At 40.1% G+C, this 61639-nt stretch overlaps 1 protein-coding gene across 1 annotated transcript; it reads left to right on the forward strand.

The window, feature by feature from the left end:
- The first annotated feature begins 9258 nt into the window (after nucleotides 1-9258).
- On the forward strand, nucleotides 9259-48769 carry PTCH1 (patched 1). Its single transcript, XM_029085141.1, has 21 exons — nucleotides 9259-9443; nucleotides 10513-10582; nucleotides 10697-10788; nucleotides 12241-12439; nucleotides 13086-13207; nucleotides 14514-14661; nucleotides 15444-15575; nucleotides 15879-16034; nucleotides 16645-16743; nucleotides 18070-18195; nucleotides 25138-25256; nucleotides 26505-26904; nucleotides 27399-27708; nucleotides 33407-33549; nucleotides 35631-35814; nucleotides 37320-37600; nucleotides 39129-39266; nucleotides 42344-42486; nucleotides 45474-45573; nucleotides 46948-47202; nucleotides 48242-48769. Exons 1-21 carry the CDS (start codon nucleotides 9313-9315, stop codon nucleotides 48767-48769), a joined length of 3876 nt encoding a protein of 1291 aa, XP_028940974.1. The 5' UTR covers nucleotides 9259-9312.
- The last annotated feature ends 12870 nt before the right edge of the window (nucleotides 48770-61639 follow it).

The raw sequence follows: 61639 nt of genomic DNA on the forward strand, positions 1-61639 counted from the left end.
AAGTGAAACGCGCTCTTTGCCGCGCAGTGTGAATAGCGAGCAAAGAGCGATGAAAAATGGGCCTCCTGACAGATGCAGCGCTGCCTCGGGAGCTGGTGGCCAGTAAGAAATATCGAGGTGGGGGGAGCCGTGACAGGCAGCAGGTTTGGTGCTGGGGGGAGCGCTGACCTGACCTGATTGTGTCCAGCAGTGAGAGCAGTTCTGCTTCAGTGCAAAGCCATTCAGAAGGAAGCTGCTTAGGCAACAACAGATGGTACAGCAAGCAGCTGGTAGGGAACACTTGAAAGAAACTGTACCCTGTTTCATAACATGTTAATTCCTTTCATTTTTCTGCATGTTAGTTTTGCCGTCTTCTAAAAGCACTGTTTAGGAAATGGTATCCCCTGCAAGGTTCTGAATGAAGACTTTTTTCATTGCTGTTTGCTGCTCCTTTAAAAAAAAATTGCATTCAAATTTTGTGCTACTCCATGTACAGATGAAATTTGTGCTATCCCAGGAGTACAGATGAAAAGACTTAAAAATGCTGCTTTTAACCACACAGGAAAACAATTACATATTTGAGGAAAGGGCACTGAGAGGTTAAATGAAAAGTTGGGCCTCGAGGAAAGCTGACTGCTGTGGAACAACACATCGAATTGTTTTTAACATATTACCCAGCAGAAGCTCTTACTCAAGTTAAAGTAGCTTAAAACAATTCTATTCAGCTGTTTGGAAATCCTTGGGTTTAGACCTTGAAGCCCCTTACCTACCCTGCTCAGCAGATCTCCTGGAAACTGAAGTCACTTTCACCTACAATTGAGGATTTTGGCTTGTGTACTCAAATGTTTTCTTAAATTACTGAAAAATAAAAATCCAGCCTTGCTCCTCAGTGGGTCTAAACTGTTATATGACCATAAACTGTTGGAGAGTTGCAGTAATTAGCTGTCTGTCCTCACTGTAGGCTGTCTCCCTGATTTCTAGGAAAAAGCAGAGTCTAGAATCCTTTATTCTTTTGTGTCTTCTGCCAGAAAATTCAGTATTTGGGCCTCTCCACCAAAAGCTGTGGCTTAGCTCTGACCTGAAGGAACGATGTCTTTGGAAGAAGGGATAGTTCACTCTCCATGCCTATTCATTCTTCAGTCTCTTTGTTGGGTTGGTCAACAAGGATGCCAATTGTGATGGTGGTTTTCTATAATATGGACACCTGCCCACTAGGAAATGGACTGAGACCACCAACTCATTTCACATAAGCTAGCAAACAGCTGTCAGATGGTAAACAACTTGTGGTCACTATTGTTCCTGGCTGGATTAGAACCAGTGACCCAGAGGTGAACAGCTCATATCCTGTTACCAAGGACATGTGTCACAGCTCAGTAAGCAGCTACTGCATTTTATGTTTAATTGGAAAGTTTGGGTTGCATGCACCAGTTTTGTGTATTATTGTACAGTTCAAAGCTGCTTGTCTGTTCGGTGTTTTTTGCTTGTTTTTCCCAGTTTGTACTGTTCAATTTGTTAATTTTGCTTTTGTTCGGTTGGTTTTTTTACTACGCTTTTCCAGTTTCTCAACCCAGAGGGGCGCCAGGCAAGAAAGGCATCAAAAAAGTTCTGGGTTTTTTTTAGGAGTCTGTCTGTTTTACCCAATCAGAAGTAATATTTTTCTGCCTGTGAGTAATACAGATGCATACCTGAAAAATCATCTTTTATTTGATTTTCAGAAAGAAAAGGTTTTATCTCCTAAGATTCCAGGGGAGGTTTCCCACTACAAGCAGAGGCAGCTGTTGTTGTGCTGTTTTCCTGAGTATGCAGACAGCTTTGTGTCCCTGTCACAGTTCTAAACTTCATCAAACTGTGACAGAATGAAAAGCCATCTTTGATGTGTGTTTTTATTTTTGCTATTCATAATCATGTCAGCATTAATGAAATTTTTAACAGCGACACTGGAGTCATCCCCAGCATGTGTGAGGAGTAACTTAACTCATATCATATGATGACTTGGGAGATAAAAAACAGCCTTTTGAAGTGCTTTGTTGTGGGGTTTTTTGGTAACTTTTTTGTATTTGTAGGGCACAGTCTTTTATCTTTGCTTTTCCTTTTTTCCCTTTTTAAAGCAAAAATGAAGAACCTGATGTTACCTAATTCTCAGTGTGAGAGAAATGGTTGAGATGGTGACATTGATTCTAGAGTTTCCTAGAAATCGGAGGTGCTAAAGAGAGATTGAAGTCGGTTAAATGTTCACATTAGGATGTGATGGTATTCTAGACAGACAGTGCCCTTCTGTTGGACGTTATAGTGGGGGAGAAGGAGAAGTGTAGACTGCCCACCTGGAAGCTGGGAAGGGAGATGGTAGGATGCCGGCTGCCTTAACCTGGGCAGGCACAACCGTCGCTAGTCCTTGTGAGCTGTACAAACACAGATATGTGTATTCAGCACAGTAAATGCCATGCCAGAAAACCGAGACACAGCATGGAATTTCCGACTGCCTGTAGTCCACTGCTGGCATAGATCATGTCTAATTACATGATAAAGATGATAATTTTTCATTGAGTTGTTCCACAGTCCATGGAATGACCATGTAATCTCTTTAAGATGCTGATTGGTTACCACTGTGTTCTAGCTCTTGTAAGCTCATCATTTCTCAATGGCTTTTTTTTTTTTTTTTTTTTTTTGGTAGCTCAATTTCAGTCACTCCCTATGAAGTCTTTCTTTTGCATAGTTAAATAAATGAGCAGGAAAAAATAATTGCAGGTAGCCAAAACCTTTTTATAATTTAGTCCTGATGGGCTTCTGAGAGCCATCCGTATCATCATTAGAATATCAGATACATCAAATACATGATAGTGTCTTACAGTCAGTAGTTAATAAATTCAGAGATCAACCATGCAAAGCAATAGCAGTTCTGACTCTACAAGTAGACAGTATTTTAAAAATTTAAAGAAGTGGACATGCCAACCAGTACCATTTCTTCTACTGACTAAACTTAAATTTCCGTGAAAGTGTTTTGCCTTCCCTCCTAGCGAGCAGTTTTACCCCATTATCTCTGCCAGTCAGGCTTAGATAATTCTGGGGAAGGTGCTGTCTTCCTTGCTCTTCTGTCACGATGCAAACTAATACTGTCTGTGTGCAGAAAAACTATATTCTGTTGCTGACGAAGAGCAGCACAGACAAGCTCAAACATCCAAGAAAACGCAAAGACAGAACTCCCTAGAGAGCAACAGGAAGCTTTAAATCAAAAGGCCATTATTTTTCGGTGCCCAGTGAGAGGCAGGGTAATCTTCATATCTGCCAGAGAACTTCAACTCTTTATCTCAGTTTCATTATAGGATATTTCAATTCTGTGTGAGTAGTACTTGGCTGCTGTGTTTTGTTGTCATGAGGTATGTGTTCCTTTATCAATAAAAATTGAAATTGTGATTGGTGTCTGCCTTCTGCTGCTTGGCAGGTGTAGACGCCTCTAATCCTGGTGTGCTGTCAGTACAGGGAGGCAAAGCTGTGGCTGGATGACCTTCCTGCATACCATCGTAATGGTCTGAAACTAGTTTTGTTTTGTAGTTTTTGAGTGATGCCTGTATACACATGTAATAGAGATGCACAGGGAAACAGCACAAAGAGAGACTACGTGAGGAAGTGGAATAGGAGGAAGCCCTTAATAGCAGTCAGACCTGAGGGAGACAGGCTATGTAGGGTGCCAGGGAGAGAGGCATGAAGACAGAGACCTTTCCTAGTTCTCATCCCAGCAGGGAGAGAGTGCTGAAGGGAGAGAAGACAAGGTGCCTGGAGCTTTCCCTGGCCCTCAGCCAGGGTGGAACACCTCAAGTAGCAGGGTGCTTTCTGGTCTCCTTGCAAGTCTGGGCTCTTCTTGTCTTTCTCTGCACACTGCTGCTTTTTGGGTCGGTTGGTAGGTTAAGGTTGAGTCTCAGGTGAACACATTGAGATATCATTCCCAGTCTCTGTCTTTATGTGTTTACTGAGTCATGAAGGGTTTTTATATTCTATTTCTTGTTGGTTCCTGTTGCAGTGATAACGGGTATTGCAAATTGCAGAGGTTGCCTGCATTGGCTGTTGCTCAGGCTGTAACATAAGCATCGTGAGGGGTACTGATTTACATGTCCAATTTATCAAAAAGGGTCAGCATCTTTTGGAGGAATGAAAAGGAAACAGTTTGTGTGAGGTGTCCATGACTAGTAGAGGTAAGATTTTATTGCTTTGAGTTGTCATTGTCAAAAGGTTGGGCTGGATTGCTCTAATGCCACACCTGTACAGTGGTGGAAGAATGAAAAAGATGATGTTGCTCAAACAAAGCAGAAGCATGTCTGCCCCTGCCCCCGACAGGTGCTCAGGTAGAAACACCTTAAGGCCTGTAGTCTTCAGAAGGGAGGTTCTCCAGGAAAATTTTGTTCCTCTCACGCACATCAAGCTCGTCACAGAAGAACTTAGGCTCAAAAAGCAGTAGGTATTTCTGGAAATCTTGTCTTTGGTTTCTCAAAGTCTGCCCTCCACACTGGTAGGCAAACATTTTTATTCCAAGCGTTTGGCTCTCAGGAATGTTTTTTTAGAGAGACCTTGCTCTCTCCTGAGCTAGTTGTTGCACAGTTGTGCACAAGGTAACTATTGAATGGTTAACAGAGGTGGTGTTCATGGCTGAAAAAAAAATAACAAAACCTCAGGCTATATGATGCAGTTCCAGTAACCTGAAGTGGAACATTGTGAGATACTCTGAAAAAGAAGTATTTCATGCCTTTTAAGCAACCAGATCGTAAATTAACAGGCAGTGATTTTTGGTTATCACTCATGGCTTGATTTAGAATCAATCCCTTAGTGTAGCAGAGGTCAAACTTACTCCTGAGACTACTCAGTGTGGAAGGGACTGCAGTTCCTAGTGGTAGATTCCAGAGTTCTTTATAAGCACGTTAATGTAACGTGACCTAAGTTTTGAATTCTAATTGTGAGAAAGGTGTAGGTGAGATAGTGTCATTTGCAGTGGAAATGAGCACAGGAGCTGAATGACCCAGTAACCTAAAAATTGTTAGTAAGTCAGTGGAAGGAAATCTGTCAGAAATTGTGCCAATGATAACAAATACGGTTTCACTCTTATGTCATTGGAGGGTGCACCAGTGTTGTGCACATGTACACTAGAGGCAAGCAGTTCTGTTTTTCTGGGTGCTTCTCACTTAAGATGAGTTTATGACTGAAACACTGGGACTGTGCCCCCAGTGCTTGGTAATGGGATCTAGAGCCTTTCACCTACAGGTCATGGGTTCAGGTCTGCCTCAAGTTAAGGATGACTAAAACTTGTTACCACCTGACAGCTGTTCGTTGCTCTTGGGGAAGGGAGACAAGGTGGTCCTTACATAGCTCTTAGCAACTCAGCATCCCCATACTGACAATTACTGCTGTCTCCAGGCCCTTCAGAAGGGCAGAGAATTTAGTGCCTTGACCAGCTTCCGTTCGAGCCAGTGGCGAGTTTCAGGAGGAGCAGCAGAGTGTTTCATGGTATGGGATGGTGAATTGCTCAAGGCAGATCTCCCGTGTTCTGGCTGAGAGGGAAGCCTGGCGATATCGGGGAGAGTGCGAAGGAGGAGGTACTTTCCTCTTCTCTGGAAAAAAACAAGCTTTTAACAAGAACTGATACTCAGCAACAAAGATGCTGGCAGTAAAACTGTCTCATGTTGAACACTGCCCTTCAAACACGTTTTTAAGAGTTAGAAACTGATCTATTAAGTGAGAAATGGTGCCAGGACACTGGTGTTATTACTTTGTTGTGATTTCTTCCCCCCCCTCCGCCCCCTTTTTAAAAATTTGTTAGGTTAATTGTTCAGGTGGCATAGTATGTCATTTCTGGTAGGCAGATATGCAGAATCTGATTACACTGCTGGAAGGATAGTGTACAAACTGCTGCATTGTGTTACCGCTGGCCATGACACAATGTACTGATCTGTTATTTAAATCAGCATTTTGGCCTGTGGGAATTTGTGCCACCAACTCAGCGTCTAGGCACTAAATCATAAGGACTCATGTAGTAAAGAACTCGAATACCATCAATGGCCTTTGATGTATCAAAAAAGGAGAGTGGTGCGTGGATTTTGTCACCAGAATATAAAAGTGAAATAGTTCTTTCTTTTATATGGAATAAAATGGGAAGTATTGGTACTGTGTGCCATACATACACGTCGGTAGCATTTTGAGTGTAAAATGTTGTTGTCACCAAATATAAGAAAATAAAGTCTGTAAAGGAAAACCACAAACACCAGTATTTTGTTCATTGGTCATATTTTCCACTACATCATTTGTGCTGTAGTGGAAATCCTGTGATGACTATAATGCATGTATCTTTTTTTTCCTTACAAGTGTGAGGAATGACTTTCTGCAGACTGTGCAAATGTGGAGCATAGTATTGCCTGTCTTCAGCACAATGAGGCCAGAGGCTTCAGGTTCATTGCAGCGACATTTTTAGTCGTTTCTCTCCTAGGTTTTTGCACCAGCTGTGGATAGTCTAGGGGGAAAAAAAAGGCAACAGGAGCGCTTGATTTTTAAAAAGTTCATATTTATTCAGTTGACTGTGGAGGCTTAAGATCTCTGGGTGTGGCAGACTGTTGATCTTTGCAAACTTTCAATTAAAATAAATGAAAACATAACTGGTAGAAATTTCTACTTGTTTGGGGGGTTTTTGGTTTGGTTTGGTTTTTTCATTTCTCTTTTGCTCTTTATTACTTCTGATATGTTGAAAGGCCGGTGGTGTATCCATTTGCTTCTGGTCTGTCCGGGTGTTTTCACATAATTTGACTTTGACAGTCAAAATTTTCCTCAGCAATCTTCATTTATAATTTCTTTGTACCTGAGTGTTTTGTTGTATAAAGTGTCTATGTTTGCCTGTGGAGTTATCTCTACTGTATTTGGCTGACGAAAGGTACATAATGGGCCCATCCAAGAAACAATTAAATGGTGTAGTGCCTTAAGAAGAATGCAGGATGGATCTGTTACTGGGTTCTGGACCTTGCACCTGTCGCCTTGCTTGGTTTTGCTATTTCTGTTTTGAATGTTAAAAGAGGAAGAAAATAGCTTCTGTTGGGGTAACTGACTTGTGTGATGCAATTTTGATTAGCTAAATCTGCCTTGTTCAGTGAAGTTAATGTGGTTTGACAGGACCGTGATTAGGAAGCAATCATTTCTGTTGATAGTAAACAGTTGGTCACTTTCAGCAGAGATAGGAGTGCCACCCTTTGTCTTACATAAGGTATGATTTGTTGGTTCAAGTCCTGGTTAAATTCAAAAGGAAGGTGTGGGTGGAATGGGAGAGAATATAGTACCAGGAGTAGAAGTTAATGGTAGACTCCACAGTCCTCATAAAACTGAGGCTTTATTGTCTTGGCTGGCACTGAGACACAAAAGAGGGAGAGAGACATTTTGTCTTTGGGAGCACTTACAGTGTAAAGGACTGCAAAAGAAAGCTCTGGTTCCAAGACAGACAGATCAGGTTAGCTCTGCTCCCTTACTCCCACCCCCTGTTCCTGTAACATCAAGCAGAATTTATTAACATTTCATAGGCTGCTGGTTGCTGGAGAAAGACAGGAGTGAGCATGAACATGAGCCTGATGAGTGAAACTATTTTTGGGGTTTAATTCTTGGTAAAAATTAACAACAGCTTTTTCGTTACCATGCAAATACAGTCTCAATAATTTGATATTCTCTCACTGGAGTAAGAAGGATGTTAAGAGGTTACAAAGGGACTTTGATTTTTACTTTTTTCTTACTGTGAGCTCATCACTGTTACTTGGTGTGAAGGAGGTAATGGCACATGTGACAGGCTGCAAAAAATGGATTGTGATGTGGAAACACTTATTTCTTCAAAGAATTCTTGAACTAGACATTGAGCAATACTTTGTGCCAGAATGACTGTATGGTTTAATTGTTGAGGGTCTCATTCTGACAGCTTTATCCATGCAGGGGCCCGGCTTCCTGCCTGGTGGTCCTTTTAGCCCCAGGGGAGTTATGGGTGGGTTGAGGGCCCAAGTGATTGAAAAAGTGTGTCCCTGTTCAGGCTTGGGAATATCATCTCCCACACTGCTAACTGGTTATAGATCAGTCTTCTGTTATGCAGCCTAGGAAGAGATAGATGTACTTGCCTAATTTCTGTTCACACAGTTGCAGAACTGAACTTTGGCAGTAATTCAGATCACCAGTGCCAAGCTGACTAGGACTGAAAAAAATGTAACAAATTAGACCAGGTCTGTAGCTTGGACTTAAAAGCGGTAAAGGTAATAAATTGTAAGAGATGGAAACAACATGTTGGTGATATTCTTGTCCTCCTCATCTGGATGTGGTATTGATTCAGCTAATGAGCTGAATTAATTGACCCCACCTCCCACATGCTTTTGCTAGAGAGACTACAGGGGAGGTTATATAAAGTATATGAACTCTAGCTGAATGCTTTATTGTAAGAGGGAAGATAATTTTCCATTCTTACATAATATATTCTGGCAAGGCAAATTAAATATGCTCCCTCTAGAGCCTGTCGACTTTGCAGTCTCCCTCTGCCTTTTTCTTTTTCTTGGTTTTTTTTTCTCCCCATGTTTTAATATGGAGCACACTGTTCAGTTCATGTGGGTTTAAAAACGGATGTTGCGCGTGAGTGATCTGCCTCACAGCACATTATGCAGGTACTAGGCCACTGGGGTAAATTAGCTGTAGACAGTCCTTTCTGCTGCGCTCAAAACGGCACCTCTTTATGTGAACTTGGTATTTTTTCTTTTTTATTTAAGGCTGAAAGAAGTACTCATGCTCTCTAAAAAAAATCCCTTTTTTTTTAACTGAAGAGAAACATTCTCCTTCTGCCTTTGCCATATTATTTAGGAGAAGAGTGTAAATTAAAGCCATTTATCTTGAAATGTGCTATTGGAGCAGACTGTTTATACAAGTGTAAGAAATTGTAACAGTATTTGGTCTGGTCTGCAAGGAAAAGGTTTTTCTTTTTTTCTTTTTTTGTGATTTTTACATACAAGATATTGATTATAATGTAGAAAAAACTGTTGGAGGCTCCAGTTTACGCATCACTGTTTTAGTACAGTAGAGACAACAGTATTTTAATGAGGAATATGTTTTTTGTTTCAGTGTTACTAAAAAATAAAGTTGTTATTAGTTTTAGAATTATTCTGTGATCAGTTTGAGACAGAATAGTCCATGCATATGGTCAAGTTTTTCTGACTAGAGAGTGCTCATCAAGTGAATCCAGAATAAACAGTTACTGGCTAATACAAAGCTGTTGATATTTATCCATCAGTTGGTGGACGAGTGAGTCGGGAGTTAAATTACACACGGCAGAAGATTGGAGAAGAGGCCATGTTTAACCCCCAGCTCATGATCCAGACTCCACAGGAAGATGGTGCTAATGTACTAACAACAGAAGCACTCCGACAGCACCTTGACTCTGCGCTTCAGGCCAGCAGAGTGCATGTCTATATGTACAACAGGTAAGGGGAAAAGCAAGAGTTTTCTTGATCACCTGTAATAGCTAAAAAATGGGAATATCCTTCTGTCCATATTTTTTTTGATGGTTATAATCTCAGAGCCTTTCCCTTCGGAGTCTGTTTTGGCTTGAATGTCACTGGTTTCTGCTGCTTGACGTTGTGGCATGGTAGCAGTGTCAAGTTGGCTTTTGCAAATAAGATGGGGTAAGTGGTGTTGGAAGAGATTCTGAGAGTGTACCCCTATGAGCAGTACTGCAGTGTTTAGCATTTGTTTTGGTAAAGGAGTGATGTCTTTGCTCTTAAACATAGGACCTTATGGATGGGATTCCTAACATTGAAAACCCTTCCATAGTAAAGGTGAATTCACTTGCTGAAAACTTTGTGAGACAGATAATGACTATGAACAGCAGCATAGGTTACTATTCTTCCATTAGTTTGGCTATAAAGAGACATGCAGACATGTGAGAAATGGCAGTGGATGGAATAATAGCTGGTTAATAACATAGACATAAAAGAGCTGGCCTTCAGAGTGTCTGTGTGCACTTACTGAGGGTCGGAAGTTGTGTGATGTCTAACAAAAAAGTAATAAAGGTACACCTTAGGAAGGTACCAGCTTTGGGCTAGTAAGTTATCTCCCTGAAAAGAGGTTCCTCCAGGGTTACTTCTTAAATGATGATGTGCCTAGGGGTGCTGCCTGTGAGGCATGAAGCTCCCTGTCTTTCAGTACATCCAACTAATGCCTCAGGAAACTAATGTCGAGGCTCCAGTGATCTTCTACCCAGCTCCTGCCTTGTCTAAGGCATTGGAAGTCATGGCAGTGGAAGTTGTAGCATAGCTGAAAAAGGAAGGCAGAAATCCTAATGGTTTATTTTCTCCTGCACGTGCGGGTCAGCTGGGAATATTCTAGTCCTCTGAGCTGGAGCTGGATTGTCTCTTACTTGTGTCACTGAGTGATATATTAAGTCACAAGTGGTCTCATTTATACAAAGATGGATTTCTGTCCCCTTAATGTGTTAAGTAATTTTCAGTAATTGTGCAAGAAAAAAATATTTGTTCTTTGTATTTCTTCCAGACAGTGGAAATTGGAACATTTGTGTTATAAATCAGGAGAACTCATCACAGAAGCAGGTTACATGGACCAGGTATGTGTAGCAGGCATTTAGTTACAAGATTTGTGTATTCTCATGATCCAGCATTTGCTGCTTTTATTATATTCTAGTGTAATTGTGGTTTTTTCCCCTTTCTGATTTTGACAGATCATAGAATATCTTTATCCTTGCTTAATTATCACTCCTTTGGACTGCTTCTGGGAGGGAGCAAAGCTACAGTCAGGAACTGCCTATCTATTGTAAGCATGGTTTTTTATAACTTTCTGGTCTGAGTGATTTTAATTGTATAATTGTGTATGATTTTTCAGTTGCATTCCCATTGTTTATTCAGATTCTGGTTTAACAGAAAAATAAAAGATAGAATGTAGTGTCTCTACAGAAAATACACGATTGAACAAAGATTTTCCTAAGAGGTGATTTCTAGGCATTGATTTAAATCCTATGTATTTTCCCCATTCTGCTAGCATGCAAAATAAAATTTAAGTTCTGAATTCAAGCTTTAAGAATTTTATGCCCTTCTCCTTCCCCCCCACCCCCCCAAAATAAACTTGTTTCTCGTGTTGTGTTGTTTTTTGTTGGTGGTGGTAGTGGGGGGTGGGTGTGTGTGTCCCATAGAATACAAAAATATTGATTGGCTAGGAACTTTATTCCTACAAAAATGTCTTGGCTTAAATCTCAAGCCTTTCTAAGGAATAAAGAACAAATCCTTTGCTTAGGAGATCATTAAAGAAACCATATAGTACCTTTTATGGGTGTTCTCTCACAGTTTACAAGTGTGATATTATATGCCCTGAATCCTTTGAAAAGTTAATTGTTAATCTGTGCAGACGTTTTCTGTTAATTATGCAAGAGTTAGCATTTGAATTATTGTTTCTGTCCTGGTTTTCATGTCTCTGTAAAAGCAATTTGCAATGGCCATCTCCCAACCTTTAGTGTACAGTTTTAGATGGGGAAATAAGGGGGTTTGTGTTTTCTGGTTGGGAGATTCGGCATAATGACTTAAGCCTGGTTAAGCAGATACAGTGTGGTTTGAACCACAGAATAAGGCAGTCAAAAGCCTTTCTAGTCTGTCAACATCACAGATTCAGAAGTGGGGGGTGGGAGACGTGACAGTGATAGTGGTGACAGCCATGGTAGCAGGAAAGCTTGATGGTTGATAGTCAAGCTGCCAGGGCATTTGAAGGAGTGCAGTATTGTTATAGATAAACAAAGATCAGCTATATTGATTGATTACATTTGCAAGATGATTATTAGACTAGCAAGAAGTAATCTGATACTATGAGAAAGACTTTCTTTCCTCAGCCTTCTCTCTTCTATCCCTCTCCCCTCCCCCCCTCATTCTTTAAAGCAGCAGTTGGCCGCTTTTTTGTTGTTTAGGTGCTTGATGTGTTTTGCTTTGCTTGTAAATGGAAGTATTTTTAACCTGTGAATATTCTGTTTTATAGAATAACTTTGTAAGAACTGAATATTTTTGTTAAAATTAAAACTGAGCTGCAAGAAAAGTACATAAACAACTCTAATTAAAACATGCTTTGCATGCCTTAATGAAAATACCTTACCAGAAAAGGTTTGAACTTGTAATAGAAAAAAAACTCGATTATTTGTGCAAATATGAATTTTGAAAGTATGTTTCTTTCATTACTTCTTTTGTGGTTTTCGTGTGTGTCATTTTCTCCTGGTTTCTCTTGCAGAGGGAAGCCGCCTTTGCAGTGGATCAACTTTGACCCCTTAGAATTCTTGGAAGAGTTAAAGAAAATAAACTACCAAGTGGAGAGCTGGGAAGAAATGCTGAATAAAGCAGAGGTTGGTCATGGTTATATGGATCGACCCTGCCTGAATCCTGTTGATCCCGATTGCCCAATCACAGCTCCCAATAAAAATTCCACCAAAGTAAGTTTGCCTGTCGTTGTGTGTATCTTTTCAAGGGAGGCCGGGATGGGGGGGGGAGGTCAGAGAGGAGAGAAGAAGGTACCGTTTTCTTCCAACCAATATATAGTTCACATTATTGAGTGATGTCTTCTTTCTGTTCCTGTTACATGCTGTATGCTTTTAGACAACCGCCACAAACTGTCTCTTATTCTGTGACGCAGTGCTTAATCCTGCATATTTAGAGTGGGAGTACAGTTGTCAGCTACTGGCTGCGTGTGGCAATGCGGTGATGGGGCATTGCAGCGAACCAGCTGCCTCAGACTGACATAGCCCCTGCTGTTATACAGCTGCCACTCTACACTCACACCACGCAGCAAAGCCTGCCTTTAGGTAGCGCCAGTTTTGTTGATTTTTGTGAGGATTTGAAATCACAGGCCCCAGTTCTATATCTCCCTTTATCAGTCACATCAGGCTTTGGAGAAACTGCCATCTGGTCAACAAGTACCCAACTGATCTGTTCAACCTGATTTGTTGAACATATTTCTCTTTGTAGAACTCCTAGATTGTCTTCAATATCCATTATTCTAGTACATTGGGTGTTGAATTAGGGTATGAGGTTGTCTGAAGGTATGAAACTAATTAACTGCTTCTTTATCACTTTTTCTAGCCTCTTGATGTAGCCCTTGTTTTGAGTGGTGGGTGCTATGGACTGTCAAGAAAATACATGCATTGGCAAGAAGAGTTGATTATAGGTGGTACAGTCAAGAACAGTTCTGGTAAACTTGTCAGGTAAACAAATGTTTAAAGAAAATCTCAGTTTTTCTTTGTTAGAGTTTGGTTTTTGGGGCACCGGGGGAGGATCATGCAAAATCTACTGCCCTGAATTCATGTGTATTATAAATCCCAGTTTAGGAGGACATCCCTCAAGAGAAAAGAATTTAAAAGAGTGATTAGACAGTTGTTTAAATTTAAGGAGGCATCATTGCTTCCTGCTTCTGTCTATGCCTCAGAATGATAGCTCAGAAAGAAAGCTATTCCCTGGCAACTTGGTTACCATTTAGAATGTATGTATAAAGAATTGAACAGTGTTTAAAGCGCTGAGCACCTTTGATTGTGTTTTGAAATATGACTCAAGAAAAAAGGGGAAAAAATAATTTGGATAATGTACTCGCTCATTTGACTTTTCTCAGAATTCCAAAATCTCCACTGAACCTTTTGTTCAGGATCAATATAGAGAAGAGTCTGTTTTTATGTCCCTACATTTTGAATACAGTTTTGACTGATAAAACAAACTCCTTTGTTTAGACTTCTTGAAGAAGTCATGGAACACTGGACTTCAGTGGGGGAAAGACCTGTGGAATAGAACTGTTGTGAAGGCTGTAGGCCATATTAAACTAAACAAAGCCTAATTCTTCCACATTTAATACAGAGAACTTTTACTAGAACCTTTAATATGGATTTTGACCTTTTTTACATTCTCAGTAAACATTGGTAAGTCTTTCAACAAGTAGCCAAAGAGTGTATCTTTAGTGAAAAATAAAATAGCTCCTTAAGCTTCTAAAATTGTTGGATACAGTTGCATACTGTGGAAATTCAGGACGGATAGTTATTGCCATCCTGTACTCCCTGCAGCTTGTCAGGCATCACGAGTTTAATCTGGCATTTCTCTCCAAGGGATGAAAAAGACCAGGGTCTTCAAATGACAAATTGCCAACAGCATTTACAAGATCTCGTAGAAATAACTGTTCCTGTGGCATCCTCACAGTAATCTATCAATTGTGATCTTTATAACTGATTTGTAGGATTATATTCTTTGCTCCTGAAGCTGATACTATTGAAAACAATGAGAGAACCCTTACTAACTTCAGTGAAACCAGATTTAGCCTCAATATTGCATAGACTGGTACAACTGCACCAGATACACAGTAGAATAATTATATTCTGTTCAATTTTAATATGAACATGTGCCCTGTAAAATCAAGAACTCATTCAAGCTCTTGTTAGGGTCTCATTTGAGACCTGATGCCATGAAAATAATTTCCTGAAAATGCTCATTTTATGCCTCTTCCTCTTCTCCCTTCTCTCTGTGTCACAGTGCCCAGGCTTTGCAAACCATGTTTCAGTTAATGACTCCTAAGCAAATGTACGAGCATTTCAAAGGGTATGAATATGTTTCGCATATCAACTGGAATGAGGATAAGGCAGCAGCAATTCTGGAAGCCTGGCAGAGGATGTATGTTGAGGTAAAATTGAAAGTAACCTAGATATACTATAAAGTCCTGCTGAGATCCACTACCTTCTGTCACGGCTTTTTACAGTATTTCTGCAAGGACAGTGTTTAAACCAGAACTGAGTCATTGCCTCCCACTTTTTAAGCCGTTTTTTGGGGTTTTTTCCCCTCCCAATCAAGAAGCTGCTTGGTTATTCATGTATGAGAAGCCATTTTTGCTCTTTATTGTTTGGGACATTTTTGCTTTGCTGCAGCTGAGAAGGAACCGAAGAACTAGCTGAAATTTAAAAGCTTTTGTTTTGGTGTGGTTATGTTAAAGGTGTCTGGAAAACGTCAGCCAGCCACGGGCTGCTTTCCCAGCTGCAGCCTTGGTGGGGAGGCTGTGTGACAGTGCCTGTCTCTGTGTCCCAAGCTCTGACCTCTGCTATGCTCTTTTCTGACCTCTGTGAATGGCCAGGCAGCGGGGGCACCTTGAAGAGATCGCTGGCCTTGGGTTAAAGGCAAAACTACAGCAAATCCATGGTGGAGTTACAGGAAGAGGATTCAAGTTAAATGTTTGGAACGGACTGGGAATGCAGTAGCCTTTCCTGAAGGATGCAAATGCTTTTCTGATAATCAGTAGCTTGCAGGAAGTAGTTACCAAACACATTTGTGTAGCATCAGCACAGTCTCTGTGTAGGGTGTGGGCTTTCACAGGAACATTAAGGCTAAATTAGTTTATTTCAGCTGTGTGCTGTAGAAGATGGTAATTAATTTTTGCTGTAGTCACACCAAGTTTTATTTTTCTTTTCATAGGTTGTTCATCAAAGTGTTGCACAAAACTCTACTCAGAAGGTGCTCTCTTTTACTACGACCACCCTGGATGACATCCTAAAGTCATTTTCTGATGTCAGTGTTATCAGAGTAGCTAGTGGCTACTTACTAATGGTAATAAAGTAAATTTATTTCATTTTCTCTGGGAGTAGAGCGGGCCTTAAATATCTGCTTTAGTGTTACCAATCAGTAGTCCAGAACATTTTAGGCATATTTAAAATAAAGACCACAGTTTGTAAACTTTTGCCTGAGGCTTGTCACTTGTTCCTCTGAGTAACATCTGCAATGTGTCTGTTCTGTTTAAAAATGTTTGTAAGGATGTGTATTTTGGGTGGGAAGAGGTAACTGTTAGAGAAGCATCCATTCTAATATTTTGCTTTTTTTCCCCCCAACTCCTTCTCCCCCCACTTGCTTTAGCTTGCCTACGCCTGTTTAACAATGCTGCGGTGGGACTGTGCCAAGTCTCAGGGTGCCGTGGGGCTGGCAGGAGTCTTGTTGGTTGCACTCTCAGTGGCTGCAGGATTGGGCCTGTGCTCATTGATTGGAATTTCCTTTAATGCTGCCACAACTCAGGTATTTAGGAGATGCAAGTCTGCTGTTAAAGTACAAGTACTTTGTTTGTAAATGAACACAACTGAATCTTTAAGGGGGGAAAAAAGCTGCAGAAGTATTTTGGCTCTAGATTTTTACTTGTGCCTCTTTCCTATTTCATAGCTTATGCTGTGAGAAATTAAGTGATTGTGCTGCCAAATGATATGAAAGAAAAAGGCAGGTATCGTGTAGTTTGTATAAGTAGTAGATGCTGGGTTATTTGATTTTTCTGTGTCCCAACATGAGTGGAGGCATCCACATAAGAAGCTGCAGGTTTTGTCTTTGCATCTGAATATATCAGGATGTTCAAATTCTGAAAATATTTTTAATATAACTTGAATTATCGCCAGATATTCTTTGTCTACCCAAAACTTGAATTACTTGCGGTGAGATTTTGTAGCTGTAAACGGTGAACTGCAGGTTCCAGAATAAAAGTTAATAGCTGTATTGCATCCTTTTGATTTTCATTTCACCCTTGGATTTGTGTACAGTGTAATGTAAAAGTTGCCTTAATTAGGCATTTAATGGCTAGCTGCATGGCAGATCATAAAACAACCTTCTCATTTTTTGTTTGTTTTGTTTCTCCCCCAAGGTTTTGCCTTTTCTTGCTCTTGGAGTTGGTGTAGATGATGTTTTCCTTCTGGCACATGCATTTAGTGAAACAGGGCAGAATAAGAGAATTCCATTCGAGGTAATGACAAAATGGGGATTTGGGGGAAGATAAAACAAAAGGCTTCATGTAGGAAAAGATAACTGTATCCAGAATTAATTAGCAGTGATTTAAAAAAAAAAGGTTATTTTCTCAGTACCTTTTCATAGGGTCTGGAAATTTTTATTTCTGTCAAAATAGGAAATGATGGCAACGCGTGTGATTCTAGAGTGTCTTGGAATGTTCACTTTTTTTTTTTTTTTTTAAATAGTGTCTTAGATTTATTTTGTCTGGACAATTTGGTTTATAGCTGTAATAGAAAAGCTAATTTACGTAATCCAAATTCTGATCAAAATTTCAGCGAAAGTTGATCTAAACTTAGGAACAAACTTAAATACAAATCTGACAATTAAATGATAGAATACTTTTAATCAAAGAACACAAAAATGTTAAGGTGAAAAGAAAAAGGAGGACAGCTTAGAAAACAGATATTTCTTTTTGTTTGATTCAGCTATTAGCTTTACTTAATTGTTAAGGCCTTAAATGTGAGTTATTTTGTATATTCTTTTCTGTTTTTCTTTTCCATTGTTTATAATTGACCATGACATTTCAAAGCATAACATATTAATGTTATGAAATCTAAGATGTCATCATTTTTATGATCCTTTCCTTTTATTGACCTTTTTACCTTCAGTCCAAAGTTTCATATCCAAAGTACAAGCCGTTTAAAAGCAATGTATATTTGCCCATTCTGTTTTGGTACAAGGAATGTGTTCCATGTGCTCTTTGCAGCTGGTTTGGCATGCAGGCACTACAGCCTCACTCTACTATAACCTCCATATGCTTCAAAATGGCCTGTTGGGTTGTGAAAGGATCATGTGTTTATTTTGATTTCTCTGCAGTTTTTTGTGTGTGGTCCCTGGGTTTTGGGTGGGTTTTTTATGTTTTGTTACATACTTGTTAAAGATGTGTAGCTATGTTACGCCTCTGTGCTGTTAATACATGCTTATTTTGTCTGAAAAATGAGAACATCAGGTGACTCCACTGGTAGAAGATATATCCTACTTAATTACAGATGTATTTGATACCAGATCAATGCCCATTTAGTTTTGTGTTCTGAAGCTAGAATCAGCATTGGTAGTCCTTTCTACCTGCAAAAAACATGAGCACTTCATGTATCATATGCTTTTCTCGTGAACAGTATTCTTAGTATGTTGTTTATTCTCACTCTCAAATGCACACTTGTATTCGGAATTTCATTGTAATAATTTTTCACTGTTAACTGTGTTATATCTGTAGGATGGCCCCTTCATTTGCAGGACATCACCTTATTCACTTGACTTTTAAGATACAGCATTTGTTTTGCAGGACAGAACAGGTGAATGTTTGAAGCGAACAGGAGCAAGTGTAGCCCTTACATCTATCAGCAATGTTACTGCTTTCTTTATGGCTGCCTTAATCCCTATTCCTGCTTTACGAGCATTTTCACTCCAAGTAAGTTTATATGCTGTTTTGTTTGCTCTTGTGCTTGGTCCCATCATGGAAGGCCAGTGATCAGAGCTGTTAGCGGTCGTGTTGAAGTCTGCGTTCAGTGCTGCTGCAGTTCACTGAACCAGGACGTGATCACTGTTTACTGTAGATCTGGGTAATAACAGCTGCCTTTGATTCTGCTCCTCCCATTTCTCGTGCCTGGAGTCTCTCACATCCTGTTAGCAGGTGAAAAAGAATACTCTGCCCCATGACAGCTGGGTTGAGCGCAAAACCCACGATGTATGCAACTGGGCAGAATGAAGTCTCCAGGAAGATTTGCATTCCTGAGTCAAGAGGAGTAGACTGTACTGTGTACTGTAGCATTCCTGAGTAGGAATTTAATCCTTTCATTCATGTTTGTCCCAATTTGCTGCTCTTAAAAACTGTAACCATAGTGCAATGGCAGCAGTGAATATACATTTGCCAAATTAATTATTACTGCAGCAGTTTGTACTGCCTTGCTGCCAATGTAATTTTGGCAAACTTGGAGAAAACTTCAAGGCTTTTGTGTTCCAGCTGCTTTGAGAGAATATGTGAATTTTATGTGCTGAACCATGTATCACTCTTCCTTTCTCTCCTTGTCTTCTTGTATTTGTTAGTGATAATATACGTTTAGGAATATGAAATATTAAGAATGATGGAGAAAGCTTTCTTCTAAAAGCAAGGACGCTTTGAAGAAAGCTTTGGGAGTTTCTTCCCTGACACTGCTTTAATACACAAGCCATTTACAACACTGTCTAACCTTGGTGCAGAGCAGGCAAGCCGTACTTTTTCAGTAGTTATTTTTCTTCTGCTGTAGCCTGCTTCTCCAATAATTTTTGATTCTCCTTGAGCTCTTGGCTACCCAGAGGAAGCAAGGGCTGCAGTTTTTCTAAATATATGTGGCAATTATTGCTGTTTACAGAGATTTAAGTATGCCAGCATTAAGCTGTAAAATGGTAAACTGTTCGTGATTGCAGTTATCTTACCAATAAGCATTAGTTATTTGTTTACCATTTCCTTCTCAATAGGCAATTTAGTAGTAAATAATAGAGAAAGGAAAGGTCTCATTGGTTTTCTGCATTGTTTTGCAGATGTCTGTGGCAACTAAAACTGGATCCTTAGTCCTGAATCGTTAGCAGTGTTTAGCTCTGCTGATATGCCAAAACCTACATGACTCTTCTTACAGATGATGTGACAGTGAATTGTTCTATTTTATGGCAAAGACTAGTGTCCTTGTGTGAATGTTTTTTTAAGTGTAACACTTCTTCTATTGGAAGAAGTAATTTATGTCTCCTAAATCTGTGGCCCTGTTTCAGACGTTCAGTGTGTGCCTTAAGACCTAACAGTATGCTGGCTGGACATCTTCAGTAGGAATCAGAGGAAAAGGCTTGTTTTGCCACACTATGTAGTACCTGTGCTTTACAGAAGTTGCTTGGACATAAATGCATCTCATAAGAAGTACTCAACAGAGATGGGCCATTTTGTCCTAATTGTACTGCTAAGCTGTAGAGTGGGGGCCACCCAAATTAATTTTTTCTTATCTGATCAAATGTTGCTCAGCCTTTCTCTATTCTCACTCTTGACATCAGAACCTGACAGGTTGCTTTTAGAACATAAGTGGAGACAACAGCTGTAATTGCTACTGTAATCTGAGTAGAAGTTAAATATACCTTTCCTAAGATTTTTTCTTTTTGCCTGCTGCCACACTGTAGGCTGAGTCACTGCACATTCAGAAAACAAAGTCTGCATAACAAATGACAAACAAAAAGCTTCCAGTGAGATTTCAACATGTTCATGTATGAACATGGTTATATTATTCAGAATAAAAACGTCACGATCAAAATCCTTTTTAAGGTGGTGATTAATATGGAATCTATGTGTAGGAATATTTGGGTGTCCAGAAATTAAGTTGCTCAATCTTTTCTCACATGCATCTGTATTTTGTCTTTGCTTGCACATAGTAACATATGTATGTGAGATGGAAAAAACGTGCAAAAACAAGGGCAGCTGGAGACCTGTAATGAGGATTTATTGGTGCTACAAGAGTATATATAACTGTTATGCATGTAAGTTAGGAACCACTAAAATAACATCCTTTGTTGTTAGAAAGGAACATCTATTACTTGCTTTGCTTAGCTTCACCAGGTAAAATAAAAATCAGGTGATACATTAATCACAGCACTCAGAATCAGATACCCATGGCAGATTTTGGTGGGTGGTCTGTATTTATTTATGGATTTCTTTATTTACAGTCTTCTTCCTCCCTTTTCCTCTTACTCAGGCTTGTTTAAACAAGAAGTCCTTGCTGTCTTTCATAGCTTACTAGCAAGACTTAGAAAGCAATGAAATACTGCATTTACTTTTCACAGATGCTGCCTTCTTCTCATCTAGATAGTGAGTTTTTAACAGATGGACTCAAAAAAAAGGATTGCTCTTGTCCTTGTTTTGCTCTTCATTCACTTTTCTTAAGACATTGAAAGATAGTTGTCAAAGTTTCCATAACTTTTGACACCCAGTATCTGTAAAATAACCCGGCTGCTGAGGGAGGATAAATAGTTTCCTGCGTCTGCCAGCCCAACTTTTAGTAAGAAACTCATGTTTTGCATATCCGTGCTTCTGTTCTGCCAGCTAAAGCAGTTAATAGATAACTCCAAGTTGTTCATTTACTTTATGGAACTCAAAAACTGCAAGTCTCATGCTGTCTTAGGAGTTTACTAGGGTTAGCTCTTGCCAAATTTTAAAACCAGAAATCAGTCCTTTTGAGAGTGAGATTTTAAACATTGATTCCATTATGCAGATAGGGACTGTTTTACCTTTTTCACAGTTTTAATTTTTGTCATTTGCTGATCTCATTAGCCACTTATTTAAGCAGTTACAGGGCTTCAGGATGCTGAATGTATCCCAAATACTCAGGCACAAGAATAATTTGTAAGAACACTCAAGACTTTGGAGGAGTAGGTCCTGAGTTTTCAGATCTGTTTCATTTCTTAAAATTGTGGCGGGAGAAATCCCCTGAAAGTTTTTGAAGTTTGCTGTAGAAATGTCTTAAACACAGACTTTGTTTTGAGTACAAATGAAGGAAAGGAAGGCAGAGTATAACTACCACTGGGCTGAATTCTTTCCTCAGACGGACTATTTGGACACTGTTAAGGAATAAATTCTGCCCAGAAAGGAGAAGATACAGCTTCACAAAAATTCATCTACCTCTTCTCGCTTACACGAGAAACTTCATCCCCTAACAGCAGAGGGGTGGTGTGGATTCACTAATGAGCAAGGGTGGAACTTTCCCTGTTAAGTCTTAGCAGTAACTTTTTCACTCACCATAAGAATGACAGGGTTTTTTTTCCTAAAAAAAACATTACCAGGTGGTGGTGGTGGGTTTGTGGAGAGAAAGAACATAAGTTTTTCAACTAATTCAGTTATCTTACTCTGCTGAAGTGGTTTGTCCCCCTCTTTTTACCCACATGATTTACCTTTCCCTGCTCATGACATAAAAATTTAACAAGCAGAATTAAAGTCTGAGGGAAAAGGATGGAGGGGAGGGGGACGGCAAAGGGGGGATCTGAGTCTGTACGCTATCAGGAGGGAGTTGTAGATAGTCAGCCGTAGGGTGGAAGTTTCCTTGACAGACCTCCTCGCCTGTTCATCACCCCTGGCTATGCAGCACACCCGTTCTCCTTGGGTGGGCTGCCAGGAATGGCACATAGCAGCACATACCTTCAGCGGGGCCCCCGCCTGCCAGCCTGGCTCCCGTCTCCCTTGCTGCCTCCGGCACAGACTGCCATTCTTCTGTCTCCGTTAAGAGTTGCAATAGCAATAATGTTTCTAGGCAGTGCATTTTGAAAAGATGCAAAAAGCAGAGCATGTTTCTCAGAAAGTTACCAGCTTTTCTCTGATTAATGGAGGTTTTTTTACTACTCTCTGATCTAATTTCACTGAATGCCTTCATTGTACACCCTTGAGTAGGCCCCATTTTATCCCTTCTAGGACTACTTTTACCTTGTTGATTTCTCAGGGAAAAGGTCTGAGGCTCTTTCCTCTCCCATTGGACCATTTGTCTCTGAAGGGGTGAGAGAAGATGCCCTGTCCCCAAAAATCCTAAGTATGCCCTTAGCTTGGGTGCTGCTAACAGAATTGCCTGTACTCGGGAAGCTCTGCTGCCTCCTTTTTTTTCTTGGTGCTTTTCCAGTCTATGTAATTGTTACAGCTTGTGGGTATTGATTGCCATGATCACATTTCTCATACCTTCCCATTCCCAGCCACCAGATGGGAGTCTACATGGCATTGGGAGTGGAGGTGGTGGCTGATGCGCCAGGTCACAGAATGAGTCACCCCTCAACAGTTCTTCCTTCCTTCTCCTTATCAAATCACAGGGTATTTTTTGATGAGACATCAAATTAGAATTGATGCAAGAACAGTATTTTCTGTATTTAGTTGTGAAAACTGAGAACTGTTACATGCTTGAAATGCTGGGGAGATGGGCAAGGGGGGGACAGTGTGCCCCCCTATATAGGAAGTGTGGTGTTGAGCTCTAGGAATCGATTTACTACAAATCAGAACAGACAGGATTGGTTAAAAATATTTTATTTGCATCCCATCAACACTGAGATGGCAAATTGGAAAATCTAGTTGTTCTAAAAAGAGATGCCATGTTAATAGGCAGATTTATTGTGTGTTGCTGGATTGGTTTTGATACTTCTTAAAAAATGAAATGCGAATATAACTGATGGCATCTCTTCCATACATTTAAGTATTAGTTTTCAGGTTTAGTGGCATTTGAGATTCAAGGATGTTCAAGTCTACAAAGGGAACTGATAGGGCATGAAGTATTTGCAGTTTATGGAGCAGAAACAGAGGACTTCTTTTAGTTTTTCAGTCATGCTGGGAGGAGTAAGAGTTATTGAGTCAGGCCTCAGCTGTTTTTTCCAAATCTCAATAAATCTTAGCTGATCCTTGATAGAAGATCTTGGTTAGACACAACTAATTATTCACCATAAATGGGTGATTCAACCTTCTCTGGTTTAGCAGCAATAAAGCAAGCAGTTGTATGAACTAGGTCCAACGAACACCTTGCTTGCAACAGCAACTGTTTGTTTTTTTGACAGAGTCAGTTAATTCTAGAGAGGATCAAAAGGAAATAACTTAATTTTAAAGTCTTGGCTATGACCTTACATACCTTTCTGTGTGGATATTTATAAATCATAACATAGTCATTGGATCTTTTCCCTCAAAGATGGCTAAATACTAATTCAGCTTTAAGTAAACTCTATTTTAGTAGTTACTTCAACAGACAGCCAGCAGGACCAAAATCTTACTTCAAGCAGGCTGGAGACAACAAAAGAGAAACACAAATAAAAAAACTTCTGAATATAATATATTTATGATTAAAATGGATAGAAAATATTTACATAACTAGTTGATTCTGTCATTGTCAGAAAAGTAAAAACAGTACCTAGTCTTTTTATTACACTTTTATAGCTTCAAAACCTTAAAAATCATTCAGTGTGCTACTACTTTTATTTTCACAGATAAAGAGACACAAAAATAAAAATTGCATTATTTAGGTAATTTATATTATTTTTTGACACAAAAGTCAAGAATTTTTGAAACATGGATTTTGGATATCACATCTTTCGAGCTGCCAGTTTTGAGGCTTGATTTTTCAACATCAAAAGCAGCCGTTTGTTTATTTTGGAAAAAGGAAGGCCTGTTTATATCAGGTCAGCAACTTCATTTTTGTAGCCCAACTTCTGTTCTTTTTTATGACTTTTAACCCAAAGAGTCATTACTTCAGAAGTTACAGGTAGGGACACTTGGTAGTTTATTAGATTTCCTTAACACTACTGTTGAGATGGCTACTGCTTATCTAATGGGTAAAATGTGAGGATTTCAGGGGTTTTTTTCACCTGTTGAGGGCTCAGCCATTTTTTTCCCAGTGTCTCTCCTACTCTTTATAGCTATCTTCCAGTCCCATCTGTGCCCAGGCTTTCCCTTTGTGATGACTAGTGCTCCTAACAATTCTGCATTACAAATAAATGCTATTAATAATAATGATAGATGCTGCACCACATATGTTTATGGAAATTCTCTGGGAATCTCTGTGTGGGAAAGCGTTTGAAGTACGGTTTGAGAGAGGGTGGGTGGGGAGGTAGGTTTTTTTCATTACGTAATCTCCACTTTACAAATCAAACCAAGTATTCTTGTTCCTATTGAAGATGTATTGTTCCAATTTAAGACTCATTTTGGTATACTGGGTCATTAATCAAGTTTTGGTAAACACAGGCATATTAATATGTAGATTTGCTATGTGGTCTTGGATTTATTTTCGTTCTGCTTTAAAAATAATCCCTGATAAACCCAAAATGTTGCTGTTTTTGCCTAGACCTTTAAGGAAGTAGATCAAGTGCATAATATTTTACTACATAGAACAGTTTCATAAAAATTTACTTAAACTTTTATTTCATATCTGATTTGATAATGTACTTTAATGTCATTGTGATGCTTAAATTACTTCAGATCCCTTAAAAGTGAGAACTTCAGTTCTAGTTCCAAGTTTGCTTTTGCTTCCATCTTTTTTTACTGTGAGACTGTAAATATGGGAGAATTGCATGCAAAAGTATGATTTGTTGACTCTATTTTTCTGCTTAAAAAGTCATCACCACATCTCCATGCACAGATCTGTTAAAATAATATGAAGTTTATTATTAAAAGAAATCAATGAACTGCAGTAGGCCTACTATAATGAAATGGGAATATGAAAGTGTATCTCCCAGTTTCCTCAGGGAAAGGCTTGAAAGCATCTGATGGGTTGACATGATAAATGGATGAATGGATTAGAACTGAAAGGAAATTTTATGCTTTGTAAAGCTCATGCCTTACATGAAGCTTAGTAATGACATCACTTCTACTGTGATTGATCTCTAGGCAGCAGTTGTGGTAGTATTCAACTTTGCTATGGTTCTGCTGATTTTTCCTGCTATCCTCAGCATGGATCTTTATCGTCGGGAAGACAGGAGACTGGATATATTCTGCTGTTTTACAAGGTGAGAATGTGTGATAGATTGATGTTTTAGTTTTTGCGTTTCCCTGCAATGAAGGCAAACATGTCTACACATGTACTTTTACTGTCATAACTAGGATGCACATTGTGTCATCTCAGCCTTTTACACCCACCTAGGAGCTGACATAGTTTGACATTTTAATTTTAATGTCAAAGAGAGAAAGCACTTTCCTAAATTTGTTTTTAAGGGAGTGGTTAGAACAGGGAGTTGATCCCAAGCCAGGACTATTTCTGATTCAGTCATAGTTTCAGTGGATGACCCAATGTGCTTGAATTTTGGAGCCCGGATTCTCAGAAATACCTGGCAATCAGACCTTCCATTTACTCTCTCATCTAAAGTTGCACCAAATGTATATCAGAATTTGGGTCCATTTACATATGAAGAAATACATGGAATGAGAGCTTGCTTTGTTTAGGTACACAATATTCTGAATTCCTCTTGTTTTTCGTAGAATTTGTTCACTTGGTGAAAAATCTCTTGATACTGTTTTCTGTCATCAATTTGTCATTTCTTATTTACAAGAAGAGGTTTGTCTCCAATAATTTTTGTAAAGTTTTATAAACCAGGTATCTGTTAGCGTCATGCGTTGACAAAAATAAAGGGAATGCTTCAATTACTTCTGTAATTTGTCTCTTCATGTTGCCCATCCTTTCTAGAAATTAATTCTTGCATATGTTTACTTAAATCTTAAAACATTCAGTCGGTGTATGGCAAGTGCTTTCAACCTGCCTCCCAAAAGTCTGAGATCTTATCCAGACAGCCCAAATATTATTTAAGTTACTTTAATAGTTCTAAACAAAAGAAGTCAGTATGTCATGTGTTTACATTTTTATCTAAATAGCTTAATTCTCAGCATGGGTGCATAGATGGAAACTCACACACTGTGCATTCAGAGTGTGTGCAGGTACCTGGGTATTGACCTGATTAGCATGTGTAATTAATGGAGTGCTGTGGATAGATGTCAGTGTCTTCAGATAGATGCTGGTTCTTTCTTTCCTGAGCTCAAGAAATGTGCACGTATTCTCAGAGGCCTGCACTTCGAACCAGTCTGAGAAAAGTTTCCTAAAGGTGCAAAAGAAAATTCATATAACAGCATCTAATAGTAATTATAATCATATAACCATCTAATAGAAGTAGGAGCAGTCTCAGATGGAAGCAAGTTCTCCTATCTAGTCTGATTAAAATAAAATCTATCTAAATGTGAACAGATATTTTTCTCTTCTCTTGCAGTCCTTGTGTCACAAGAGTGATTCAGATTGAGCCTCAAGCATATGCAGAAAACGACACTACTTGCTACAGTCCTCCACCTCCGTACAGCAGTCACAGTTTTGCACACGAAACTCAGATTACGATGCAGTCTACAGTGCAGTTGCGCACAGAATACGATCCTCATACGCAGGTGTACTACACCACCGCAGAGCCTCGCTCAGAAATATCTGTGCAGCCAGTGACAGTGACACAAGATAATCTTAGCTGCCAGAGCCCAGAAAGCACGAGCTCGACGAGGGATTTGCTTTCCCAATTCTCAGACTCCAGTATGCATTGCCTTGAGCCACCATGTACAAAGTGGACACTCTCATCCTTTGCAGAAAAACATTATGCTCCGTTCCTCCTAAAACCAAAAGCTAAGGTAATCAGGGAACTATTTACTTGTTTTTCAAGAAGAGACTTCTGCTTTGCCCAGTAATAAAATTATCCTGACAGTGGTATTAAATGTAAGATATAAATAGAATTCATTTGGAGTAACATCTCTTAATAATTTTACAGCTAATTTCATCCTTTAAAAGTTTTATCTTGTGAGTGCTGTAGAGACATACTTTTAAAATATGAGGGTTTTGGTGACTTTCAGTAACGTAAGCTTGTGAATAGTGGAACTAAAGCCACTTTTGAACTTTTATGATACAAATTTCTCATCCATGGTGCAGAGTCTCTTTTATGAAGCACAGATCAGCTTAGCCTTGTACTGTGTATGCGTATGAGGCAAAAAAAAAAAAAAAGAAGAAATAAAAGCTTTAAAGTAGCCTGATGGGTGTTAATTTTGAACCTGGCTTTGTAGTGCGCCATTATGAATTGTTAGTTTCTTTGGAAACCTAAAACCAAATCAATTTCTATTTTCTGTTGCAGATTGTGGTTATTTTTCTTTTTCTGGGTTTACTTGGGCTCAGCCTTTATGGAACCACCCGGGTGAGAGATGGACTAGATCTCACAGACATTGTACCACGGGAAACAAGGGAATATGATTTTATTGCTGCACAGTTCAAGTACTTTTCGTTCTACAACATGTATATTGTGACACAGAAAGCAGACTACCCAAATGTCCAGCACTTACTTTATGAACTTCACAGAAGTTTCAGCAATGTGACATACGTTTTGTTGGAAGAAGATAAGCAACTTCCCAAAATGTGGTTGCACTACTTTCGAGACTGGCTGCAAGGTAAGAGAGAGTTGCATGAACTTTTCTTAATTATACAGTAATAACCAGTTGTTCACGCTAGTAATGCCCCTCTCTGAATATAGTCACACGGTTAAAGACTGCGAGCAGGGCGGAGAACACCTAGGTGCTGACCCAAACCCGCATGTTGACTTGGTGTTTCTCCATCACTTAAAGTCACAAGGTCACTTAAATTCTTTGTGGCTAAGTTTACTGTCCAGGAAGATGGTTTTGAAGCTTTAGGAGATTATATCCATGAGAGGCCATCTCATGCCATTAATTTCTAAGCAGCTACTGAGGAGTTCTGCTTTATAATTAGTAGCCAAATATGGCCCCCTGTCTTCGGAAAATAAATGGTTGATGAGTATTTTGAGAACAGTAAATGAAAAGTCCCCATCCAGCAAGGTATTCTGGCACAGGCTTAACTTTCAGCACATGAGCGATCCTGTTGGCTTCAGCTGGGACTGCTGGCATGAGGAAAATTCTGTGTGGCTTATATGTTTTGTTGGATTGGGAATTTACCCTACATTCTAGATTGCCAGTGGAGTGTCATCCCTCTTTCTGTGGTGTTGCTTTTACTGTGCTGAATGGTAACAGGGTGGGGGAAGACAAGAGAAGGCATGGCCTTTCAGGTACAATGATTATAATTATATTGACGTCAGCTTATTAAAGATACTGTAATTACACATGTTGAGACAAAAAACTGGTTTGTATTTAAAATAAATAGTACTGTTACATCTCAGCAAATTTAATAGCAAACATATTCTTCCCAGGATTACTTCTGTCCAGCCTCTGTCTTTCTGTTCGGACAATCTCCAGGAAGCTTTTGCCAACAGAAAAATAAATTGTGCTGACCTAGTGACACTGTAAATTTTAACCTTCACAGTTTACAGACAACCAGTGAAGCCAATGATTCTTAGAGAACATCTAGGTAACTGCCAGTATTTGTAGTATTTTATTCCTTCTGAAAATATGTTGAGCAGTGTTAGGAAAGCAATGCCTCTAAGTGACGCATCTAAATAAAATTATCAAGCTTCCTATGTGTTTAATGCACTTATAAATAATGCAAAGCAGTATGTCAGCTATTAGCTTTGTTTTTTTAATGATTTTTAAATATATTGGATCCATTCATTACAGTCTGCTTACTGGAAATTTAATATTTTGCTCACATAAGCATATTGAGCTGTGAGGGGCAGTATTACTGGCAGGAAGAAAATTCAGCATAGCTTAGATGTTTTCCTGGATTGAAACCTTACTGTACTTTATAGATTTCTAAGCAAGCATCTTTGTATGTCCTTTTCCAAATTCTCTTGTACCTCTGCTATTTATTTTATTTCTTTTATGGGTATTTGTTGTTGTTGTTCCAAAACAGTAGGAAAAACTATGTCTGGCATCCCCCTTTCCACCTTCCCTCCCGACCCCAGAACTGTGAGGGAGGCAGAAATCTGAGATCATGCTCAGGATCTTCACATATTAGTGCTGAGCCTCAGCACAGTCTGCCAGCGATTAAGTCAGGAAGAGCTCCCCTTGGATCTGCTCCCTTGCTGGCTTCTCAGAGTGAAACACTGGAGGCTAGCCCACTTGGTGTTGCTCGCATTCCCGTTGCCCATCTCTCAGGCTCACCATGTACTTCCCAAACCTCTTCCACTTTTCCTGTCCTCTTTGTAATCACCTCCCTGTGCTAAGGACTATTTGCATGGCCCTGGCCGGGGGCCTGCACATCTCCTTCACGGTGCTGAATGTCCGTGTTCATATGTGACCTTTCCAGATCTGCTCTGCTCTGAGGGGTGTTCCTATTCTCTTCGTATTGCCCATAGTTACATTTCCCCTTCCAACCCACATTAGCTGGTCCTTCTTCCTTGTCCTCTGTTTTAATTCCGCTAGAGCTGCTGTGAGTATTCCTGGTACCATGGGTATAGTGACGGGGTGCATGGAGCTGAAGTGTTACGCTGGAACCATCAGAGAGACTCCAGGAAGCACTGACTTGGCAGTGGTTCAAGTGGATGTGCCAGCCCTGTGACGGAAGGCACGTTGCTTGGCCTATCACCCACAGCTTTAGAATTAATCATTATGATTACTAATTAGCATTTAGGTCTGTGTCCTTAGCTCTCCTCCCTGCTTTCCCCAAAAGGGGCATAATTAATAACAAACCAGCTGCTTTGTAAAGTTGCAGGTCTGTCTTTGCAAAGTGTGGTGCTGTATTCACAAAGCTCTAAAGAAGAAGGATGCTGAGATGTATCCATAGAAAGAAATGTTGCAGGGCATTGATGTAACAGTTGAGTTCCCCAACTGTTAAACCAAAAGCTGCCACACTTGTCATGTTTAGGGAGTTATCTCAAGGTGCAGACACTAGTAGACGGAATAATACCCAGTTGTTACCAACTGGAGCTGATGCTGAGGGAGTAAAGGAGGAGGGACAGTGAAAACAGAATTTACAAGCAAGTACAGTTTTAGGCTGGATTCCCTGTGAGATGGGAACAGTTCTACTGGTGCATTTTTACATGCTGGAGGAGCAGGATAATCAAAGTAGGGGCAACTTTCAACTTCGCAGCTAATTCCTGCCAGCTTGACTGGGAATTCAGTGCTGGAGATTAATGGCTTAAGATGGCCTTCTGACACACACACATTTGTCTGGCAGAATGATGAGGGAAGCAACAGCAAGTGAACAAAAGCAGTTTTTATCAGGAAGGCGTCCATGGTCTTAGCTGGACATTTCTTCTCGTTGACTAGCAGTGGAGTGCTTTCAGCCTTATACTCTTCTTTTTTCAGCGGTTCCCTTGTATTTTGCTTTCTGGTATCATATCATGTTAGCATATTCTGTTACTGAAAATGCAGCAGAAGAAGAGCTAACACTAATAATTCACTTAAACTGGAAATGTCATCATTTTTGTAAGTGACTGAATGTAAATGAGGTAGCTTGAATTCCCTGATGGCTTGTAATTAGGCTTGTTTTTGCAAAGGGTAATCTTATCTGGTGTTTCATGGTGCCAGCTGTTCACATGAGTCAGTAGGAATTCCTTCCTCACCCTCATTCCTGCATCCCATGTAATTTTTGAGTATTTCACTGGCTTCTGAAGCATTAAGCAAAAGTGACTGCTGATATGAAAATATCCCATATATAAATTTTTAAAAATCCCTTAATTATAACTTCTCTGCAGAAAGAGGTCAACAAGTTACTTTTATCTTTCTGCCCAGAAAGATTTCATTAACCCCATTTATAAAATATTAAATATCTTCTAAAATCATTGGCATGAATAGTTTGTAACGGAAGTACTGTTTGCTTTGAAAGCACCAACTCTGCTATTAATTTCAAAGTGTTATGGGAAATACTAATTACTGAGAATTTGAAACTCTTTAGAAATTAAACGCTGGAAGTGGTTTCTTGGTATTTTTTCTGCAGACTTTCAGTTTCAGTAAGGTCAGTAATAAAATAACCCAGAGCATGAAGTGGCTAAGCCAGCTGGAGGAATAGAGATATAAAAGGTAGCAGGGTTTGAGGGATGACCAGACTTGTGAGAACAGAGGAGTGGGGAGGATGCAAGAGGGCCAAGTTTTCACCTGCTGCAGTCATGTTAAATGCACGTGTCCTTTTTTGATGTACCTGGCAACCACAAGCTGGTAACGTCATATGCCAATGGCTGTATTTGTTATTGTGTGTCTGTGGAGCCCCCCAACAGGGGTTGGATGTTAGTCTGGAAGCTCTGTCCCCATGTGCTGTCCTAGCAGTCTGTGTGCTCCTCCTACTGAAGGGAGCTGTTTCTACTTTGAGTTAAGCTGTTCTTTCTCCTTCTTTCCTACCTGCTTTTTCAACAGCCTCCTCTTAACCTCCCAAAGTCATGTGACTGGTATGATAGCACAAATGCTCTCACCTGGCCACTTTCTGAGAGGTTGATGTGGAGCTGAACTTGGCACAGGAGGGATGGGTTGGTATTTTTGCATGTCCTAAGCAATGTCTTCCCTGCTCTGAGGGCACCAGCAAACAACGCTTTTTTAAAGGGGGCCTTGAAGTCCTTTGGTGATGCCATAAAACCTGACGGCAGGTTGTCCTCCCCTTGGGCAGGTGTTGGAGGGCTGCTTGTGGAGATCTGACAGGCTTCTTTCCTCTGTGGGTTCTCAGCCTTGGCTTCATGCGTGGGTACAATTTGGCAGAACAACATGGGAGGCAGTTTTCTAAGGGGTGGGGAGGAGCTTGTAACTGGGAAGGGGTACTCCATCCTGGAGGCGGTGTCAGCCGGGCGCATGTTCCCTTGTAGCGCTCTTATCTCTGTACAGCTGCAGCTAACCGATCCGATCTGTAGTGACGGTTTTCATTACAGCCCCTCAGCACAGCTGCGAGGTGGGTCAGCGATTTCCTCCACCGCCACTCCCTTCCCTTCCCTTCCCCTCCCTTACAAAATCAGTAGTAACATTACCTTTTTTCAATTACCTTCTGAATTGCTGTGCATTTTTTTTTTTAAAAAATACATTATCAGCCTTTGAAAACTCACATGCAAAAATTGCATATGAGAACTGCAGCAGGGTACAGCCCTTCCCTTCCCTTCCCTTCCCTTCCCTTCCCTTCCCTTCCGTCTTCTGCTTGCACAGAGCCTCCTTGTACTGGGCTGCGGCTTCCTGTACTAAATCTGATCCAAATTTTGTGCTGTGAGGTATTCCCTCCCCCTTGAAGGGTGGCAAGGAGGAAAATAACAGTTGAGAGTGAATAGGTGTTGGCTGTGATCTTTACATGTGCTGGCAGCAGATCCCACGACTTGTATTAGCTGCACAAGTTGAACAGATGGAACAAATTGACAAAATCGTGTTCACTCACGCTGTGCTTGAGGAGCAGCTGAGTTGCTGTTTGAAGTTGAAAGTTTGAGTGTGGTTTTTTTTTCCCCTTGTAGTGGAATTTCTGGTTATATCCTAGAAGCTATTGCCTCAGTGCCCTGCAGTAGCCCAAAACAGTTAATGAGAGCGGTGTGTGTCCTCCTCTGTGGCTCTGTGCACTTGACCAGGGTTTTGGTGAGGCAGAGGGGAATATGGAGTGTGTTTCCCTTCTAGATAACAGACTAAATGCCTCCTCTGGTTTTTAAATCTGCGGTAGAATTCAGCCCTGAAGTTGGATCAGGGCTAAACTCTGCCCTTTTCTGTTCTGGCACCATCCAGGTCAGGGCAAGAATTCAGCTTTCTTTTGAGAAGGTTGTGTATGAAAGAGGTGATAAACACAAATATACTTAAGGAGTTTTGAGTGTGATGGTTCTGGAATTGTGGTTCATGAGAAAAAACAGTTTTTATTCCACACAAGGTTAACTCTTCCCCATATACTTCTCCAAGCAGAGCGCTAGGTTGCTCTCAAAGGCTCTGAGAAGGACTGTGGGAGTTCTGGTCCCACAGAGGTCTCCTCTTTGCCTTGAGGGGAAGCTGGTTTGCACCAGTGCACATTGCATCTGCAGCTTGCTAGCCCAGCTTTGCTGGTCTGCACAACATGGGAAGACTCTTGAGGCTTCTCCCTTTCAGTTTCTTGCTTCCCCTGCCTTTCTTTTAGCTTTCCACATGCTGACAGTGAATGAGGAGCCCCAAATTTAGAAGGTAGCAGGTGGATAATTTTCTTCTTGATTCAGCTGTGAAAAAGACTCATTATTTGTCCTTCCTGATGAAATTTGTTTCTAAGAGTGATTGCTTACCTGTTTGTTTTGTCTTACCCTTGTTTCCCTTAACTTTTCAGGACTTCAGGATGCATTTGACAGCGACTGGGAAACTGGGAAGATCACTTACAACAATTACAAAAATGGATCTGATGATGCTGTTTTGGCTTACAAACTCTTGGTACAAACAGGCAACCGAGCAAAGCCCATTGACATCAGCCAGGTACTGTATCATAGTCCATACAGGTTTATACAGGAATACAAAATTCATCAGGAGTGGGGGGAGATGGAAAGAACATGTCATAGTCTCGTTTTTCACCTTGAATTGAATGCCTGAGTTACACCTTACTGCATGGCCCCACTGACTTTGCTAAAGCCACTTGTTAGCTGCAGTCTGGCCTGTGTTGGGAAGTGTTCAAAATCAACACTGGGAATGCCTGCTTTTGATTATTACTGGTTGGCCTTTTTTCAGTGCTGCTCCTGTGTTGGTCACACTCAGTTTCCACTGAAATTGTCGTGAAAAACGCTTTGCTGCATCCATAGGTAGATGGAGTCTGTTCTGATGTGAGACAGAGCCAGTGGTAGCCTCGTTGCCCTAAGTGGCATTGTTTCTCATTTGAATCAGATTGCCTTATAGGATTTTGCTCAGCTTTCTGCTGTGGTTTTAAATCTAGCTTTTGCAGTTATTTGGTTAGTTCCTACTGAATTATGCAAAACATAACACTTAAAAAAAGATTCTGAAGAGTGATGGTGAAAGGGGACTGAAATCATTATATGCTGTATCATATTCTTGTACTGTCATTACTAAATACAGCTGTACTGTTATAGAACTAAGAATGGCAGTTGTTTGAGCTGCCTAAATTAAATATGTCTGAGGTTCTTTTGCAAGGTTATCACAGCATATGACTGCATTTGCTGTAGCCATTGGTAGGTGGAAACACATTAGGTTTGACTGCTTACACAAAAATTAGGTTTCAGACCTCGGAAGAAGGAATTCTGCAATAACCTAACTTCTCTCCTAGAGTCATCATTGACTTGCTGTGCTTTCAGACAGAAAAATAGTCTTTCTCATGAGCTTCTTGGCAGACCTGCTTATTGTCTTTCTTCTTTTCCTGGCATTAAAGGTGACGGATTTACTGAGTACATTGTTCAAAGTTACTATGGTGTGTAAAACACACTGCTGTATAGCAACATGCAACATGCTGTCAGGTCTGAATGAAGCTTCAGCTCTGAATTAAGCAAAGACAGGGAGTTGAAAAGAAAACCTTCAGTGAGATTTTGTTTAGCTGAGTGTACCTGGTACGCTGTGGAACAAATGCGATTGGACTGCAGCTGCTGATATAATTTCCTGTGCCTGGGAGAGAGGAAAGTGCGGTGCACCCACAGGGGCTGAGCGCTGTACTCTGCAGTTCCAGAGACAGCTTGAAGACATACAGTTGTTGCATATCCTGTGCACTAATTGAATCCAGATCCTTGGAATCCGGCTTTTTTTTTTCTTTTTTTTTTCCTTCTTTTTTTTTTTTAACTGCTGTCACTGTTGTTTTTCATTTCATTAAAAAGACCTGAAACTGGAGCTGAGCCAGAATTTTAAATAAACAAAACAAAAAACCCCAGTAATACTTTTCACCCACAGAGTCCTCTGTCGGAGCTCTAGCTGTGCAGGATTTGGCTACAGAACCCTAGAAGTGTACCACTGCTGTTTACCCCACAGATACATTTGCCCACAGTGACCCAAATAACACAGGGCACTCGTCTGCTTTCTTGACACTGGGTATTTTCTGAATACATAGGTCATAGGAGGCAAGTGTTAGCAAAATTTATACAGATGTTGTTTTATTTTTATAGCTCTCCTCCATTTACTGGGTGGCATTTCCTTCAGTGTTAACAACAGAGGTTAACTGCACACAGACGTGTATAGGGACTCTTGCCAGGTTTTCTTTCCCTGACTTTAAATATGTTTCTCCAACTTCGTTGTTTTTCACTGTTGGCTGCAGGCTTTCAGAATTTGGATTTAATTGGTTCAGTCTATTCTGGAACCATCTGCTGATTGAGTGGTTATTGTAAATATTATACGAGTACTAATTTATAAATGACCACTTTCTACTGTCAGTGTAGTTTTTTAGATGTTTCTTGTTGTCAGACAATAGCTTACTGATAAGTCACTTGAAGCGAAGATTCCTACTCTTCTGCTTTTCCCCTCCTGTACGTGTGTTGCATCTCCAGCCTATTTGTTGAAAGCTTTACAGCAAGAGCCCCAAAAGCAAAACTCATTCTGAAAGGCTTCTGATTTTTTCCATTTTGCAGTTGACTAAACAGCGTCTGGTGGATGCGGACGGAATCATTAACCCAAATGCTTTCTACATCTACCTGACAGCCTGGGTTAGCAATGACCCTGTGGCCTACGCTGCCTCACAAGCCAACATCCGGCCCCACCGCCCCGAGTGGGTCCACGACAAGGCAGACTATATGCCAGAAACAAGGCTGAGAAGTAAGTAGCATTTCATCTTAATGTCTGACCATTTGCATAAGTGCCCCCACTCCTTCCTTCAAGAACCAGTAACTCTGTAGTTGGCTGATGCTGCACGGGGCTTAGAGGCATAAACAGGACAAAATACTGTGTTACTCTTCAGTCTGAGAAGCTGCATGCACCATAGCAAATGTGGCACCACTGCAGGGTTTTATGATGCTTAAAAATGAGTTCTAAAGTAGTTTAAATCTCTAAAAACCTATAGTAAGCATTGCTTTTTAGTGTCACCTGATAGTTGTCTGTGAGAGAAGCCTAGAGATTGCATGAAATCCCTGCCTATGTCATTCTGAGATTTTGTCACTGAGATAATATCGTTTATCTTCATTTTCTAATTCCTAAAGGATTTTTATCAAGTTAACTCATATGCTAAACTACTAACACTGATGGTACAAGAGGTACTTAGGTGAGGGAGCAGTCCTGTTCTGTGCCATTCTCTGCTTGCCTGAGCACCAGTGCTGGTTCGCATTGCTTTGCTTCAGCTTTCAGTTTATTGGGGGGATTGCTAGTTGGACACCAATGGGAAGGGCAGAGGGCGTATAGGGGAGGACTGGTGCGCTTGGCAATGTGATTGGGTAACCAGTCTATCTGAACCCTAGAGCTTTGTGGCAGTCAGCCAAGTCTTGTCTTAATGAAAATTTATAGTTGAGATTATAATAGAGCAAATCATGTTTAGCAAGTCAACTGAATGACCCTGCAGGGTCTGGAACACACAACGGCAGTAACAAAATGCTTCTTGTGGAAGTTTTTTTTCTTCCCTTGTCATACAGTAGATTTTGCATTACGCTCAAAATAAGTATGGTGAGTGTTGGTTTGTCAAATTACTAAGGTATAAAAAGTTAAGTATTTCCTCAGTAAACCATTACTTTTATATTAGCTTTTTTCCCCAGTCATGTGCATCAGTAACTGAACATGGGTTTCTGAATCTGACTTTCAAAATATTCAATGGAAATCTTAAAAGTCAACCAGCCTGATTGAGCATAATTTTTCTCTAGTTTTGTGTCAGTGAACCTCAGTTAATCTCGGGGAAATGACTTTCAATGTCAGAGGAACTGCACTTGCATTAAAAAAGAGCATTTGGATAAGAAGTTCAAGATGATGTGATCTTCTACTTTATATTGCAGCTAGGGATTTTTGGCCACATACTCAGTAAAAACCACTATAGCACTGATGAGGATTAAATCCATGTATTGAAGTATATCTGTTAAATTACATAGAATTGTTTGGGGAACTGATGTAGACTGTGTTCATCCCATTGCACTGCATGATAAATTATAGTAATCTCCTGTACTGCTTCAGCTTTCAATTTGTTGGGGAGTTTTAAAAAGGTGACTTGTTCCGAGGAAGTACAATTTAAATTCAACACCTTTAAGCATGTTGCTGTGGAGAACAAACTGTTTTGTCAATTTTGCTCTCTGTGTATCTTCTTCTTTCCAAACATACATTTTAACACTGCTGTCCTTTCCTAGTTCCAGCAGCTGAGCCCATAGAATACGCTCAGTTTCCTTTCTACCTCAACGGATTGCGTGAAACTTCTGACTTTGTGGAGGCTATTGAGAAAGTGAGAGCTATCTGTAGTAACTACTCCAGCCTGGGGATCGCCAGCTACCCAAACGGTTACCCATTTCTGTTTTGGGAGCAGTACATTGGGCTTCGTCACTGGCTCCTCTTATCCATTAGCGTGGTTTTGGCTTGCACGTTTCTGGTGTGTGCCCTCTTCCTCCTAAACCCCTGGACGGCTGGGATCATTGTAAGTTTATTATAAGGGTCTTTGTTGAAGTCAAATTCCTTTCAGTACAGCTCTTGCTGTAGTCGGGAAGGTTTTGTTTATGTCTGGGCCTCTGGTGGAGTATGTATATTGCATCATTCATTATATATTTTTTCAACTTGAGAGGGTAGGGTTCATGCTAAAGGTACAAGCCTTAATAACCTTAATCCTTTGACCACGGGGTTGTTGGGTTGTTTTTTTTGGTTTTTTTTTTGCAGCTTTAAAGATTTTTTTGAAAGGTGGATAAAACTTTTGCCCTTCTTCAGGTGCATGCTAACATGAGAAATAAAGACAAGGAGGAAAATTAAGAGCTTTATTAAATATTAAAATTACTTCTAATTATTCATTCCTTCTCCCCTCTTATGAGACGTAGTTATTTTTCAGGGCAGTTGCTCGTGACTAGCTTACCCATAAATTTTTCCCACTGATTCTGAATGCAATCTTTCTGGAGAAACTGTGTGGGACACCGTGTGAAATGAGCTATCGAGGAGAAAGAGACATAAAATTATAAACTGGAGAGAATACTCCTCCATGCTTTCTGCAAGGCACCATAAGCCGCTCAGTAAACATTCAAGTTAAATTGAATGATGATGTTCCTATGTTTAAATTCCATAAACTATCATATGGTTTATAAAATGCCAGAAGTAGAAAAGCGTAAAACAGTTACTAGTTTTTGTAACGTGCGTTTATACGACAGGTATGCTTAAAAGGTAAATGTTTAGTCTAGAATATTTTTCGTAGCACTTAATCAAGCAATTTATGTTATTACTCTTGATTCATTAGCTTATAAAATCATTTATTGTAGTGCATACTTTTTCCCTTGGAAAAGCGTTTATTTTCAGAGTCCACCATTGCTTTCTATAAGTATGTCTATCTTTTTTCCTGCTTGGCTTTAACAACTTTTAAAGTTGATTCTACAGATTTCCTCCCCTCCCTTTTCCTCATTTTTTTTTTACAGGGTAGATGAAAGAAAAATAAAAGCTTTCCTTTAGATTTAACTGTTCACTTTGTCCATGTCTGTCCCTCCAAGTATCTTAAAAGCTCAGAGCCCCTCTGTAACCTGAGACTTATCGGCTGATTATGGCATTCACTTTCTTCTGGGCTTTAAAGCTACTCAGAAGTCATCCTTACTTATATTTGCAGTTCCACAAAAAGAATTCCAATGCAGGTAGTTTAAAGTTATCATTTTCTGGAAGGATTGTCCGAGGACCAGGTGAAAAAGAGAAAATGTGTTTTTTGGGGGTATCCATGATCAGGAAGAGTAAATTATTTTTCAGATCACTGATAAATTGTAATCAGTACAAACTGATTCTTAGGAGTATAATTTAAACTCATTCTTTAGCAAGTCATCGCCATTGAGCACAGCAAAACAAGGAAAAGCAGCTTGTATTTGGGAATATAGGATGGCTTTGAGGAGTATGTTTTGTAGTCACCATGTTCTTCTGAAATATCTTACTCTTCATTTGTCTGGAGTATAAGAAGTTACTAACAGCTGTTCTAAATCATCTAGGTGGTGGTGCTGGCTCTGATGACTGTGGAGCTGTTTGGCATGATGGGTCTAATTGGAATAAAGCTGAGTGCAGTGCCTGTGGTTATCCTGATTGCGTCTGTTGGAATTGGCGTGGAATTCACTGTCCATGTTGCTTTGGTACGTAAAATCAGGAAGCATTTTCAAAATATTTTAAAATAAAATGGTGACAATGTCAGGATCACAAATCCTTACTTAATCCCCTAAGTCAGTGACGCGATTCTCAGAAGGAAATTGGTCACAAACAGTTTTGCGTGCCATTCAGTTTGTCTTGATAGAGCGGAGTTGATCTTGATGAGGTAGTTCCTAACTATTGAGTCAGTCTCCCAGGAGGTATGAGGGGATACATTACCTGTGATATCTAGTTGTCTGAGTGATGCAAATATATACACAAAGCAGAGCTCTTGGTGTACCTTACTTCAGTCCAGACTCTCCTGGTCCTTGTCTTAAGCCTCACTGTTGTTACCTTGGTGCTGTGTAGCTGTTTGTTCCGTTTTACATGTAGTTTCTATATTTTGTGGAAGACAAGCCTTTAAAAGAGATTTTCAAAATCACATGTAGTGTAGTTTTATCTCTCTGGACCACTAAAATTTGAATGTACTTGGATTCATTTTCCACTTGAAAAACGTACACCTTCTTTTCAGAAACCATCAGCTATTAATAGTGGGCATAAACATACACTCTGTAGGAAAATAGTTTTCCAGTGTCATGAAGAGGAGCAGAGAGGGGAGGAAAAAGTATGTTTTATATAAAGATTTTCAACATTTTCAAGGCTAAGTGTCCAAATCCAGAGTGCACCTACTCACTCAGCTTAGTCAATTCTGATGTGCAAAAAATGCATAGAAATGACAGTGTGCTTGCAAGGGGCTGGTTCTGGGTGTTCAAGATACGCAAAACTCATCTGGCTTTATTTGGTGACAGAGTGTAAAGGGCTATTTTTCTGTGTTCACCTTTGACAATGTCAATGTGTGCAATGTCTTACCAACATTTTCCACACTCAGCATGTAATTTTCCTATGAGGCTATTCTAATCGCTATTTCGAAATAGTTTAAGAATATAATTGTCTTCACAACTTTGAATTTTACTCTATTAAAAAGTAGAGAAGGATGAGTGATCAATATCATATAATTTCAGGGAGGAGGTGCTTGTTGTCTGCTATAATCTCAAGTGTATTAGTACAGTAGCAATCCAAAAAGAAGTGAAGGGAAGGGGGTGGAAAGTGCTTGTGACGTTGGATGGGAATGCAATAGGCCTTTTAGACTCAAAAGGAGGACTGGTAGACTGCTAAGAGGATCTGGTGGTGGTGAAAAAGAGAGGAGAAATAGAAATAATGGTGATCTTAGCACACTGGAGATAGCCAAATGCTGGGAACAAGTTGTAGGTGATGCACAGAGTTGGGGCACATAAAGTGACAGAATGGAAAGAATGATTTTAAGAAAAAAATCAATTGTAAGGGGAGTAACGCAAGGTTAAAGAGGAGCAACTGGATCCCTGAAGTGGTGTCATCTTTTTTCCCCTGCTGTTATGGAGGCTTTTGGAGGTAAACCTGATTGCTAGGACTTGCAGTAGTTTGAGAAGCATCAGAAACTAATGGTCTGCAAGAGGAAGAAAGAAATGACAGTTTCTTAGAATTGAAGATTTAAAACAGGAAAACTGGAACTAAAAAAGACAAAGCACCTATTTGTTTCTAAATGGGAAGAAACTAATTAGTTTACAAGCTAAAAGTAAAAGTCACTTGTGGCTGAAGGTAAAATGCCAAGCAAACTGAAAACAGTGGTTTTCTCATATTGACTCTGGACTCAAAAACTTTCAAATTTAGGCTTTAAATAAAAGAATGCCTAGTAGACCTCAGACGACAGCAGCAGTACTGACCTTCACAGAACTTCCTGCATATAAACAGTCAAACCCGTGTTGCATAAACAGAAAAGGCAATGCTGGAATTGTTGATACAGAATTTAATTGAACTTGTCTAAGAGTGGTTCACAATCCACTTGTGGGTCAGTTCTCTGCTGTCACTTGTGAATTGTGACCTCATTTTTAAAATTATGCAGATAAATTCTGAATCAGTAGTAGACTCTTATATTATGCATCCTTTAATTATGCACGTATGTTTATATAACTTGTTAATGTGTTTGTGGATCAGATCCCATAGCTCTCATTCATACGAGTCATCTCACTGACAACTGCATTTACCCTGAGGGGGATTCTTTATCCATTTGTGTATATAGGAGTGTGAAATGTCCTGAGTACGTTAATTTTCCACAGACCACTTTTAATCCAATACTAAAGATTAGGAAGACATGGTTTGGCTACCTATGGAAGTGAGGATTTGGAATTTCACTGCACGTGTACCCATTTTTTGGTCTGCTTGTCCTAGCAAATAATGTGTTAACTGATATCCCCCCAAAATTTGTCGGGTAAGTGAAAATAAGCCGCTAGAGAAGAGAGACTTCAATCCAGGACCAAGCCGTTGATAGCTTCTTAAGCACATATCTTAATAGACAGCAAAGAATTTGCCGAAGAGGGAGCCTTTACAAATCACAGGAAAAAGGTCATCCAGATTCTTATCTTAAGCCATTAAGTCATACACAGAGAAGACAAATTCATACAAAACAACATTTGAGTGCTCTTGATGCAGCTTGTTCACTAAGGAGTTTGAGGGAGAAAGACATTTCACTAGTGATATTGTTGCTTAGGCACTACTGTGTTCAGCACTATTCCTAAGGCAATTTTATATGTGTAGGCCTGCTAGCTTTGAAGTAGTAGAAGTAGCAGAAACATTCATTTTGAATGAAACAGAAGTGTTAAAAAAAGTCCTGGTAGCCATGACCTCACAAGAGTGAGAGGAGTAGCCCTCTAATTTTGTCACCTGAACTGCTTTCACCATTAAATGAATTCTTTGCAGGTGGAAATAAACAAAGCTGGAGACAAAAGCCTACTGATGCAAGCTGGCATTGTTTCCAAATATATTGCTATATTCTGTAATCAGTACTTACTCTGGTCTTGTGACTTCAGCAGCAGCTATGTGGTGTGACTGCAGAATGAGGGCTTCTCTTGAAGATTAGCCAGCTATAGAGATACTTTCATAAACTGTAGTTTGAAGTAAATAACTCATGAAAAATTGTGCATACTGCGAATGAGTCTCTTTGGAAGGTTGTATGCGTCTGTCTTATGAAATTAATTTCATTGTTTTACAGGCATTTTTAACTGCCATAGGAGACAGGAACCGTAGGGCTGTCCTTGCACTGGAGCATATGTTTGCACCAGTGCTGGATGGGGCTGTGTCCACTCTGCTTGGAGTGTTGATGCTTGCAGGATCAGAATTTGACTTCATTGTCAGGTAAAACATTTGTGTGTGTCTTCAATTTTATTTTAAAAATAAAAATAAGTATGCTTTTAATTTTTAGTCACTTCAACATATCTGTAATTTTATTACTATGCATGGTGTGTCAAGCATGCTTATGTCATGGTCCTGCTTTCCCTCTTTCTTATTAACTCCTTGTTACATGCTAGATGCAGAAGTGTTTCCATTGCTGGTATTAAAATGTGTTCCAGGAAAATCTGACACCCAGCATGGAAGAACGCAAAAATGGCCCTCTTTAGCAAAGTTTGCTAATTCTGGGTTTGAGCCAGTTCAAAGCATTGAGCATTGTACAGTGTTAGCTGGGTTTCACCTTTAACCTTTAGGTCCTCAAGACTTCTCATGTGCACAAAATTTGTGTGCAAAGGATATATGAACCTACAAACATACTGCAACTGTGCTGCAAGTGACTCCCTCTGGGCCTTCTCCTTCTATCATTTTGTGAGGTTTACAGGGATGTATAACAGGGAGAGGAAAAAAAAGCCCAGTTTGGGAGCTGGGGAACCATAAGTATGAACACAGAACTTCGTATTAAAATTTCGTAAAGCAAAGCCTGAAGGCCCTTCTGTTTAGAACTACAGGCAGGCTGTTTCTTGTGAATTTAATTAAGAATGTGAATTCATCAAGTATGAGAGGAGAGCAAGTTTTTCGTTGAGTGGAATTTGAGAAGTGCAATGAAACAGATCCTATTCTGTTCCAAACAACCTGTGGAGCTCTGCAAAATGGCTAATCTTAGAAGTAACACAGGTTCTTTGTGGCAGAATACAGCATGAAAAAAAAAAGTAATCTAAGCCCTAAAATGGAGCTGAGGTAGAACTCGGCCAAATAAAAATGCTCTGAAAGATAACTTAACTATTTAGGTAGACGTAAGCTGGATAGATGACTAGACTTAGCTGACATCCATTTGACAACAAGAACAACAAAATGTCAGAGGCAGGAACTGAGAGAATGGCTGCTAAATCTCATCAAGAGATTTGTTTATCTGTGTAGGAGATTTGAAGAAAGCAGGCGGTTTGCAGTTAGATCTCATGAAACCTACATGAGAATTATTAGTATACAGCTATTGCATGTCCTGAAATTGAATTCATTAGGTTTGGGGTTTTTTTCCCCAAGTCAGTATTTTTTTACTTTATTTTATTGGTACTGAAGAAATCAGGTAGAATTATTCTTTTGGGACCTGATCTTGTAAGGGTTGGAACACTTTGACGTGTAGGTTACTTACAGATTTAACCTAAAATTACAGGGTTACATTTGGTGTGCTACTTTCCTAGTTAATAGACGAGATTTTGGCAAGCATATTTTTGTGTCATAGCAAATGGAAGATTGTAGCAGCCCTTCACACCAAATTTGGATTGGATGTTCTCTCAGTTTATAAAACAAGCCTTTCAACTTTTCAGCTTGTGTTATTTTACTTTTTTTGGCCATCAGTTTCTCGTTTTCTAGCACAATCTGACTTTAGTTTGCCTTGTTTAAAAAATAAAGTGAAATAAACTATGGGAGCCTGAGCATTGTTATAGTGGGCGAAGAAGATCCCAAACTTCCGGAAAGCGATAGATTAGTCCAACAACGTGGAAGATTAAGTAAATTAACAGACATTGTATACACCAAGTGGTCAGAGCTGTAATCCTCCTGTTTATGCTAACGTTAGATGGATGAGATGCAAATGTTTTTAATGCCTGTTGTTGATCTCTGTCGCAGTATAACGTTCTGGTGGTTTATGTTAGTGGAATAGATTGGCTTGCTGATTTTTGCTAATGCAGATCAGAAATTCCCAGATGTTTACAATAGCAGGATATTTGTAGTTTTACATGAGTCTGATATATTTGATCAGATGTGGAAACAAGGAGGCAGTGAAGTTTGTTGCCAGCTAGACAATATAATCAGCAGACTCATTAGTAGCAAACTTGCCCTCTGTTCTTCTTCTTTGCCTTCTCCTCCAGGAATTTACCAAGACTGAGTCCTTGAAATCATTAGTTACAACGCAGCCTTAAGTTTAGTCTGAGCCCCAGCTGTGCCGAATACCAACTAGCAAGGCTTTCCTTTTACTGACAGGTTTACCTTGGTATTCATGAAGGATCCCAGACCTTAGCCCTCAGTGGTGGGAAAGGACAACCACTTGTGCACTTTCCTCTTCTTCCATAGTACTTCAGCCTTTATGTTTGAATTGGCTGACGCAAAACAAGAGTATTCAGAGATGCTAAATTGTTCAACAAAAGATTAGCCTGCAATGCAGCTCTGCTATTGTGGAGTGCTCTTAGTCAGTACAATGCTGAAGCTTACTATAGAATGGGCAGCATTTTCTTTGCAGAAAGCGGGTTCCTGTGTTGTGAAAAGGTTGCAATTCGAGCTATTTGGTAAAACTGGAACTCACAGAATTCTAGGCAGAAAGTTGTGATTAACGAACAGCAAGGGAAGCCCTTACCTGATACATTGGAGATTTAATTAGAGATTCTGCTGTAAGATGCAGAAGCATTTCACAGTGGATTAGCTGCTGGGAGAAGAGGGCTTCTTTTCCTTCTAGGCTAAATTGTTTAAATTCTACACCCTTCACTTCATTTGTTTGCTTCTGCTGGGTTTTCACTAATGGGGGCCCCTTTTCATTGTATTTGTGCTTTCAATCCATTCAGCTATTCACTGCACATTCCATATTTTTGTGTTTGTGTAACACATTCATAAATAACATTACATGCTTCCAGATTCTGGGAAATTAACAAATGTAATTTTTTTCTTTCCTTTATCAACTAACACTTTGGGTTGTGGAATGTAGCTTCTCTAATTGAAAAGGTAAAAAAACCCTCTATCTATATATGGAAAGTGATACAATTATTTAGTACAATGTTAGCAGTATTTTAGATTTAGTTTAGTATATGTATTATTTTAACATACGTAGAAGTAATTTGTAATCTCTTATTTCTAACAATATTTGTGGCTGTTCTCTCCCCCAAACCCCTTAAACCCTACTTCAGGTATTTCTTTGCTGTTTTGGCAATCTTAACCATTCTGGGAGTTCTCAATGGATTGGTGCTGCTTCCTGTTCTTCTTTCCTTCTTTGGACCATACCCTGAGGTCAGTAAAATTAACAATGAACAGAAGAAATACTACTATGCCTGCACCCCACAAGATCACACCCCCCTTTTTTAGCAACTTTTATGTTTTAAATTCTCTTGGGTTTTTTTAGTTTTTAAGTTTCTTTTTCTAGGGTTTTTTTTAAATCTTTATTAAAAGTGCTGCTTGTTATTTTGTTCATATCCTTCTACTTATATTTTAAAAGGTTTTTTTAATAAGTGTTGTTTTAGAGGCTGCAGTAAGCAAACTTGATACAAGTGTAGGATTATTTATGCTTTTAAAGGCATAACGTGATAATGCAAACTAGTTTGTAAAATAAGGATTTTCCCCAATATTTTGCAAAAGACAGTTCATTTTGTACAGATACCTTCCTCTTTCCTACCTCACTGCCTCTGTTGCTTTCTTCAAAATATTTAACTGAGCAGACCACCAGGAGGGCCTGTGTGGACCAACATACACCAGTGGTGGTCCATAGACCACAACTTGATAACCATGACGGGTCTGCCAGGAGGTCCCTCCGTCCAGTTGCTCCTCCCTGCACTCTGCTCCTGGTCCAGGCAACGTTTTTGATGCGTGGAAGGTTTCACTTAGATGTTGATGACTTTTACAGTGTAAAGCCCAAGTCTGGCAAAACAGGATTCATGGTACTAAATTTGTATTTGGTTATTGATTATTCATTACCTACTCCATAGTTAACACAATTACTGCATTACATAGAGTGATCTTTATCACATATTAATAGGTTCAGTGTGTTCATGTGTTTATATATGTTTGTGTGTGTACAGGAATAAAACACAAGGTATGTATATAGCACTAGTAGTATTTCAGAAGTATTTATTTTTTTAGTATAAATAAAACAGTTTCAACAACAGTGTGTAATCTCTTACACTCCTAACCATATACATGGCCTGTTCCTTACTCAACCAAGCAATATATATATATATGTATATATGCGCGTATGTTATTACCACATATGTTGCTCTTATGTCTGTGTCCATCTCTCTTTGCAAATAGGCACTGAACCATGCAATACATACACATTTGAGGTGATTTTATGAAATCACTGTTCGTATATGCTGAAGGGGAAGGGAAGTTCGTGTATTATTTTTATATTTATTAATACAACTGCTGTGTGCATGCACACACCTACACACAGTTCCTGAGACAATGATACCCAGAAGAACCTGTGTAATCCTGTTCACATATGTATCCACAGATGGAGATAGAGTCTCTTTCATTATTTTTTTTTTCAGTTCAGTATAAATTTCATTAGAAAACTGGTGCTGTGGTTCTCGTGGCATGAGAGGGTGTCAAGGACTAATGTTTGAGAGGATAATGCTAACTGAATGTTGCTGCATGCGTTGTCGTTATCAGGTTTCTCCAGCCAACGGACGAAACAGATTGCCCACACCGTCTCCTGAGCCACCCCCCAGCATCGTGAGGTTTGCACTGCCACCTGGGCACAGAAATAATGGCTCAGATTCCTCTGATTCAGAGTACAGCTCTCAAACCACAGTGTCTGGCATCAGTGAAGAGCTTCGTCAGTATGAAGCCACCCAAGGCCCTGGGGCACCAGTCCATCAAGTAATCGTGGAAGCCACTGAGAATCCTGTCTTTGCAAGATCCACTGTAAGTAGCTCACGTATTGACTGGCAGGAGGAGAAGAAGAGAGTTTGGGGGGTTTTATTTATTTGTATTTTTGTGGAAAGCTGTTTCATATTTCTGGCTGATTATGCTTTGTGACTTTGTGCCAAAATTTGTAAGCAGGGAGTGAAGGCTTTCCTCATCACCTCCTTTAGAATCAAGTTGGGGATTAAAAGATGGTAGGAAAGAAGAGGTCTTTGACACGTGTAATTGCTGTTACACCATATTGGCACCAGCCACAAGAGAGAGCTCTCAGTCTCTGATGACTGTTTTCAGAGAAAGAATAGGGAGAAGTTAAAAGATCCAGACCTGTTCCACACAGCTCCTTGTGGATCACCATCTTGTATACCTCTCTCTGACAGCACATTCTGGGGAGGAAGATAGATAGAGCCAGAAGAAAACAGTTTCAGGGCCTGTTGCATCTTGCTACTGGGTTGGCATAACTGTGATTTCAAAGGAGAGTGAAAAAGCTCTGTCTCCTGCCCCTGCTGATGCTGCATGCTGAGCTGCAATGCGGGTCTGTTTTTGTTCAGCAGAGGCCTAGAAATAGGTACAAGCACAGCCACATTTGAAGTTGGTCACGGTTTATTGACTGATGTGGCCGCTGTGCTTCACGCTTTTTACGGGAATCAGAAAACAGATTCCTACAGTCTATACAACTATGCTACTAACATCCTGTGTATGTACCCTGCATGGAACAGAGCCTTTTCCCCATGCCTGCAATTCTGAATGAGTTAAGATCAAGTGCTTGTCACCCATCCCTTTGAAAAGGTGGACCAGTAAGCTTACAATAATGTTTTCAGCTGTCATCCTGTGTTTTCCTGAAGGTATGCTTTCCAGGTTTTAATAACTTCAGACAAAAACTATCTGGAAAAATCAGCAAGTATCTGACTCCAGAACATGACCTTTGTGGAGTTAGAGCCAGGACAGCATTATTATAATTGTTCTCAGCATAAAATATAAGCGAGCATAGTATTTGTTTGCCCGGCTTTGTCAGAGGCGTAACTGCACGTCTCCCTTCCAGGTGGTTCAGCAAGAGACAAGGCATCAGTCAAGTCCCGGATTACAACTGAGTCCAGAGTCCAGCGCACAGCAGGCGTGGCATCAGGGCCGACAACCCAAACGGGAAGCGAGGGAAGGGCTGCGGCCTCCCCCTTACCGCCCTCGCAGGGACGCTTTTGAAATTTCTACTGAAGGGCATTCAGGACCTAGCAATAGGGACCGCATGGGCCACAGGGCTCGTTCTCATAACGTGAGGAGCCCGGCGTTCGGCGCCATGGGCGCGGCAGGACCAGCGTACTGCCAGCCTATCACTACTGTGACTGCCTCAGCCTCAGTGACTGTTGCTGTCCACCCTGCGGTGCACAACCACAGCTCTCGGGGAGGGAGCTTTCCGTCCTACGAGGGATATCATGAAGCTGACCATGGGCCATTTGAGGACCCTCATGTGCCTTTTAATGTGCGGTGTGAAAGAAGAAATTCTAAAGTAGAAGTAATAGAACTGCAAGATGTTGAATGTGAGGAAAGGATACTTGGCAACAGCTCACAGTAAGGTAGGTCTGTCCCCTGTAGCTGCAAGCTTTGCCTGCGTCAGGCAATGTTGTGATAGAAAGAAAGGGGAAAGTTAAAACTTCTCTGAGGTACCTTTCATTCAGGTAGGTTTACTTATTGGTCCCTTATAATCTTAAATCTGCTGACCGTGAATGTGGTGCGTTTTGCACTAGAAATCAGGTTGGGCGAGATAATACTTTCCAACACTGAGGAGTTATAGTGCGTTCAGACATGAACTGCTTCCCGGAGCCTTGCAAAGTTGGTAAGTGCATTGTAGAATCCCAGCTTACCAGATGAGGAAAAGGAAACAGAGATGATGTGCAGTGTCTTGAAAGCTGTGCAACTGCATTTACTGTTGGTAGGTCCTGTCTTTTGATCCCTGAATCAGGCACGTTCTAAAACATGTTACAGAATGACATTGTCTAGGAGAGTGTAAGACTGACAACTACTTTAAGAGTTGTCCTCTCTTGACTAAAACTCCACGAAAGATAGTCCATAGTGAGAACTGAATCCCTCTGGAAGATGGGCTGAGTGAGAGGTGGGAAGTGCCCAGTGTAATGCTGCACAGTGAGGTGTTCCCTGTGTTTTGGGGAGCGTTCAGAGACCCACCCAGCAAACTCAGAGGCTGGAGGAGTCCTTGGGCCAACCCCTTGCCAGGGGCAGCTGCAGTGCCTCTTGCAGATTGGCATAGGGTAGAGCTGACCTAGCAGGGCATTTAATGTGTTCCTGTGAAACAATAGATAGATCCAAGAACTCGTGAGACTTGGTACCTGAATCATTGCCTGTCTTTAGGCTGGCAAGAGAACATTACGGGAAACAGTGCTGTTTAGAACAGACAGGATATTTTAGCAGATGTTTGGTGAAGAGTAAAGCTGTTCATTTTCTTGAAAATTTTCCATTAATTTTATAGAGAATACTTTGAAGGGGGGAAACCGATTGAGTTTTTACCCTGAAAGCTTTTTGAGGCCTGTGCCTGAAAAACCATTTATCACTATTTTATCTGTTTTTCTTTTTTGGGGGAAAGGAGTGTTAAAATAGTTACTTAGCAGTGGATCCCTTTTTTCTCTGTTTGCCTTTCTGAGCTTTTCATTGACAGGCACTAGTTTGACCAGAGCAAGCCTTTTTATTTTGGTTGTAGAACTATTTTACGTGCGTGCACATACACACGTGCATGGTCAGTTTTGGTGGAAGATTTTTGATGACTTGTAATAAAATTGCCTTCTGATTTATAAAACATCTTTCCAAACATCCCAAAGTGCAAAGAGACATGAATATGTTTAGCCTCAGAGTCTAGAAATATGGCAAGTAATAGTATCTTCAGAAAAAGGGAATACTTGGGCTCAGCTTTTTCAAGCTGAACTGCATGGTAACATGAGATTCTTAACTGCCCAGTATTCGATGTAGTGTATCTCTCCTTGAAGTGTTCATTGGTTTTGACTGAATTTGTCACAGGTATCTAAAGCTGGGAACTCAGAAATTAAAGCATCTGCTTTTTTTAATTGGCATCAGTATTTCTTTACCAGAAAATTCATGACTGACATGAAAGCAGAGGTTTCCTGACTGCTAACTGTAACCACAAGAATCATTAAATGTGTTTTATATTAGCTTGATTTGTTTGTTTTTCTTGAACTTTAATGAATGTTTGTTTTCCTTCTTTCTTTATTTGGAAAGGGTAATAACTGAAGCAAAGAAGAGGCCAAAGATGGAAAACTCTGTTTCCAGAACTGCTTGAAGAGAAGAACTGCTTGAAGTTGTAGAAAAGGACATGCTGCATCAGGACAACAGTTCACTGTTACTGTAACCTATTGTATTATTTTGTTAAATATTTCTTTAAGTATTTAAAAGATGTACACATATGTAATATACAAGAGAACAATGTAAAGTAGTATAATCTGGAGTTATTTGCCTCTGGGCAATAGAATGGGGACAATATTGTGTGCGCTTTGTACTTTTTGTACATTGATCTCTGTGCCACAACTATGCTTAATCTAGTTCTAATTTCAGCATAACTTGCTGCTGCTTAAATATTGTATAATTTACTTGTATAATTCTATGCAAATATTGCTTATGTAATAGGATTTTTTTTTTTTAAAAAGGTACGTGTCTGTTTAAAATATTTTAAATTTGCGTATCACAACCCTGTGGTAGGATGAAATGTTACCGTTAACTTTCAAACACGCTATGCGTGATAATTTTTAAGATAAGCAGATATGAAGAAAAGCAAGTTAATCTGGGAGGCTTAAGTAGATTTAGCTTATGTGCAGGTTTTGTTTTGCTGTGTGTATCCATGTGTGCATCTGGAAGGGTGCATGCTTCTGTGTGTATGTTCCTGGTGTACTGTAGTTTCTCTTTTACTGTATGGTAACACTTAGTGGGCTTGTAAACCCACTGATGCTGGTGTGAGTCTGGCTTTCCCTGTTAGTAGGCACTAGTGAAAACTGTGTTGGTGTTTACCAACACCTACCATAGACTGCCATCATCAAAGGCCCAACTGAAATAGAAGAGAAGACAGGGAGTCGAGGCTTGGGGTTGTGGTTCAGTGTCCCACACTCTTAGTGACTTGGTTCACATGACTTTATTCAAGTCACTTAACTGCCCCATGCCTCAGTTTCTCATTCTGTAAAATGGGTATAATTACACTTACCTACCTCCCAGGAATGTTGTGAGGTTTAATTACTGTTTGTGTAGTGCTTTGATGTTTTTTGGTTTGGGTTTTTTGGGGACTTTTTTTTTTTTTTGCAAAAGGTGCCAGATAAGTGCAAACACTATAACCATTATTTTTTTCACTTCCAAAGGTGCTGGATATTGAGAGGTGCTGGTGGTTATAGAAATTCAATGAGCATATGCCTTATTTTGATATTGATACTGTTAACTATGAGTGGTATTAGAAGCTAGATAATTGAGTTGTTTGATGGTGAACTACAGCTCAGCTGTGTCCTTACAGCATTGCAAGCAGTATCTTTGGTCACCTTATTTTCATGGCAAGAAGGAAGTTAATAGTAAGTGATAAAAATCAAATGGAAGGATAAAAAAAATTTCTGTTCTCATTTTTAAGATATAAAAAACCCATGGCTTTCTGATGGGTCCAGGACTGTAATGACACATCAGTCCTGGGGTGTTCTTTTCTCTATTGTTTTTCCATGCTGCATTGGCACTTTTAATTGCAACAGCTAAACTGGTATCTCTTTGTGAAACTAATTTAGCTTTTTGTATTTTTATTTTTAAACTAAAGGGGGATTGCTGCAGGTGAAGGGTCTGAAAAAAGACTACAATCTGTGTTCCAGTTGGAAACAAACCCGAAGAATGGAGAACCTTAAAATGATAGAACAGAAGTTCTCATTATCTCTGTCTTCTTCTTCATCTTTTTTCTGCCCTTCTCCAAGCTTTTTTTTAGAGCAGGTTGATGTTCAGTTGTGTGTTCAGAGCCAAACAAGCACAACCAATACTCAGTTTCTAAACACAGCACTGGTGGGGCTTTTCTTTAAGTATGATGCCTGACCAGCAGCGGCCAATTCTTTAATGGGAAAGTGTTTTTCTCTAGTGGCTTCAGGGAGTCTATCTTTGCCTACAGACCTTGCCAGCATAATGAATGGGGATAATTAGAATGCACAAATTTCCATGCCTTTTTTGCTCACTTGAAAACACTTTGATATGAGGCACTTGTTTACAGATCTCCAATGTGAACGCTCGAAGAGCAGGTGGCGAGAGCCTGGTGTCATTCCCGTGATACATAAGCTACTGTTTCACTGCACACTAAGGGTTAATGTCGCAACTGCCTACTGGTCCAGTTCACTGTCTAACACGAAAACTCTTAATGACAAAAAGACGAGGGGCCCCAATTTAGCACTAGCAGTGTAGTGACCTCAGATCATACGAACTCTGCAACAAAACTGTATGATACTAATTGGAAGCTACCTTCTGCCGCCAAGTGTGTGTGCTCCCATGTCAGAGGTCGGCAGGGCTCCCACCGACACCTCCGTGGCGGTGCGCTGCCTTGCTCCCTCCTCTTCCTCGGGAGGGAAGGGGGCCAGGGTGAGCCATGGTGTCTCCCACCTGCCCCTGCCTGAGAGGCATCCTGCGTGCTTGTGTGTGGGTGAGCTGTCTGCTGCTTCATGCGCAATGTAGACCTTCTTCTCCGATAGTCACATTGGCAAGGGGAGAACTCGGTGGCTGGCAACGTTTATTTTGTTTTGGTTTTGTTTTTTAACTTTTTTAATCATGGGTGATATTTATATTTTTGTATCATAAGAATGTTTTCTTACAGTATTTGTCATGCCAGTTTATAACAAACAAGATGCAGGGATTTTATTTCTATTGGAAACACTATTACAGCTATGTTTTTACTGTTTAATTGATTTTTATTTGTATAGAGTGCTTACTAATGTTAAATAGGAAAGAGTATATAACATTTACATTAAGGACTCATCGTAGCTTTTAGCATAAGGAGTTAAAAGGAAAAAAAAAAATTCAAACTGGGTCTCATTGCCTGCCTGTTTTGGTCGGAGTGGGTTTGTGTCATTTCAGTTACAAAGATAAAATTATGCCATATAATTTATTTATATGAAAATTTATTTTTGTAGTGTACATAGTAGTCATCAAGTCTTTTGACAGAAGTATATTTTTAAAGAGTTTATATGTAATGATGATACCATTATGTTTCGGAACACTGCTGAGAGACGATTACAGTGCACACTTTTCCTTGTAAACCCCCTGGCAGAAAAGAAAGTGTCTAACAGTGTTAAGAGAGAGAGAGTGAATATTCATACAATTCTGAACTGTGTTTTAGTTACCATTTGGGATCTAGTGTGGTTCTCATTTTAAACTTTGAATGGAAATTGTAAAAACTCTCTAAATATTAATGTTCAAACACTGATAGAAATTCTAACATGAATAAAAAATATTATAACTTATTGGTTACGGACTTGGTCATTTCTAGAATGCTTTTTTATGTACTACTGGTCAGCTGTGCAGGTAACACCATGCAAACATTCTGCTTTGGAGCATGAATGTGGGATGTTTCAGTGTTTGGGAGATTCACATTGGCCCATTTTGGAGCTGGAGCCAATTCTAAAATCCTATCTGAATTGTAGATGCTGGTGCTTGTCTGTTGATTCTGTTGCCCTTGTTATGTCTCGGGGGATAGGGTTAGGACCAGATTATGCCTTTTATTCTCACTCTGAATGAAGCATGTTGTGTAGATCTTGAACACTTCGGTAGAGCAGTTTATGTACAGGTTATTTCTGGTTAGAAGTGGGAGGAAAATATTTGTCTTTTTCCACACCTGTGGTTGCTTCCTATATTGGATTAGATAAATAATCTTTTTCCTACTTTGTGGAACAAAAAATAAATAAATAAACGTAGAGTTCTGAAAACTACAGCGCTCCATAAGACTTCCAGGAGGTGTGCTAGCAACTGCAAGCCAGGGTGCAGGTCCCTGTGCCCCACGTGAGCACTGCCTGGGAGGGAGGAGAGGCTACTGTGGGCAGCAGGGTGACAGTTGTAAATTGCAGCATCTGTCTGAAATCACATCATAAATCTCAGTGTGGTTTGTCCTCTGCAGACATACTCTGCTGAGCATCCACCAAAGTCCCTCAGAGCCAGCAATCCTTCACTTTATCCTATAATCCTTAGGTGGTTTTTTTCATGAGTTTTCTAAATATCTCATAAACAAAAAGCCCAGACATGTCTTGGTATAATTTGTAATTCAGCCTCTACTTTCTGTGGTGAGAGGAAATACAACTTTTATTTCATGTTTTTTGGAAGTTTAGCTAGAAAAGAGAAAAATACAGTTAAAGGACTTAAACTGCAAAACCCTTACACATATTTTTTTTTTTTTCTACTCAAAATACAATCTGACCAGATCCTCAGGACTGGCCAGATTGAGTCAAGTTGCAGATTTGGCCTCAGTGGGTTACAGCCCGTGAGAACAGTGGCCACTAAAGTCTTGCATTAACTCACTGACTTTGCCTTTTGTGTCCCAGCCATTCATGGGAGTAACTCCATTCACAGGACTGGAAGCCATCTGAATAAATCAGTACATTCTGCCAGTCAGAACACAGGATTTTTCTTTAAAAATTCCATTTTGCATCAATGATAGCTTTTTACCTTACATTACTTGTCATGTTTAAATTTCTTAAAAAATGGCTCTTCTTGCTGTCACTCTTAGTAACCCCAAGTAAGGCCCTAATCAGATTTTTGTCAGAGCTCAGCCATATTTCTTCAGGCCTTAAGTAAACATGTGGCCACATTTTTGTTGGCATAATGCATGTATTTAACAGCTTCAGGAATGCTGCATACTGCTAAACTGCAGCAGCACTGATGTATGAACAGGTGTTTCATTTTTGTTAACTTTCACTCGCAATGAGCATCTGAGACACCAACTGTTTATATCTGAAAACTGCAGTTGCCAAATTGTAATTACTTTTAATGGCTGCTGCAAGTAATGAGAACAATTACTACTTCCCTAGTCCATTTCATCATTCTTGTCCTTTTTGTTGCAGACATGTTGAACCTCGCTGCTGGAACAGGAAACTGCAGGACCCAGCCTGAGTGGCTTAAAAAAGTACATGCCCAGTTTAACTGTACGTGCTTAACTGCAGCTACTTAAACACAAAAATTAAGCAGTACTGCTGCTTTGACAAAAGAAGTTTAATGTGCATCCTTGCATATTTGGTACTGCAGAAGCCATTCTGTCTGTGGATACTACATAAGCAAAGCAAATCCGCACCTCAGATTTTTGTTTGTCTGCAGAGGCATCCAGGCCACTTAACCACCTTACAATAGCTTTTCTTGAGAACATTTCTACCCTCAAATTTTAACAGCTGTAGCTGCATGTGTCACTAGTGTTTCCTGCTGCCATGGCAGCTTTACCTGCTTGCCACTGATGTAGGGTAAGCCTGCAATGGAGAAAGTTGTATCCCCCTTGGGCTAGTGAAGGCACTATAACTCAGCTTGCCCTGAGAAGCACAAAACAAGGCAGCATGGTTTTTAATTTGTTTTGCTAATCAGAGCATACTCCCAGGCTCTTCTACAGGCTTAAACCAAGCTGCCATTTAGGAGACGCTGGACCTTTGTGTCACTTTATTTGAATTAGGACCTCACATTCACATACTGGAGATACAGTTTTGTACAACGGAGCACAAAAAACTGTGGCTTTTCTGTCTGGTCTTTCCATCGTTTGAGCTCAGACCTTGCGGGGGGGCTGATTTTGCAGGTCCCCAGCTGCCTACAGACCACAGCCTTGTGAAACCTGCTGGGGAGCCAGGCTGTGAGCCACAGCAGCCAGGAACGGGGAGGGTTGGAAGCTGGAGGTTGGAAACTGCTTCCCAGGCAAGGAAGGGCTCTGCCTCGGTGGAAGAGGAAGGGCTGGAAAGCAGGCGCCAGGCTTCATTCATGGGTGAGTGAATCAGGTGGGTTTCCCCACCTGTTGAGGGAGAAAGAACACTGGAGTGTTTGAAAAGTGATTTGTGGCAGAAGCCAGGCCCTGGATGCTCTGGAAGAGGGAGAGCTCCACCATCTGATTTAGGAGACCCAGAATGGTATTGCAAATGTATTTTCAAAGCCTAGGTAAGACTGATTTTTCTGTCCTAGATTGTGTCCAATTTAGTAACCCTGGATTTTTTGTTCTGAAGTTTACACTGGGGAATAGACGTGGGGAGGAATGTCTGGCTAGCCTTTTGAAAGAGAGGGGAAGGGAAAAGAATTAAACAGGAATTATTCTGTAACAAGACTCAAAGGAAGAGTATGATTATGCTGCTTCTTTCCAGCTTTTGTTACTTTGACAAAGGGAAATCTTTCCTCTTTTTCTCCCTTGTGACAGATGTTTTGTCTTGCCCAGAAGACAAGAGGTTGCACCTCTCTGGTCTGACAGATCTTGGCAAGGCTTTTCAATGGGGAGCTTCCATGAGCAGAGCCTGTCACCACAAGGTGCTCCTCCTGCACTAAGGTGGCTTTATTGAAAGTATATGTGACTCTGTAGGTCACCAAACATGGGTGACAAATGACGTTAGAGATGGCTGGATTTAAACTAGTAATCTTGAGGTTAAAATGCCAATTTACCCTTTCCTTGTAACCAAACATATAACCCATCTGTAATTACAGTTTACCTCTCTGAGCCAAATGGGTTCTTTCTTCTCCTTAAACAAAGAACCAGGTATTTCATCAGTTGTTAAGACTAATAAAGGTAAAAGATTTGAGCACCTTATTTCAGTAGAATAACGGGTAAATAAGAAACTCATGGATTTCACCCCAAATAACTAGCATTTGCTGTAAGAGAATTCAAACACCCTTTCGCTTTATTGCTTCCCTATTATGCAATAGTTTTAAATAGCCTATTTATTTTAACTTAAGAGCATTTACTTTGGTAGCCAATATAATATGCTTCTGTACCATTTTGCAGCATTTTAGAAGACTCACAGGATCAACTTTAAATCATTGTAAAGACTAGGGGAGGGTATCACTGTACAGCATCACAACCTTGGTGTAGCGCTTACGCGGATTGTCAGATGACATCTAAAAGACAGATAACCTTTTTGTTTTGGAGTTAGTAGTATAGAGATTTCTACTTGGCAAAGGGGCAGAGGGAGGCTCTTTTTGTTCATTTTTATCATCTCAAAATTTGCAAAAAATTGTCAACGAACTTACCGTGAAACTAAATGAATGGAATGAAAGTATCCATGGCATGGAGTCTGTGAACACTGGGCATTTATAGTCTAATTCAGTCTGGACCATATTGAATTAAGTAAGAAAACAGAGCTATACATTAAGATAAGTTATTTTTAGCCCCTAAAAAGATCTTCATATGAATATAACTAATTATTAAGCATATAACTGGTGAAAATACTAACCAATGCATAAGCTGTGGTGTTCAACTCCTCTGTTTAAATTACTTTAACATTGGTCCATTTAGTTAATTTAACTTTTCACTCTGCATCTCTATACTGTTGTCAGGCATTTCAACATAAATTTGAGGAAAAGTCTATGTATGGAGGCAAAAAGTGCTTTTAAGCACATTATCTGTGAAAGCTTTAATCTCATTCATAAATAGGTTTCCCAATTAATTAGATAGTACATGGATTTAAACCAATTTCAGTGGATGTTCTCTATTGCAACAGACTGTAATGCTCCAAAGTAACCATTACAGTCCATTGAATCAGTAGTCTGATGAGGATTTACGTGTTAGTTGGTTATGGTTCCTTAGGAACCCCACAATTTAAGAAGGCTGTGGAGGTCCTTGGTTGTGTCCGGAGGAGGGGAGCAAAGCTGGTGGAAGGGCTGGAAGGCCTCTTCTCTTCTCTTCTCTTCTCTTCTCTTCTCTTCTCTTCTCTTCTCTTCTCTTCTCTTCTCTTCTCTTCTCTTCTCTTCTCTTCTCTTCTCTTCTCTTCTCTTCTCTTCTCTTCTCTTCTCTTCTCTTCTCTTCTCTTCTCTTCTCTTCTCTTCTCTTCTCTTCTCTTCTCTTCTCTTCTCTTCTCTTCTCTTCTCTTCTCTTCTCTTCTCTTCTCTTCTCTTCTCTTCTCTTCTCTTCTCTTCTCTTCTCTTCTCTTCTCTTCTCTTCTCTTCTCTTCTCTTCTCTTCTCTTCTCTTCTCTTCTCTTCTCTTCTCTTCTCTTCTCTTCTCTTCTCTTCTCTTCTCTTCTCTTCTCTTCTCTTCTCTTCTCTTCTCTTCTCTTCTCTTCTCTTCTCTTCTCTTCTCTTCTCTTCTCTTCTCTTCTCTTCTCTTCTCTTCTCTTCTCTTCTCTTCTCTTCTCTTCTCTTCTCAACTTTTAAGCATTTTGTTATTGAAATAAGCATAAAGGGAGCACAGACATTCCTGTCAAATCTGATGGGAATAAGCCATGAGTCAGCAAGGGCATTTAAAAGCCTTAAGCAGATATTGCTTTTAAACTGTCTTTGATGGATTTACTCACAGGTAAATTTGCGCTTGTATTAGTCTTTGCATGGTTTGGTCCACTGAGTGTACAGTGGAAAGTGTGGTCCTGGTTATGCTATTCATACCCTTCCTTTAATCCACAGCATTTAATTTGGGCACATAAGTCATCCCTGTGGAGGTGGCCCTCTGCTTGACTACAAAAGGTACACAGATTTCTGACTGAAGATGTTGCAGCTCATACATGAGTTAGATGCCCATAGCTGAGGGTGAGAATCACGTCCAAAAAAATCAGTATTTTTTCTCCCTCAGATTAGAAATTATATTTTAGTCAGTGGTATTTTGGGACTTCTTGAATTGATTCACACACTTTGGGAGCCTTTTTGAGCTGTGTCTGAAACAGAAAGTTGCTCAAGGAAAACCAACAAGCAGAGGGTTTTGTCTGTGGAAGTGACCTGTCTCACAACCATCTGAGATATGCGGAAGAGCTTTGCTGGAATATGCTTGTGAATCTTAACCCTAGGCCTCCAGCTCACTGCCATTACATCCAGTCTTTCTCTCATTAGTGTGATATTTTTTAACTGTGTTCTGTTTTGGCCATTCTATATTAAATTATCACTTTTATTTTCCTTTTGTTTAAATCTTACAAAAGCTTTCAGGTCAAGAAAATTGCCATAACCTAAGTGCAATGACCTAGCTTGCACCCTTTACCTCTGTGGAACTGGATCTCTGCAGGGAAATAGCTCTTTTCCACACACCAACCCCCCTCTCCTTCATTTAAATATTATTTTGTTTGCAACCACACTTCTTCCTCTCTTTGTCCTCCCTCTTCCTTCCCTTCCCCCTTGCACATCCTCATGGGGATGTCAGTATGGCACCCAGCATGGCTCATGGTTAGCTGGTGAATGCAGCTAAGCCCAGAGATATCTGTGGTATGCAGTTTGAATGGAGTTGTTCTTAAAGCCAATGAAAAGAGCCAGTGCAGAAGTACAAGATCTCTTGTACACCAGTAGGATAGTACAAATTTGGGGCTGGGCAGGCCTGAGGAATCTCAAAAAGGAAATCTCTCTAAGAAGCCTCTCAAAGTACTTTCCCTGGGAAATGATTACCTGTGCTTCTTTTGCCTTTTTCCCCCCTCCCTCTGCTTTGTACATAAGTTTCACAAATTGTTTTATGGTTCGGGCTTTGCATGAGTCTAATGTAAAGTTGTACATTTTTGCAAGACAAGTTATTGATATCAAACATGTTTAGCAGAAGAAATGCTACTACAGAAAACTCAGGATTCTCCTAACAAAAAGTGACATATGCTCTGATCCTTTGAACATTTGAGTCTTTCACTTTGCAATCACAGTGCGTAGCTGGGACCATTCAAACTGGAAAAATTAAGTAACTACTAAAGTAGTTGCAGAAATGGGTTCTGAGTGCTGCAACTGATATAAGAAAGTTTGAATTTTACTGCTAATGACAGTGAGGCTTGGTTCAGCTTGGCAACATGAGATTTGGATATTCTGCATGTAGTAGTACACACACACACACATGCTATGGTGTTTGTTTGCCTTCGTAGATGCAGAGTAAAGAGATGCTGAGAAACAGAGAAGCAAAAAAGTCAGTGAGCCATACAGTAGAAAGTGAAAGGTAACAGCAAAAAAAAAGAAATGAGAGAGAGCTATGCCTGAGCCCATGTGGGAGGACTCACAAAAGTTTCTTTAAAAGGTGCATTTGAAGTTTGTTTAAAATGACTAGAGGTGTCATTCTGGTGGACAAGGGAGGCTTGGCTGTACCTGGATGCTGAGCATAAGAGCCCAGTGTTCCTACTCAGAGGGGAGGTGATAACTTGCTTTGGGGGATATTTTTTATAATGTTGATGCTGGCTTTTTGAATGTTTTTCTACGCAATGTGTGTGTGTAAATGTGTGTGTGAGTGTGTATGATGGGAAACACGCGAGTGTGTAGAAAGAACTGTGGTTTCAGTGTGTGGAATTTGCTACTGGCAAGTTATTCTAGCACCAAGTCCAAGATAAATACCAGGTAGGCTTATATTTTTGCATGTGCTTTTTTGTCCTGAAATGTTTTAAAAGTCTTCCAAAATGCAGGAAGTTGCACCTGGGGTTTCACAATTTTCTCGGGGTTGACGTTCCCAGTGCACATCACTTCATTTTCTGTTTCTGCTTTGATTTCTGTTGCTTGGCAAACTCCCGAGGGGAAGCTTCGAAGAAGAGGCTCCAGACAAGTAGTTTTTCTTGATCTGGGGGCTGGCTTCACTGACTCTTCCTAAAAAATTTTCTCCTGCACTATCCTGCAGACTAGGGGAGTCTCTAGACCTCCTTTCCACACTCCTGTTGTTTTGATTAATTTCTTCAGAGTACAAGTAGGATTAATCAGAATGGAAGGGTACTGACTTACTGGAAATGGTCTTGTTAGCTTCATTAATGTACATGTAATAGAAGAAAAAGGCTTTGAATTGAAGACACTCCACTGTGTCATTTAAAATTATTTTCTCTGGCCTCAGAGAAAGGTCTTTCTCTTTAAGGTCTTCTTTGCATGCATACTTTGACTAATGCTTAATTTTTTTCCCACTGAAATTGTGTGTCAGACCCAGAAGTGGGCTGTGGCCCAGCAGACACTTTTTTTCTTGTTCCAGAGAACACATATTCCCCTAATAACCACCGTATTATTCCTCACATGCCACCTAACAGGCTAAGTATGTGAAAAAGCAAAGACTCTGGAAGCCCTCGAGCAGAAGCATTTCAGTAGGGGTGTGTAGGAAGCCATCACTTACAGGACAGCTGGGAGTCTGGCTGTTGCTCTGGCTTTTCCTGGCTTTTCTGTGGGGATTTGTGATGCGTGTGTCTTGGTGTGCGTTTTTCAATCCCTGCACTCAGGTCAAAAAGAAATGAAAGAGTGAATGGACTTGGCTAGCCATGAAAGCCAGTAAGAGAGTGGCAGATGGGGAGAAAAGTGCCAGAAAGGGCATTGTCTGGGTCTGAATTGTGGACAACGGCGGGAGC

This window comes from Antrostomus carolinensis, unplaced genomic scaffold, assembly GCF_000700745.2.
Source record: "Antrostomus carolinensis isolate BGI_N321 unplaced genomic scaffold, ASM70074v2 scaffold7560, whole genome shotgun sequence".
NCBI lineage: Eukaryota > Metazoa > Chordata > Aves > Caprimulgiformes > Caprimulgidae > Antrostomus > Antrostomus carolinensis.

What these genes read in the sequence shown, in the direction of transcription:
- PTCH1 (XM_029085141.1), top strand. Translation starts at nt 9,313, where the DNA reads ATGTTTAACCCCCAGCTCATGATCCAGACTCCACAGGAAGATGGTGCT. An exon ending in ATATTCTGCTGTTTTACAAG is followed by an intron (nt 25,257 to 26,504) that starts GTGAGAATGTGT and finishes CTTCTCTTGCAG; the next exon opens with TCCTTGTGTCACAAGAGTGA. An exon ending in CTGTCTTTGCAAGATCCACT is followed by an intron (nt 47,203 to 48,241) that starts GTAAGTAGCTCA and finishes TCTCCCTTCCAG; the next exon opens with GTGGTTCAGCAAGAGACAAG.